Source organism: Phyllobates terribilis, unplaced genomic scaffold, assembly GCF_046119375.1.
Source record: "Phyllobates terribilis strain yellow unplaced genomic scaffold, ASM4611937v1 Scaffold_2__4_contigs__length_985480577, whole genome shotgun sequence".
Lineage (NCBI taxonomy): Eukaryota > Metazoa > Chordata > Amphibia > Anura > Dendrobatidae > Phyllobates > Phyllobates terribilis.
The window spans coordinates 189,896,089-189,968,177 of record NW_027362762.1 but is presented as its reverse complement, the minus strand read 5'-3'; the positions used below and the strand labels follow the sequence as shown (position 1 = coordinate 189,968,177).

The following is a 72,089-nucleotide window of genomic DNA, read 5'->3' as shown; positions in this document are numbered from 1 at the left end:
TTTAAATATGTAATAACAAAGGATAAAAAACCTTGAATAATACAGATAATAAAGTATGATGCAAACAAACGTGCCCCCCAAACAGTATGATACCCCTACAGTGAATTCCCCCACAGTACCCTCACCACGCATGGTATGATGACCCTACTGTACCCACCCTCAATCCGCCAGACAAAGAATCGTGAACCCATCACAGTATGATTCTCCAACTGTAATCCCCACACAGCCCTCCATACAGTATAATGGCCACAAAAAGTCCTCCATACAGTTTAATGGGCCCACATTGTACTCCATACAGTATAAAGGCCCCACATAGTCCTCCATACAGAATAATGGCCCCATAGTCCTCTATACAGTATAATGGGCCCCTGCATTGCCTTCCATACAGTATAATGGGCCCCTGCATTGCCTTCCATACAGTATAATGGGCCCCACATAGTGCTACATAGAGTATAATGGGCCCCACATAGTCCTCTGTACAGTATAATGGCCCCACATAGTGCTCCATACAGTATAATGGGCCCCACATAGTCCTACGTACAGTATAATGGGCCCCACATAGTTCTTCGTACAGTATAATGGCCCCACATAGTGCTCCATACAGTATAATGGGCCCACATTGTGCTCCTTACAGTATAATGGGCCCCGGCATTGCCTTCCATACAGTATAATGGGCCCCACATAGTGCTCCATACAGTATAATGGGCCCCAAATAGTGCACCATACAGTATAATGTGCTCCACATAGTGCTCCATACAGTATAATGGACCCCACATAGTGCTCCATACAGTATAATGGGCCCCACATAGTGCTCCATACAGTATAATGGGCCCCACATAGTGCTCCATACAGTATAATGGGCCCCACATAGTGCTCCATACAGTATAATGGGCCCCACATAGTGCTCCATACAGTATAATGGGACCCACATTGTGCTCCTTACAGTATAATGGGCCCCTGCATTGCCTTCCATACAGTATAATGGGCCCCACATAGTGCTCCATACAGTATAATGGGCCCCACATAGTGCACCATACAGTATAATGTGCTCCACATAGTGCTCCATACAGTATAATGGACCCCACATAGTGCTCCATACAGTATAATGGGCCCCACATAGTGCTCCATACAGTATAATGGGCCCCACATAGTGCTCCATACAGTATAATGGGCCCCACATAGTGCTCCATACAGTATAATGGGCCCCACATAGTGCTCCATACAGTATAATGGGCCCCACATAGTGCTCCATACAGTATAATGGGCCCCACATAGTCCTCCGTACAGTATAATGGGCCCCGCATAGTTCTTCGTACAGTATAATGGCCCCACATAGTGCTCCATACAGTATAATGGGCCCACATTGTGCTCCTTACAGTATAATGGGCCCCTGCATTGCCTTCCATACAGTATAATGGGCCCCACATAGTGCTCCATACAGTATAATGGGCCCCACATAAAAATATAAATACTCACCTCTGCCCTTTCCCCTATTGCTCCGGTCTCTTCATGGTGTCTTCAGATCCTCTGCACATCTCTGTACTGAGGGCGCGTTGTAATGACATCATCGCGCCTGCTGCACTGAGACGTCAGACGCAGAGGCGAAATGATGGGAGAGGGAACGTCAGCTGACGCTCCTTCCTCCATCATTCTTTACACTGTATTGGCATCTAGGTTGCCAATATAGTTGAAAGTGCAATGTCGGGAGGGTACCGGCCTATTATTGTGGGTCAAATATATTTGGGGGACCTGCTCGGCATCGCGGGCCAAATATACTCACCTTGTGGGCCAGATTTGGCCCGTGGGACAGAGTTTGACATATGTGAACTATATGTTTGCCCAGTCAGATGTCCACCTCCTATTGTGATGCTCAGAGGCAACTTACAGTTTGAATTACAAAAGATTTTTGATTTTTGGTTTGTTAGCATCTTTGCAGTTCCTTGTTCTTTGGCTGGAGTAGGATCAGGAAAAAAGGTCCTGGGTACCAGCAAGTAAAATGAATGCTGACAGTCTGCTCATACAGCTCCATCATCAGTTCCCTGGTAAAAATACATTCGTGTTAGTAACAAATAACACACTTTAAAAACAGCAATATTCCAACGTGCCTAAGGGTAAGGCCACACTTAAATGGGGTTGTCTGGTTAAAACAAGCTATTGCCTATTACAATATATTGTAATGAAAAACAGAAAAAAATATGGTAGTGGGGTCCGACCACTGGGACTTGCACTATCGGCAGAATGGGGAATTTTTAACCTCGTTAAGGAAATGGAACAGAAGTTTGGACGCCACATCCCCTCTCCATTAATTCTCTATGGGGCTGTCGTGAAAATTTGAGCGCAGCACTCGGCAGATCTGCGGTCGGGCAGCACTGCCGTTCCAATCACATGGGCATAAAAGTCCCCATTCTGCAGATTGGTGTGGGTCCCAGCGATTGGATCCCATTAGGATTTTTTTTCTGTTGTTCATTACAATATATTAGAAAATCCAAGCTGTCATGCAAAACTACAATTCGTTATGGCACTTGGAAGAAGCGTAGGAAAAAACAAAAGCACAAAAATGAAATATCACCCAGTCATGAGGGGATTAAGAGGCTACAGCAGCAAGTATTTTTTAAACATACATTTAGACTCAAAAAAATATTTTCTTTAGAATGTTTATAAACTACACTCCTCATCATTGAAATTGCAACAGTCAGGAAGATAAATTGTGGAATTATGGAAATCATAGGAAAGATAGATATGTTACTGGTATGGAAATGATGGAAAAATGGAAGCAACATTTTCAAAACAACTTGATTTATTCATTATCAGGTATGAGGAGAACACTTACACACTTTTCAGTGCTATCAGTGAGGTTTTTACTGGTTGTCTGAGGAATGTTCTGCCACGCTCAATTTACGTGGCCAGCAAATCATCAAGATCCCCTGCTGGCAGCTCCCCGTGCCAACCAATGACATCCCAGATGTGCTCGATGGGAGACAAGTCTGGAGACCCTGCAGGCCATGGTAGTACATTTAGGTCACACAGATTGTTCACAGTAGCAGAAGCAATATGTAGCCTGGCATGGTCGTGCTAAAAAACAGCCCCTAGAAGCTTGTTTTTCGGGCAAAATGATTTTTTGTGTTGCACAAAAGATCATTGTTCTCAGCAGCTCACTATCCTATGTAAACAGGAACCGCACTGCTGAGAAAATGTAAAGAGTTGTCTTCATTCCTGTAAAAAATTGCATGTGAATGGCTTCCAATTCCCTGCTTATTCCAAGTCTATTAGCCTGTTGTCAGCCTCATAGACATCAGTACATACTCATTTGGAGTACAGTGATGACAGTGAAAGGATCGGCAACTGTGTCTTCCTCTGAGTCTTGTGCTTATCAGACCAATATCTTTCAGCAGCTCATCCCCAGAATTAGGCCTCATTCAGACATTCCTTTTTCACCTACATGTTCTATCTGTGATTTTCATGTATAGAACATGCAACCATTAAAATTAGTGATGATGAGGGTGCTCGGATATAGTGTCATCCGAGCATACTCGGGTGTTATCCGAGTATCCCGGGCGTGCTCGAGTAATATGTTCATGTTCTCGCAGCTGCATGTTTTGTGGCTGTTCGACAGCTGCAACACATGCGGGGATTGCCTGTTTGTTAGACAATCCCCGCATGTGTTGCGGCTGTCGAACAGCCACGAAACATGCAGCTGCGGAGACTCGAACATATTACTCTAGCATGTCCCAAGATACTCGGATAACAATAGAGCCCATTCACTCATCACTCATTAACATCTATGGTGCTATTCACTTGGTCATGTTTTTTCTTAGGATCGTGTGTCTGCAAAAAAATCTCAGAGTCATGTGTGTCACCCTGGCCTGGATGCCACAAGTGTAATTAAAGCTGTGTCTGAGAGCAAGGGGGAGGTTCTCTAGTCAGGGGAACATTAGCATGCAATGCCTCCTGTCTCAGGCCAGTAGGGGGAGCAGGCTGCCCCTATAAAAGCTGGTGCTGGGGGCAGGGTTAGGGAGAACTTGATGGCCTGTCTCAGCACTGAGACTTGTCCCAGAGCAGAGCAGGGACAGACAGTTGCACTGCACCTAAGAGGAAGTGTGGCAGGAGGAGAGCCACAAGCCAGAGACAAGAGGCGAAGCAAGCCTGTCTTGGCAGATAAGAGACTGACTTTACCAGACTTTGGTGTCTGAGGCTGGGAGGATTCTACATCCTTCAGCAGAGAACCAGTCCGCAAGGGACTGTATATTCCTTGGCCTAAGAAGCCTGGAGGCCCTGCCACAACCGAAGGGACCAGTAAAGCCGTACAAGGCTGGGAGCAGAAAGGAACCCACGTCGCAGGCCATACAGGCGAGAGTACACGGAAAGCTCAGAAACGTGGGCTGTTACCCTATAAGGAGGAGATAGCCAGAAGGAGCGCAGAAAGCACGGTAGGCCTACACCCTCACCCTGACCAGGGCCAATTTCCCCGTTGCTCTCAGACATCCAGGTCGCCTCCTAGCTGGGACTGTTTGTGGGTCAGTTTACCTGTTTCAGTAAAGACCCTGGACTGCAACCTGTTGTCTGTGTGCTCCTTGCTCCTCCAGCACTATCAGCTCCGGGACTCTCACTACCATCACTCCCACCATCCACTACACTGCCCTGGGGCCGCACTCTTCCCGTGGGGAGTCACACCATCCCAGCTGCATATATCATCAGCCCCAGCGGTCTGCCCTGCAGCGGCGGTTCCTGATGACCGCAAATCCACGGGTGGCGTAGTCGTACAAAACCAACAGCACATAACGGACTACCACTGGCCTGACCACCCTGAGCCACGGAACCGGGTTGCCACTACTACTCCCATCGTTCCCCTATGGCCCGGATCCGAGTGCCCCACGGCTCAGGGGGCGAGTCAGCTTTGGCGTAGTCGGCAGGATTTCGTGCCCGCAACCACCGGGTACTGCGTGCCTGAAAAAGACTTTTGTAACTTACCTGTGGCAAAGTTTCCCGCCGTCCGGAGTCGTTTCCCGCTATCCGGAGCCGATTCCCGCCATCAGACGCCATCTTGGACCGTTTCCCGCCGTCTTCTGCCGTCTTCCCGCCATCCGCAGCTGTTTCCCACCATCGGACGCCATCTTCAGGACGCCGCGCGGGAAGAAGAGGGGCGTGGACGTCAAAACCGCGCGAGATCCGAAGCTCCGCCCCACGCACCGACTCTGCGCAAGGTCCTGGAAGGGAGAGAGAGCGACGCTGACGTCATCAGGACGCGACGCCAGGTCCTCATCCATAGCAGCAGCAGCGGAGCCGCGGCCTACAGAAGAGGATCGTCGGAAGGTAGGCCACGCTTAACTAGGGGGGAGGAAGATGTCGGACACAGAGGCGCCCACTACCACCAACGCAGCTGCAGCAGCGGTGATGCCCTTTTCCCTGCCCTACATCCCTGGAGCGGCCTGGCTGCCCAAATACTCAGGGGAGCCCCATGCCCTAACTGACTTCAAGGAAAGGCTATACAGTTTGTTCCACGTTTACCCCCTGACAGAGGAACAGAAGGTCAGCATACTAACAGGGCAGTTAACTGGCGCTGCCCAAAGGGAGGTAAAATCATGGCCCACTGAGGAGAAAAGGACTGTAAAGGGTATTCTGGCCCGGCTGCGGGGTACCTTTGACACACGTACCTCCGCTGAAATTAAAATGAGGTTCTATGGATGTAAGCAGCGGGCACAGGACAGCATCAGAGACTATGCCCTAAATCTGCAGGAAGCCCTGAGGGCTATCCAACAAACTGACCCTGGCAGTGTGCAGGAAACGGATAAGCTGCTAACAGAACAATTCATAGAAGGTCTGCTGTCTAGCGCCCACAGGGCCCAACTGCGCCTCATGTTCTTTCAGAACCCTGATCTGACCTTTGCCCAATTTAAGGACAGGGCCATAAGGGTGCTCCGTGAAACCGCAACCAGTGGCGCTATAAACCTCCGGCGCCCTGCTCTCACCTACCACCAGGAGGCGGCGCCCTCCTCTATGGACTCCGTGGAGGCTGATGCACAGGCCCTGAACCAAGCCCCGTCGAAAGACCTGCACCACCAAGTTCAGGAGCTGACCAGGAGCGTCGCGGCGTTGACCAGGACCGTCCAGGCGTTGCAAGTGGACCCGTCAAGACCCATCGAGCCGGCTTCAAGTCCAGAGGATGTCCCGTGGCGTCGACAGAGGAGGATCCCGTCGTTCCGAGGGAGGCCCACAGACCGCTACACAGAGGATGGACAGCCCATTTGCCGTCGATGCAACCAGCCCGGACACATTTCCAGGTACTGTAATTTAAACGGGTCCAACCTGGGGCAGAGGGCCAACCCCCAGGCATAAGATCACCAGGCCCTTATAATTGGCGTGATAAGTACGTTGGGGGGCGCCCGGTTTTACCCGTTGTGCTGGACGGTATCCCCATGAGCGCCTTGCTGGATACTGGGTCACAAGTAACCACTATCCCTTATGTACTTTTTAAGCAGTATTGGACTGATGCTGATATCACACGGTATCCAGACAGTAACTTGAGCATCATCGCCAGTAATGGCTTACCCGTGCCGCAGATGGGGTTCAAGGAGATGACCATTAAAATTGGTAAAGTTGAACTACCGGCACAGGGAGTGATTATTGTGGACATTGACCGTCGTGAAAGTCACCCTAAAATAACTGTGGGTACTAATGTAATTGAAAATTGTCTTTCAGAGGTAATTGTAATCTTACAACAGGTGGCGGTGAATGCTAGTTCCAGCCAACAGAGAGTCCTCAACAAGGAGATAAAAGCCCTGATGAGACGGCAGCAGGTAGAACTGTCTGGTGGTGAGATCGGTAGCGTAAGATTGAGTGACCCATTCCCAATTTCCATGCCTCCCAAAAGTGAAATGATGATCTGGTGTCGGACTGCAATCGGGTTGAGAGGTAGAGACTACCAAGCTATGGTAGAACCCGTGTACTCAGACAGCAGGCCCACCATTTTGACAGCCCGGGGGGTGGTTGATGTCCGTCATGGGAGGGTGCCCGTCCGCATCCTCAACATTGGGGAGAGGGAAGTACACTTACCCAGGTACGCTACACTCGCCAAACTGTTTGTTGTCGAACACCAAGCTATCAGGGCCGTGGAGCCCTTGCCTCCATCTCCACAGGCGGAGGGTAATGGCTCCCAGAAACAAAAGGAGGACTGGTGCCAGAAACTCCATGTGGGTGCTGACTCCACTCCCCTGCACCAAAAACAAGGAGTCTACCGGGTGGTACAGGAGTACGAGAGAGTCTTTAGTAAGCACCCACTAGACTTCGGCAGAGTAAAGGGGATAGAACACCACATCCCCACAGGGAGCCACCCACCAATAAAAGAGAGACACAGGCCTGTACCCCCTGCACATTATCAGAACGCCAAGGGCATGCTAAGAGAAATGAAAGAAGCTGGGGTCATTAGAGACAGCTGTAGCCCCTGGGCAGCCCCCTTGGTTCTAGTGAAAAAGAAAGATGGCACCATGAGAATGTGCGTCGACTATAGACAAATCAACCGTATCACTCACAAAGACGCATATCCGCTGCCTAGAATAGAGGAGTCTTTAGCCGCACTAAAATCAGCTAACTTCTTTTCTACTTTGGACCTTACTAGCGGGTACTGGCAGGTTCCTGTGGCAGAGGCTGACAAGGAGAAGACCGTCTTCACCACCCCGATGGGACTGAGTGAGTTCAACTGTATGCCTTTCGGGCTCTGAAACGCACCAGGGACCTTCCAGCGGCTGATGGAATGCTGTCTAGGGCACCGAAACTTCGAGACGGTCCTCCTTTACCTGGACGAAGTGATCGTCTATTCGAAAACCTACGAGGACCATCTAAAGCACCTGGCCGAGGTGTTCGAAGCCCTGGCAGGCTACGGCCTGAAGGTGAAACCATCAAAGTGTCACCTGCTGAAACCAAAGGTCCAGTACCTAGGGCACGTGGTAAGCGCGGAAGGAGTGGCCCCCGACCCTGACAAGGTCACGGCAATCAAGAGCTGGCCAAGCCCCTCGAACATCAAAGAGGTGAGACAGTTTCTCGGGTTGGTAGGCTACTACCGAAGATTCATCCCCGGGTTCACCAAGATGGCAGCTCCTATGCAGGACCTCCTGATCGGACAGTCTAAGTCCAGGAGCCAAAAGCCGCCCTTCAAGTGGGATAAACCGGAAGAGGAGTCCTTCCGCCAGCTAAAGATGGCCCTCACGGGGGATGAGATCCTGGCCTACCCTGATTACAGCCAGCCTTTCATTCTCCACACAGATGCCAGTAATGTGGGACTGGGAGCCATACTGTCCCAAAACCAACAGGGCAGAGAAAGGGTGATCGCGTACGCCAGCCGGAAGCTGAGACCCACCGAGAGGAACCCGGAGAATTACAGCTCCTTCAAGCTAGAATTCTTGGCAGTGGTGTGGGCCGTGACGGAACGCTTCAAGCATTACCTGGCCTCCGCAAAGTTCACCGTGTACACGGACAACAACCCGTTGACACACCTGGACAATGCAAGACTGGGTGCCCTAGAACAGCGGTGGATGGCCCGTCTCTCCAACTATGACTTCGTGATCAAGTACCGGGCAGGCAAAACCAATGCCAACGCTGACGCCCTATCAAGGATGCCTCACTTACCTGAAGGTGATGAAGATCCAGAAGAGCTGGAGGAGGTAGAACTCCCCGCGTTTCACCGGTATGGAGCCGCTCAATACTCTCACCGCGTGAAGGAGGAGGATCTAACAACTGTGATGATCAATCCCCTACCTCACCACAGCTGGGCCGAGACCCAAGATAGTGACCCTGCAGTCCGCCTGGTGAAAAATCTGCTGACCCGGGAAGACGCCCGCCTATATCCAGATGCCCCAGAGGAAGCCAAGCAGCTGTGGAAGGAGAAGAGCAAGCTGTTCCTCTATGAAGGCAAGTTGTGCAGAAGGATTGTCAACCACCGGACGCACGAGCTGACCTGGCAAGTCGTGGTCCCAAGGCGGGATGCAGCTATGGTCCTGGGGGCTTACCATGACAGAGCGGGACACTTCGGTTGGAAGAAACTGGAGTTTCTGCTAAGAGGAAGGTTCTTTTGGGTCGGCATGAGAGGAGCTGTAGAAAAATGGTGCAAAGACTGTGGCCCTTGTCACCTAAGGAGGAAGGACCGTGCCAGCCAGAAGACACCCTTGAGGCCCATCGTCACCACGCAGCCTCTTGAGCTGGTAGCTCTGGACCACGTCAAATTGGCTCCAAGCCGGTCTGGATACATCTATGCCCTGACAATCGTGGACCACTATTCCCGTTTTCTAGTGGTGGTCCCGGTAAAGGACTTGACAGCCCAAACAGCGGCCAGAGCCTTCCAGCAATACTTCTGCCGTCCACACGGGTATCCGGAACAGGTCCTGACAGACCAGGGTCCAGCGTTCGAGGCTGAAATCTTCCAGGAGTTCTGCAACCTCTATGGCTGTAAGAAGATTCGTACAACGCCTTACCACCCCCAAACCAACGGGATGTTTGAGAAGATGAACAATATAGTCATTGATCTCCTGAAGACGTTGCCCCTGGAGGAACGCAGCCTGTGGCCAGAAAAACTGCCGGACCTGATAGACCTATACAACAATATCCCGGTGAATGCTACAAACTGCACCCCAGCTTACCTGATGCAAGCTAGACCAGGTAAGCTGCCCGTAGACCTGGAGATGGGAGTCCTAATACCTGAGGACACCTCCCCGGATGCGGACTGGGATACGGAAAGGCAACTGCAGTACAAGAAGGTACAGGAGAGTGTGGAGAAGAGCCTGGCCCAGGTGAGAGAGAAGCAAGAAAAACTCTTCAATCAACACGCCCCTGCTGGTCCCCTAGAACCTGGTGAGCAAGTCCTGAAGCGGAAGAGAAGGCTACATAAGTTGGACGACCAGTGGGAAAGGGAACCCTACACCGTACTGCAGTCTGACCACGACAACCCAAAGGTGTGCGTAATCACCAAGGACGGAGGAGAAACCACTAGTGTCGTCTCCAGAGACCACCTCAAAAGGTGCCCCGAGCAACTCCGTAATGCAGAAGGGGATCAGAGTGACCTTGAACCCGCAGAGGACAAGGAAGAAATGATCAGCACCGTTCTCGGAGAGTTCCCTCAGTCCTGGACTCGCATAAATGATGCCATAGTGGTACCCGTCCTGCATTTCCTGCAACCGGCACAGCAACAACCAACACCAGAGCCGGAAGGTGAAGAGGAGCAAGCGGTTCCAGAGGCAGAAGAGCCTGTACCAGCAGCCCAGGAGAGTCAACCCTCTGCTGACAGTGAGCCTGCCATGCCTGTGGTAAGCCAAAGGACCCGCTGACAGCTGCCTGCCCTACCTGTACACCCAGCTGGTAGCTGTACCCCTAACGCTAGTGGGGAAAGCCAGGTTGGTCCACCACCAGACAGTGGGCTACGTAGGTCAACCAGGAGCACAAAGGGGCAGATACCCGCTCGCTGGAGAATATAGAGCGCACTAAGATTGTAAATAACCCTGTTACCAACTGTTGAATTGTTTGCAAAGTTACATGCTTGTTTGGTAATTCTGTGTTTCAGTTTCTTGCAGCTACCGTAAGGACTCAAAGGTTATGGACTTTTTATAACCGGGACCTTGTATGGACTGCGTTCGGAGCCTAACCAAGGAATGAACTAAGACTGTGAAGGACTTGGGGTAGGACAGACCCCCACCTGGTTAAGGCTCCCCGTTGGGTTGGTGATATGGACACCCGGTCACAGACCACACTGTGACCTTAAGAACTCAATCTGTGCGTCGTCTGTCTATTAATGTTTTATGGTTATGCATATTGTCTTTGTTTATTCTTTAGTCCCGGAGTACTAAATTTCACTAGGGGGGAATGTGTCACCCTGGCCTGGATGCCACAAGTGTAATTAAAGCTGTGTCTGAGAGCAAGGGGGAGGTTCTCTAGTCAGGGGAACATTAGCATGCAATGCCTCCTGTCTCAGGCCAGTAGGGGGAGCAGGCTGCCCCTATAAAAGCTGGTGCTGGGGGCAGGGTTAGGGAGAACTTGATGGCCTGTCTCAGCACTGAGACTTGTCCCAGAGCAGAGCAGGGACAGACAGTTGCACTGCACCTAAGAGGAAGTGTGGCAGGAGGAGAGCCACAAGCCAGAGACAAGAGGCGAAGCAAGCCTGTCTTGGCAGATAAGAGACTGACTTTACCAGACATTGGTGTCTGAGGCTGGGAGGATTCTACATCCTTCAGCAGAGAACCAGTCCGCAAGGGACTGTATATTCCTGTCACGCTGTCTCTGTATACTGGAGGTAGGGGGCCTAAGCTGACCCTAAGCTGGGGCCCTGACTAATCCCTCAACCTGGAGGTACTGTTAAAGGTACAGAGGTCCAGGCCGCCAGCGTAACCCCTACCTCCTGAAGATCCCTGCACCTCAGTAATCTAGTCCTGAGAAGGACCCCGATCACAACCAAAGGGAACAAGAAATAATATGCCCAAACACAGTATTTAGACGAACGAGACAGTACAAGGGAAAAACCAAAACCACCTTGCATACAAACAACTTCTCAACTACAACAGAGGGAAAACCAACGGGAAAGGAGATAAATGATAAAGCGAGGAAAGGGAAAAAACACTTCCAAATACACTTATCTCAGCAACTCCAAACACCACGATCCGCTCTGTCAGTCTGCATGAAATGCTTTCACCGACACCTCCCAAACAGACCAGCAGGTATATGAAGGAGTCTCACTACAGAAGTATTGATTGCAGCTGGGCGAGGCTGGACCTCATCTAGCCCAGAGAGAGAGAGAGAATTAACTCCCTCACTGCCGAGAAACACAAAGCACCAACAAGTCAGCTGCGAGAAGTCAGGCTGTGTACTCGTGACGATCTTCGTGGCAACACACCCGTGACAGTACCCCCCCTTCTACGAGGGGCCTCCGGACCCTCAGGGCCAGGTTTATCCGGGTGAGTCGTGTGGAAGGCCCGAACTAATCGGTCTGCGTTAATATCCGACGCAGGAACCCACATCCTCTCCTCAGGACCATACCCCTTCCAATGAACCAGGTACTGAAGGGACCGGCGATTAAAGCGTGAATCAATGACCCTCGATACCTGGAACTCCAAGTTACCATTGACAACCACTGGAGGGGGAGGTAAAAGTGACGGTACCACCGGCGCCACATACCTCTTAAGCAATGATCTGTGAAACACGTTGTGAATTTTAAACGTAGGGGGGAGGTCAAGACGGAATGCCACCGGATTAATAGTAGAACTGATTCTGTACGGCCCGATGAACCTGGGACCCAGTTTCCAGGAGGGAACCTTAAGTTTTATATTCCTGGTAGACAACCATACCCGATCGTTCACACTTAGGTCCGGACCAGACACTCTCCTCCTATCAGCCATACGTTTGTATCGGTTCCCCATAGTATTCAGATTCTTCAGCACCCCTCTCCATACTGAAGCGAGTGATGAGGAAAATCGTTGCTCCTCAGGAACCCCCGAAGAGCCCCCCCCACTGAAAGTACAAAACTGGGGGTGAAAACCATATGCCCCAAAAAACGGGGACTTACCAGTGGACTCGCTCCGCCTATTATTAAGAGCAAACTCTGCCAGAGGTAAGAAAGAAGCCCAGTCCTCCTGGTTCTCTGACACAAAACACCGGAGATATGTCTCCAAGCTCTGGTTCATACGTTCCGTCTGACCATTGGTCTGAGGATGAAAAGCCGATGAGAATGACAACTGCATCCCCCGCCGTGCACAAAATGCCTTCCAGAACTTGGACACAAACTGAGACCCCCGATCAGACACCACCTCGGAGGGTACCCCGTGAAGCCTCACAATCTCCCCAATGAACACCTGCGCAAGAGTTTTAGCATTAGGGAGAGCCGGAAGAGCGATAAAATGTGCCATCTTGCTGAACCTGTCCACTACAACGAGTATGACCGTTTTACCCGAAGACGGAGGGAGGTCCGTAATAAAGTCCATAGACAGATGAGTCCAAGGACGCTCCGGGATCTTCAAAGGTAAGAGGGCCCCAGACGGACGGGTATGTGAGGTCTTAGAGCACGCACAAACCCCACAGGACGCGACAAAAGTTACCACCTCCTTATGTAAATTAGGTCACCAAAACCGACGCGAGAGGAGATCCACAGTTGCTTTACTCCCCGGGTGTCCTGCAAAAACTGAGTTATGGTGTGCCTCGATCACCTTTTGTCGCAACTGATCTGGAACAAACAATCTCCCTGGAGGTCCAACAGGGGCGTCCCCCTGAGCCTCCAATACCTCCTCCTCCAGCTCAGAGCATACTGCCGAAACCACCACCCCCTCCTGAAGGATAGGAATCGGGTCGTCCGTATTCCCGGCCCCCGGGAAACTACGAGATAAGGCATCCGCCTTTACATTTTTTGACCCAGGACGATATGTAACGACAAAATTAAACCTGGTAAAAAACAATGACCACCTAGCTTGTCTGGGATTCAGACGTTTTGCGGACTCCAGATATAGCAGGTTCTTGTGATCGGTGATGACGGTGACCGGATGAACTGCCCCCTCCAGAAAATGGCGCCACTCCTCAAAAGCTAACTTAATGGCCAAGAGTTCCCTATTGCCGACATCGTAATTCCTCTCAGCGGACGACAATTTTTTAGAGAAAAAGGCGCACGGATGCCACTTACCAGGGGACGAACCCTGTGACAATACTGCTCCCACCCCTACCTCGGAAGCGTCTACCTCTACAATGAATGGCTGAGACGCATCAGGTTGAATGAGTATGGGCGCCGAGGCAAAACATTTTTTCAAAGAGGAGAATGCTTGACAAGCCTTGTCAGACCACCTAGAAAAATCCGTCCCCTTTTTAGTCATGTCAGTGAGAGGCTTAACCATGGACGAGAAATTACGAATGAACTTCCGGTAATAATTAGCAAACCCCAGGAAACGTTGTAGTGCCTTAAGATTCTCTGGCCGATCCCACTCAAGAACTGCCCGCACTTTCCCAGGGTCCATACGAAAACCGGACGCTGAAACCAGGAAGCCTAAAAACTGGAGTTCCTGTACGGCGAACACACACTTTTCCCACTTGGCATACTGTTTATTATCCCGCAAGATCTGTAACACCTGCCTAACGTGCTCCTGATGAGACACCAGATCCGGCGAGTAAATTAGGATATCATCCAGATATATGACAACAAACTGTCCCACCAAGCGGCGAAAAATGTCATTAACAAAGTGTTGGAACACCGCCGGGGCATTAGTCAGACCGAATGGCATGACAAGGTTCTCATAATGCCCCTCCGGAGTGTTAAACGCCGTCTTCCACTCATCCCCCTCCTTCATCCTAATCAGATTGTACGCCCCCCTGAGATCCAACTTAGAGAACCATTTGGCGCCCACGATCTGATTAAAGAGATCGGGAATAAGTGGGAGCGGATACGGATCTCGGACCGTAATCCGATTAAGTTCACGGAAATCCAGGCAAGGGCGTAGGCCTCCATCTTTCTTCTTAACAAAGAAGAACCCCGCAGCCACCGGTGAAGATGAAGGTCTAATATGCCCCTTAGCCAGACTTTCTGAGATATAATCCTTCATGGCCTGCCTCTCAGGACCAGAAAGGTTATACAACCTAGCTTTAGGTAACTTGGCCTCAGGGAGCAGTTTTACAGAACAGTCATACACACGATGAGGAGGTAGTTCCTGACACCCTTTCTCCGAGAATACATCCTCAAAGTCCGCCAGAAATGGAGGTAAGACCCAAGGAGTAACCGCACCAATGACCGTGTTCATGCAGTTTTTATTACAGAATTTACTCCATTGGCTTATCTCCCTGGTTTGCCAATTAATAACCGGGTTATGCTTAGCTAACCAAGGAAGGCCCAACACAATAGGAGTGGGAAGACCCTCCAACACGTAGCAAGACAACAATTCTTTATGTATTGCCCCCACTTGAAGTTTTACGTCATGCACAACTTGCAAAAAACTTCCCTGCCCGAGAGGCCTGGCATCGATCGAGAATATGGGGATGGGTTTAGCCAACTCACTCAACCGCATACCTTGAACCCGGGCAAACCGAGCATCAACCAGATTAGCCCCGGCCCCACTATCCAGAAGAACAGATATCCTCTCAGTTCTCGTACCCACCACCACCTCCGCCGGTACGAGAAACTGAGACGAACCTAGGGACGAAATACCTACTCCCAGATTGCCGTCCACCACACAACCTGGGATCAACAGTTTTCCGACGACTCTTCACTCTGCAAGGGACGGGATGGACACCCCCCAATAAAATGTCCCTTTCTCCCGCAGAAGAAACACCTTCCTGCCTTATGGCGCACCACCGGTCCCCTCCCCCGAAATGATGTCCCTCCTAATTGCATAGGCTCCTCTGGACTGACCAGGGGAACCACCATATGAGGGGACCTTGTAGGAGGTGGAGTCATCACAGGGGGTAGAGTTATCCCCCACCTCTCCCGAAGCCGTCTGTCCACGCGAATAGCGAGGGCCATAGCGGCTTCCAGAGACACGGGAGAGTCATACTGTGCCAACACATCCTGTAATTTGTCGGATAAACCATGACAAAACTGGCTCCTAAGAGCCGGGTCATTCCACTGGGTGTCCGTGGCCCACCTACGGAACTCCGAACAGAATTCCTCCGCCGGATGATCTCCCTGCTGGATCCTACGTAACTTAGACTCAGCAAGGGAGATCCGATCTGGGTCATCATATACGAGTCCCAGGGCAGCGAAAAACCTATCCACTGACTGGAGAGTCGGGGAACCCGGGGGAAGAGAGAACGCCCAAGATTGTGGGTCCTCTTGTAGGAGCGAGATGACAATTCCCACCCTTTGTTCTTCACTCCCCGATGACCGAGGCCGCAGCCGAAAGTACAATTTACATGCCTCCCGGAAAACAAAAAACTTGTCCCGCCCCCCAGTGAACCTATCAGGGAGAGCTACTTTAGGTTCTGGTCCGGCTTGCTCCTGAGGATGCCAAACCTTGGACCTAACGTCCGCCAGCTCCATGGACAAACTCTGCAATTGCCGAGCTAGACCGGCTACTGGATCCATAGTAGCTGGAGAAAAACTAAGTGGTCGGTGAAAATGTCACGCTGTCTCTGTATACTGGAGGTAGGGGGCCTAAGCTGACCCTAAGCTGGGGCCCTGACTAATCCCTCAACCTGGAGGTACTGTTAAAGGTACAGAGGTCCAGGCCGCCAGCGTAACCCCTACCTCCTGAAGATCCCTGCACCTCAGTAATCTAGTCCTGAGAAGGACCCCGATCACAACCAAAGGGAACAAGAAATAATATGCCCAAACACAGTATTTAGACGAACGAGACAGTACAAGGGAAAAACCAAAACCACCTTGCATACAAACAACTTTTCAACTACAACAGAGGGAAAACCAACGGGAAAGGAGATAAATGATAAAGCGAGGAAAGGGAAAAAACACTTCCAAATACACTTATCTCAGCAACTCCAAACACCACGATCCGCTCTGTCAGTCTGCATGAAATGCTTTCACCGACACCTCCCAAACAGACCAGCAGGTATATGAAGGAGTCTCACTACAGAAGTATTGATTGCAGCTGGGCGAGGCTGGACCTCATCTAGCCCAAAGAGAGAGAGAGAATTAACTCCCTCACTGCCGAGAAACACAAAGCACCAACAAGTCAGCTGCGAGAAGTCAGGCTGTGTACTCGTGACGATCTTCGTGGCAACACACCCGTGACAATTCCTTGGCCTAAGAAGCCTGGAGGCCCTGCCACAACCGAAGGGACCAGTAAAGCCGTACAAGGCTGGGAGCAGAAAGGAACCCACGTCGCAGGCCATACAGGCGAGAGTACACGGAAAGCTCAGAAACGTGGGCTGTTACCCTATAAGGAGGAGATAGCCAGAAGGAGCGCAGAAAGCACGGTAGGCCTACACCCTCACCCTGACCAGGGCCAATTTCCCCGTTGCTCTCAGACATCCAGGTCGCCTCCTAGCTGGGACTGTTTGTGGGTCAGTTTACCTGTTTCAGTAAAGACCCTGGACTGCAACCTGTTGTCTGTGTGCTCCTTGCTCCTCCAGCACTATCAGCACCGGGACTCTCACTACCATCACTCCCACCATCCACTACACTGCCCTGGGGCCGCACTCTTCCCGTGGGGAGTCACACCATCCCAGCTGCATATATCATCAGCCCCAGCGGTCTGCCCTGCAGCGGCGGTTCCTGATGACCGCAAATCCACGGGTGGCGTAGTCGTACAAAACCAACAGCACATAACGGACTACCACTGGCCTGACCACCCTGAGCCACGGAACCGGGTTGCCACTACTACTCCCATCGTTCCCCTATGGTCCGGATCCGAGTGCCCCACGGCCCAGGGGGCGAGTCACATGTCTATATTTGATTTAAGTCACGGAGTAAAATTAGCCACACAACTGTATCTGTCTGTGAAAATCATGCACAGCATGGCATCAGTGCAGTCTGTGTGCTGGCCGTGATTAACACTGCAATGGATAGAAGAAATTTTGTAACTTAGTTATCCATACGAAAAAAACACTGATGGCAAAAACTGATACTGACCAAACACTGATGGAAATCGGACTGTTTTTTGAAAAGTGAAACATCTCTGACATCTGGGTGAGGCCTTGGTGAGACACAGGAGCCGACCCTCTCACTGCCATCATCTGTACTCTAGAGGTTTACCTTCTCATATCAAGGCAGCTGACGGCAAGCAATACATTATTATTAGTCAAAGTTAGAAGATAAATAGAACAGCAGCACTCACCATATCCATAGGCTAAAAGTCCTTTATTTCATGTAGAATTGGACATTAGGTACACCGGTGTTTCAGAAAAGCAGGGGAGACATGGGGGAGAGACAGGTGGATGACGGACGTTTTGCATCTCTATCACGCTTCTTCAGGTCCAATCTAGAAAGGAAGTGTGGCTGCTTCCTTTATAGGTTGGTTCTGTGTGCATAATTAAAAAATGATTAACATACCCTTAAAACAACATTATAAAAAGAGTGACATATCCAGTTTCTTGGGCTTCTGCTTCTAGGATCCATTTACCTTCTCTTACAAATAATAAAAAATTATAATTTCCTCCCTGAATAGGATATTTTAAATGTCCAATACCTGCAAATCGCAGACAATCAGGATTTTTCTACATCTCCATGCATTGACATTATTATTAGTGAAGGGGGTCTCCACAGTGTCATTTATGGCGTATCAGTAGGATTGGTGGGACTCGACCCATCCCAAGATTGGAGGTGCTGGTTGGTACAGTGCGGCCCCATGTAAGGCTCCGTTCACACGTCCACACGGATATTCTGATGATCTGTTACACTTTAGGAAGAGACAAACTTAATAAGTGATCCGCAGCATCAGTTATGAGAATGACAGCACAGGCGGATTATATTGGGGTCCTTTTCGGGGATGAGCAGGGGCTGGGAAGCCATTCACATGCAATTATTCTTACAGGAATGAACACAGACCCCATAATATATACAAGTAATGATTCTGTAGGTTTATTTGGGGACACATTTAGTTATTGTTTATATTATGCTCATACTTCTTTATGTCACTATATGGATTTGTGGTTTTTGTATTGTACTCGGGTTATGATGTATATGGGGGCTTGACCTCTGTGGTGATTGGTAGATGATTGTGAAGCACACTACATAAGGACAGCCCTGTGTTTGTTCACTTATACTTGATAAAGACCCATATAGGGTCAAATGGTTGTTGTTCATGGGATGGCGGAATAAACACTTCTCCTGCACTTGACCATCCTGGCATGGACGCTGTCTCTTCTTTATTACATCCCATAATAAAGTGACTTGCAAAGTTTCATAACTTATTAAAATAGGATCTTTTAGCTGCTCATGGTGAAGTGTGAATGGAACTTAAAAATAACAATGATTATATTTGTATTGTGAAAAATTATTATAAAAAGTAATGGCGATAGAGTATGGCTGGGTGACTACCCCGGATCCGTGCCCCGCACTCGCACAGCACCGGCCCGTCCACCCCCCGCGCTGCTCACATCCTGAAGTCTCCTCATTCTCCCACCACGTTACATTCATTTCAGACCCGTCCATTTATACATCAAATGGGGGGGGGGGGTTATTTCACGGCAAAACTAACATGTGACTAAAGACGACTCTAATCTGTTACCGTCATCCTCTACAATTAGCTCTCAGTATAACTCATGGTATATTAAAGACGCCAAGCGATTGCTAATGTCCCATCTCCCTCCCCCTGCGCGCGGCAGCTACAATGGTGCGCTCCAGATCGGTGACGTCACCTTTCAGCTGTTCTGAGGAGAAAGGCTTGTGTGGAGTTTGAATGTGGTCTCAGTCAGTGGACATGGCTGCTGTGAGGGCTGCGCGGGGAGCAGGCGGCCGTGCTGCTGGCGGGATACCGAGCTGCTGAGCGGCTTTACTCAGCACAGCGGCCATTGCTAAGAATGAGGGACCTGTAACACTGGAAACTTAGAGAAGAAGCCTCCGGCTGCAGCAGCATCTCCGCTCCCTTCTGCCTCCAGGACCGCTGGCTGCGGACGGAGGAAGTGACAACTTTGTGCCTGCATTGATCTGGTAAAGGAATCTCCCGTGTCTGTAGTGAGCGCTCAGGGTCACGGCTCCCTCTGCCCCGGGGGCAGCGCTGGAGGAGGCTTATGCACAGTACTTCGCCTTAGCAACCAATTAGATTCCGGCTTTCAAATTGCCAAGGCATGTGTATTCATAAAAGCTGCAACCTGATTGGTTGCTGCAGCTTCTCCACTTTTCCTTAGCAGTTTGGTTCCATCTCCCTGGATAAGCAGCCTCCTGTTACGTGTCTGGGCTGTGTGACGTCCAGGGCCTGAAGAGTTAATGTTATTTACCTGCTGGGATTGTTGTACATGATGTATGAGCAATATGTTCACTTCTGTATGGGAGGCTGCGTTGTGTCTGATGGGCAGAGTAGTGCACGTGCCGCTGTATTCTACCCATGCAGAACCCACTGGGCACCGTTGGCGCCTGTTAGTGACCATTGTGTCATGAGTCCGGCATCTTTCATTTTAGGTTTTTTTTTCTTTGCTTTGATGACGGAACAAGAAGAATGAAATGCAGATGTGAACTGGGCCTGAAATGAGTATTGTGTGCTGGTGTCTCCCATAGTGACCCAACGTGTGAACTATACATTATTAATGGGGTCTCCATAGTGTCATACATGGAGCATCAGTAGGATTGGTGGGATCTGACCTATCCCAAGACTGGAGGTGCTGGTTAGTACAGTGCGGCACCATGTAAGGCTCCATTCACACATTCGCAGGGATATTCTGATGGTCTGTTACACATTAGGAAGAGACACAAGTGATCCATAGCATCAGCTATGAGAATAACAGAGGCACCTCAGTGATTATCACAGGTCCTTTTTGATGTGGTTTTTTTTTTTAGAACTGAAAATATTGCTTGCAGAAATGGTTTTTATTTTTATTATGATTCATTCTAAAAGTAAGAACAAAGATGAACTCCATAATAAAAATGGAGCTTTTCTGCTTCTATTTGTATAATTGATGAAGCAGGGGGATCACTTATTACATTTTCTCTCCATAAACAGAACAAATGGAATATGTGAGTGTATGTGTGAACAGAGCCTAAGTGTGTGGGAAAATGGGATACTTTTTTTTGTGTGGGTTCAGGGGGGGGGATGTGTCAGTACGGAGTAGCACAGCCAACTGCACAATTCTATATAGGCAAAGATTGTATTCGCTGGGGTTTCTATCGTTTCTGGTGACTCATTGATTGACTTTAACATATGCTGCATGGTGCCTTAAAGGAGTATTCCCATCTCCAGTATGTAGTAAGTATAATATTAGCAAATTCCTCCAATTAGAAATGTAGTGTAGTTCTGCAGATTCGCTATGTCTCTTACCCCATGTGCAGGGAATTGCAGTAGCTTAGGTATCCATGGTTACGACCACTAAGAGAGAACTCGGTATATGAGTGGTCGTAACCATGGATACCTAAGCTACTGCAATGCCCTGCACATGGGGTAAGAGACATAGCGAATCAGAAGAACTATACTATATTTGTAATTTGAGGTGGTTTTTTTTTTTTATTATTCCTACTACATATTGGGATAGGATCTTGGAGATGGGAATACCTCTTTAACTGGCTTAAAGGGATTGTCCACCACTAGACTACCCCTTATTAGTGGGCCCAGGGAGGTAAGCATCAATTTTTTTTTTCTCATCTCCCGTACACTTTCTGCTTGGACAAACTGTGAATTCTCATAAGACGCCCCTGCAAAATGTGGGTACCGGCAAACCAGCGGGGGACATAGTTTGCATATGGTGGCGCATCTCTCGCCCTATAGGTAAGTATCAATTTTTCTTTTCTCACCTCTCAGGGCCCGACATATATATAGATCTATACGTCTATCTGTATCTCAATGGCTTTTGCATTGCTTGGCAGAATCGCATTGTCTGCCCAGTGTAGTTATATCCAGGATGGCAGCGGTGTCTTCTTCATGGCTGCCTGCTCTTTGCATATTGGCAAATGTTGATGCTCTTCTGAATAAGCTTTGCATTGACTGAAGCAGCAATATTCGCCTGTGATAGTAGAAGACGTGTGTATTTGGCAGAGAAGCCGTTCCTCTCCTCTGCTGATCTCTAGATACTCTACAGTACATGAAACTCTATACTGCCTGTCTTATGCTGCTATACCCAGATCACCGGGGCTTCCAGGCTCCAGACATTTTACCAAGCAGCTCTCACTTTTTTTTAAAGTGTGTCTGCCTGCCTGCCTGCCTGACTGACTGTTCAAACCAAGGACAGGTGCTCGGTCCAATCATCTATATACACCTTCCCACCTGCTTGTTGTCCCTCTAACTCCACCCCCCTTTGTTGATTGACATCTTTGGCTTCATAGTCCCAGAGAAGGGTGACGATAGAGGGGAAACAAGCAGATGGGCAGGTGTATATAAATGACTGTCCCCGACGTGAAGCACCAAGTGGCTAAGCTTGCTTTGTACAGTCATTCTGTGCTGACAGTCCCTTCAACCCTGTCAGAGTGGGTAACTTCTCTATAGCAGAGGTCTTCAACTGATGGCTCTCCAGCTCTATGATACTAGAGGCTAGGAAAATTGACATGAGTCGGAGGCTGCTGGAGGTTGTAGCCTTTACAGTAGTTGGAATGACAGCATTGAAGTGGTTGTTCAGGCTCAGTACAAAAGTCTGTAGTCACGATTCGGCAATGTGTAGGTGGTCACATGACCACATGTATTTCATTTGCAGACTTGCTGTCACGTGCTGACTAGTCTCATCCAGCTTAACTCAATTCTCTTCTATTGAGGGAATCAACATGCATCAAACATGTGGTCACATGACAGTCCTCTTGCATTGGGACTATAGTGGAATTGTCCCAGTATGCGCACCACACATGGTCATGCAGTGTCGGACTGCAGTGCCAAGGGCACACCAGTAACCAACTCCAGAGCCCCACTTTTCAGCTACATGCAAATGTGACATTATCCTCAATCACAAATGTATATAACAATGAACTGGGCAGATTTACATGAATAAGATGCTGCCTTTGTCTGTACATAGTGATTCATGTATATAGTGCCAAGTACTGCTCATATAAGAGGGTGGTGGCCCACCGGAGGATTCTCCTGTTCTCTCGTGGGCCAGTCCAAGTCATGTTTCCGGCAATCGCTTAGTGACTGCAGACTTTTGCTCGAGCCCGAACATCCCCTTTAAGGCTATGTTCACATCTTTAGACCCCCTATGTTTGTTATAGAGGTCAAGAGAATTTCTCTGCATATACCCCAAATGTGTCTATGGGGATCAATTCTCCTGGCAGATTAGAAAATGGCCTCTGTTGGACCTGGATAGCTTATTTTTTTTACTTTATAGAGAAGAGGCAATGGATGACGTCTGCCTCTACAGTGCCATACTTCAGAGCATAATTCAGGCAATATCTCTGACAGAAGGATCTAATGAGGTGTAAGTAGATGATAAGATCACTTTATTTTATGTTTATTTTAAAAATTGTTCAAGCATTTTACTTGTATGTAACATGACTAGGAGATGTTTCTAGGTGCCAATCGGAGCTCTGGCTTTACTTAGAACTGTTTCACATGCTTACCGTAATTATGGCTCTGTTTTGTACACTGTGGTTTAGCCATGATTTTGCAGAAAAAAAGTGCAATATGAGTTCACATGTGAAAGAACAATTAGGCTGAGTTCACACGATGCATTTTTCATGCGTTTCCGCGGCGTTTTTGCAGTTGCGGAAACGCATGAAAAACGCATGGTAGAAGGGCAGCAATGTTCCCCAATTGAAATCCGCATGTGCTGTGCCCATGATGCGGATTTTTCCGCAGCGTAAACGCTGCGCTCAAAAATCCGCAGCATGTCAATTAATTTTGCGGAAACGATGCTTTTTTGGCGCCATTGACTTGTTAAAGTGGGTAGTCCAGAATGTCAGCTCCACTTCTGACTGGTGGTCCCTACTGGTCTCTGTTGGCTTCTGTACAGCTTTGATGTGCTGCATGTACAGCACAAGACCATGGTGGTCAGGGACTGTCTGCAGCGGTCACATGGATGTGTGGGAGGTCATCGCTGCAGGGAGGTACGGCAAGGCTATGGGGGACCACTTCAGTATCAGTGCTTTCTACATCTTATGCATTTACTGTATATTTTTCTGATCAGATATCACTTTGGTGAGGTTTACAGGTTGTGAATTTGCAATGACCTGCTTTCTTTATTTTTTTACTTTTACGATCATAAACTCTACTCTTAGAAGGATTGCTTGTAATTGTAGAAAGTGTTACTACTTATGGCTATGCTTCGGTTGGATGCAAGCAGTGGTCTTATAAGGGTGTACTATACAGGTGGTGTTTTTGTCTAAAACTCCGCAGAATTTCTTCCTCCATAGTTCTACTTAATGTTTTTTTCTTATTTCATGGAGAAAGACGACTAATTCCACGAAATGAGGACCTGTCACCAGATCTTATTCCGGTTGCTTCCCTTGAGTATTCGTTTGTTTGCTTTTTGTTTTTTAAATTCCACCATACAATCCTAGAGATATGGGCCTTTATATCTATATCTTTAAATACTTTTTACTAAGTGGGCGTTGCTCACAGGATAATGCAAAGCAATATGGAGACACGCCCCTGAGGATATTGTGAGCCACACCCCCTTGGTAAAGACTGTACATGTAGCACGCATTAACAAGGTCCATATCTCTGGAATTGTATGGTGGAATTTAACAAAAACGAATGGAATAAAATGAGGGCAAAATCTTCATACTAAAAAGAATGAAGAAGTAGAATAGATATAAAAAGAATGAACATAATAACTTATTGATCCAAAAATATATGGAGAGGTATAATGGGTTTCTTGGGCATTTTAGACATGGAATGGACACATCCCATATGAACAGGTGCATATTATATTCCCTGTGCTTGTTAGGTGGGGAATCAGCATGGAATATGTGGATTGCAGGGGAATGAACACCTAATATAAACCTATTTGTATGGGATATATGTTCATTCCTCCCCTAACAAGCAACCTGTTTATATGGGATATGTGTTCATTCCTCCCCTAACAAGCAACCTGTTTATATGGGATATGTGTTCATTCCCTTATTTTATCTACAGATATTCCATATTGAAGATGCCTAAGAAACCTATTATACCTCTCCATATTTTTAGAGTAACAAGTTATGTTCATTCTTTTTATTTATTCCTTTACTTCATTCTTTTTAGTATGTCCCCCAAAACTGCCCACTTATGACTGTGACTGGTTCTCTTTAAGCCCAGTCTAGGGTGTCTTGTCTGTACATGTTTTCACAAGTGGACTTCCCTATGGACAAGTGCAAATACTGCATGGTAAGGCTATGTGCACATGCTGCGTTTTTTGTGTGTGTGTTTTTTTTCTGCACAGAAATGGGTCAAAAACGCGTTGCAAACCTTATCCCATGATCTCCTATGACATTTTGCAAGTTCTGTGCACATGATCAGGATTTTTCCTGACTGAATTTCATGTGCAGAAAAAGAAGCAGCATGTCCATTCTTTTTGCGTTTTGGCCTGCGTTTTTCCTATACAATGCATTGGAAAAAACACATGGCAAAAACGTACAAAACACACATGCAAACGCTGCGTATTTTCTGCATCGTTTTTGCAGCAAAGCGGTGCAGAAACGCTGCAGAAATTTCTGCAAGCAAATACAGATCTTGCGTACATAACCTAAGGCTATGTGCACATGTTCAGGAATTGCTTGCAGAAATTTCTGCAGCGTTTCTTCACCTCTTGGCAGCAAAAATGCTGCGGAAAATCCAGAGCGTTTACATGCGGAAACGCACAAAGAATGGACATGCTGCTTCTTTTTCCGCACATGAAATCCGATCAGGAAAATTCCTGATCATGTGCACAGAACTTGCAAAATGTCATAGGAAGATAAGGTATGCAATGCGTTTTTGGCCCATTTCTGCGTGGAAAAAACTCACCAAAAACGCACTGTGTGCACTTAACCTAATACTGCTGAGCACTGAAAAATGTAGAAATTGATCAGATCATTGAGGCAAGTGCTTTCTGTCCTGCAGAGTGTGAGGCTGTCATTTGACGCTGCATTATTATTATGTCAATCTGAGTCTATCTAGACCGTCTCTTGTGAACAGTGAGGAGGAAACCATATTAATGCTTCCTATTCTGTATACTACACTGGTTTAGCGTTGTGTACGCAGCCATGGGAAAGGCAGACTGTGGTAAACCATTTCTGCTTTCTATGGGGGATTCCGGCTGTGTCTGACAGCTGGCTCCACACGTCTCTAATGTTGTACACCTGCAATACTATGCAGTGGCATTTTAAAGCATTGCTGCGATGTAGAATGCGGATCGCCTGGCTGTTTATATTTTCTCGATGGTCCATAAGTAGTTAAAGAGAATCTGTCAATAGGATCAACCCTCCTAAGATATCTATATGGGCATGTAGGTCATAGGAAGCTGAAAGCTGATGTCTTATTTCAGAGAAACCCATTTTTCTTTTACGTAAATGAACTGTTCAGATCTATGTGCCTGACACTGATCTGCATGAGAATCTGTCTCCAGGGATTATTTTAAATAAATGGGGAGTTACCAGTGTGAGACAAGTAACTAACACAGAACAGGAGAACTGAATTTTTTTCTTCTTGCAAACATTTTTTTGCAGCTTTCTGAGCTCTGCTGTATTTCAACCCTGTCTGCATGTGAGATGGAAGCTGAAAAGAACCTGCAGATGTGTCAGGTATAAGCACATACAGCTCTACAATGAGATCAGGAGAGCAGAGAGCGGCCATCACATATCACACTGGGAACTCCCCCCTATTATTTAAAATGACCCCTGGAGGCAGATTCTCATGCAGATGCATGTCCGGCCCATAGTCCTGAACAGCTCATTTACATATAGGAAAAACTTGGATTTCTCTGGAATAAGATTCCTATTCGCAGATATCAAGGTATTTTTATTCAGCTTCCTATGATCTGCATGCCCATAGAGGCTGCTCAGGAGGGCTGATCCTACTGACAGATTCCCTTTAAGATCTACAATTCTGTTGTATTTGGAGGCCTCCAGGCTTGCATGTATTTTTGCTGCATGGCTCTCAGACGTACTGTATACTATCACTTTACTAATGTGGAAAGCTAAGGGTGGGTCACAGCAACGTTTTTGTTTTTCTTTCCCTGTGTTGCAACCATTCTGGCCAGCTACTGTGCAGGGAACTACAGCCTCATTCATTACAATAGTGCAGTGTTGCGCTTCTGGACACCCGCTGGATAGTAGAAATGCTAAGGTGACCTCTGTCTCCAGATTAACGAGGGTCACAAAAATTAGGTTACCCCCAATCTAATGCCCTCTTTTACACAGCGGCCCTCTTTCCATGGAGAGTAGTGATGGTCTCATGTAGCTTGACCAAGAACTTGACACTGTGGTATATAATCACACGATGAATGGTGGGGTTCATTAATCTTAGTCTGCGTGGAATTTCAAAGTTTTGGAAAAGATGGTGGAATAAGAAGCGTTCCTATCACAGATCTTCGAGTGAAATATGTGCGATCGTAGGTGGATTATAATGAGGGCAATCTGGTCTACCACCCGGGGCGAGGCTCTGGTGGGCCCATGGCCAGATTGACCCCATTATAATGTTTTAGGAGGCTATGTTGGGGCTCATACTGTATATAGGAAGCTGTGTGGGGGCTCATACTGTATATAGGGATGTAAGCATACTTACGGTAATTCTATTCAATATTATCTGATTGAATATAAAATAATTATATTAATATTGAGCAGAATTAATTTTCGCCTATTGGTTCAGCCCTCCACAATAGTCATGGTCTGTCATGTGGCCCCTTGGGAAAATTAATCTCCCACCCCTGCTCTTCTAGAGCTGTACATAAGGGGGAAATAAAATTGTGCATAGCACGCTGCCATCTCCCTTGTTTTGCGTTTACAGATGTGAACCTGTGTGAAGTCAAGTGATTATCATATGATTTATCAAAAGGGGTCTTGTGGCATGTCACGTAATACAGTGGGGTGGGAGGAGGGGGGCACACCTTCTAAACTGCCTGGGGGCCCTGGACACTCCTAATCCGCCCCGGTGTGAGATAACAGTTGTGATGTGACGACAAGACAGTAATTATTATTATTTAGTAGTCCGAGTACTGGCATTATGTAAGCTCTGTGGCTCAGTGGGGTTTAGTCCCCTGGTATTCCTGTAGCAGGAGATCCTGTCCCACCTGGCACACAAATGTGTTTCCCATGTCAGGCTGGTAATTTTTTGGCCATAAAATTGCTAAGTTGTGCCAGCCTTGGTTTTGGCTTCCCCTGATCCCCATGTTAGCGTGGGAATGGCAGCAGCTGGTGAGGAGGTGACTTTTTCACAGTCCTATGTAAGTCCATTGTGCCCTGTCTGGACACAGCTTCTGCATTGCTCTCATGCTTGGTGCTTGTGTCGCCTAATCTAACACTTCTCCACTTGAGCTGTCTGCATGCTGCTGGGATGTGATTCTAGATCTCATTGCTCGGCTATGTCATTCCTGCTACCATTCAGTTTGCTGCACCCACTGTCCTATTTCTTTCCCACATATCAGTTTCCCTCAGAAATCTTACTGTATCATATTCGGACCTCCCACATGCAGCATTTTACTTCTGAGCCCCTTGAAGCCTACACTGTAAGGAATTGAGGGGATAGATATCTGAACTATGGCTTCCAAGAATTCCAGCACTACATTGGTTGGCTATAGAAAGTGACCTCAAATACTTTCTGCATACCCAATGATTGCTTTCAATGAAGCGTTTGTTGGACATTTGGGCTTGTGCTCACTATTAGGGTACATTAGCATATGCACATTTTCCACAACTGATTTTGCCAATAATGCATAGCGAATCTGCAGGAAATCCACATGTTACATGCGGATTTGTAACAGATTTTGATGCAGATTTAACAAGGCTTTGTCATTGAAAAGTGAAATGCTGCAGAATCTATATATATAAAAAAAATGTGCTCTCCTCTTTTTTTTTTTTTTTTTTTTTTAATAAAAGTACTTTATGGCAAAAAGTAAACCACATCCCCCTTGTCTTGTCCAAGTTTTTTTTTTTTTTTTTTTTTAAAGAACCTAGTGCAAAAAAGATCTATTAAATGGCATGAAGTATTGAAAAGTCTGGTGCACACATTCATGTAAAGGAAATATTGAAAATAACAGACTTGTGTTCCCTAACGAATTTGTCAGACTTTACTCCAGTACTGTCCATAAAAACACTGGTAAATATCCTCATTGAGGCATCTGAGTGTTACTGCTGCGTCTACAACGCTACAACATGCAATCCTGTCAGCAAACTGGATACAACCCTTAATTTATTCACACATTTCCTGGTGGAATTACAGAGAAAAGAAAAGCGTTCTCCAAAATTGTTCTATCATGGGAAATACTACTATTTTCTTGAGCAGACATGTCTTGTCACAGATCCTTGCCGTTTTCTCCCTCATTGACCAGTGTGCACGCTTTTCCTTCATGAGCTGTGATGGTTTAGTCCAGGGCTGTGTAGTTGGAGTCGGTATAAAATGGACCGACTACGACTCCTAAAATATATACCGTAATAAATTGGGTACAGTAGTTCAATGCAGTTTGTGGGGAATATTTTTTTCATAAGAATTTAGGACATTTCATAACTTTCCCATTCCTGATCTAAGGGTCTAGACTTTTTAGCTGAGGTTAATCTGTGCTACAGTAAATTTCTCACTTAAACATCAGCCATGTATGAGGGAGTCTTAGTCTGTGTCATGGAAATTGAGGAGTCAGAGGTTTGGTTTACCGACTCCACATCCCTGGCCGCGAGGACTGGAGTTTGGGAAATACTGTTTGGTCAAAAATCTCTTAAAGGGACTCTGTCAGCAGGGTTATGCTCTGCAATCAGGAGAGCAGCATGATATAGGCAAAGACTATGATACCAGCGATGTGTCACTTACTGAGCTGCTTGGTGTAGTTTTGATAGAATCGCTGTTTTGTTTGTTGATGTAGCAGACTTAAGTCTTCTACTATGTATATACCCCATCCACACCACTGATTGGCAGCTTCCTATGTACACTGTGAAATATCAGAAAGCTGCCAACCAGTGGTCGGGGCAGGGATACACAGATTAGCCTGACTGGTCTCCACATGAGACCTAGTCTTGCAGTGATAATCTGCTGATATAACACTGATTGCATTGAAACTACAGCGCACGACCTAGTAAGTGACACATCCCTTCACTGGCTCCCCATTACCCAGAAACTCCAGTTCAAAACCCTAACCATGGCATACAAAGCTATCCACAACCTATCTCCTCCATACATCTGCGACCTAGTCTCCCGGTACATACCTGCACGTAGCCTCCAATCCTCACAAGATCTCCTTCTCTACTCCCCTCTTATCTCCTCCTCCCACAGTCGCATACAAGATTTCTCCTGTGCATCCCCCCCTACGCTGGAACTCTGTACCCCAACGTATCAGACTCTCGCCTACCGTGGAAACCTTCAAAAGGAATCTGAAGACCCACCTCTTCTGACAAGCCTACAACCTGCAGTAACCCTCGCTCCACCATGCCGCTGCACGACCAGCTCTGTATCCTCACCCATCTCCTGTAGACTATGTGCCCTCGTGGGCAGGGTCCTCGCTCCTCCTGTACCAGTCAGCGACTTGTATTGTTCAAATTATTGTAATTGTTTGTGCTGTGTACGGTATATCCCTTTCACATGTAAAGCGCCATGGAATAAATGGCGCTATAATAATGAATAATCCCTATAATCAGGCTCTCGGCCCCTACATTATGCTGCTCTGTTTCGATAACAAAACCTGCTGACAGATACAGGGAATTTGTGCCATATCTTTTTAAATGGCAGCCTTCATTTTTACCTTATATAAAAAAGTTGCAGCTTGACAATATTCAACATGCAAGATTTGACGCACCAATCTACTGCTTAAATAGCATAATTTGTGCCAAATGAATCATTTAAGATGTAACGTTTCTTAAATAAGTCGTAGGCTTGAACGGAGTGCATGAAATATTTGGTAGAAGTTATGCCATTTTTGAGAAGTTAAGTCACTCATGGCCTCAATTGGGTTATAGCTGCATAGGATTGCATACAATTCAGTGTATGGCTTTATCCTGTAGCTCTATGAGGCCACGTTCACACAATGCAATACTGTCAATTATCGGATGTTAAAGCAAGTAAAACACTAGTGTTTTTGTTTTATACGTAAAAACGAAACGCTCACAAAGATGCACAGGCTTTTCTTTAGCCTTTTATTGAGTGACGTCTTAGTGGAAAATGCCTGAAGAATGTCCGTGTCGCTTCTCTTATGTGCTTGGCATCTTTTGAAAGCCGTTTAAAAGGAGCCCAAGAGCCTAAATGTTTGATCATGTTTTTCCATACAAATGAATAGGCAGATTCTCGTGAGTGTTTTTCAGTGGAGCCCCACTCCAAAACCAATAAGAAAGAAGCATGGTGTGAACAGACCTTTACCCATTATAGTCTATAGAGATCTTCATATTTATTAATTTACTCACTTATATAGCGCCATTAATTCCACAGCGCTTTACACACATTATGGACACTGTCCCCATTGGGGTCACAATCTAGATTCCCTATCAGTATGTCTTTGGAGTATGGGAGGAAACCCACGCAAACAAGGGGAGAACATCCTTGGTATATGTCCGTGTCTTATGCTTGCCATGTCCGTTTTTTGATCCAAGTTATGAATAAAAATAACATACATGTCTAACGGGTCCATGAAAATTCCTTTTTTTTTGGAGGGAGAGTGTGAATTGAATCCTTAATTGTTTGCCAGGTAAATGAACTTCCCTTTTTTTGGTTATACTTGTTACTAACTACTATAATACAAACACGTGGCAGGAGACTTGCTACACAAGCAATTGTCTTTTAATTAACAAGTTTTTTTTTCGTTTTGCAGTTCTTAATTTTTTTTAGTTCTTTTTTTCCCGTCTGTTGCACACTGATTAGCATGTCTATGTAAATGGCTGTTCATTGTGACAAGTGGGCTCTGACAGCAGGCCTGTGAAAGACGATGAGACAGATAAATGTATAAAACAATAGCAGATTGTGCCTGGGGACATAGGGGAGAACAGATGCTGCAAGCGTTGGCTAACCACAGTTTAAAAGATGCGGGTGTTGGAGCCGGTCCTGCGCAGCTCCGAGCCTTCATCACACCAAAGCCTGGCTGCTCTTACCGGCAAGATGGGGTTAACTGTCATCCCTCCTAAGAGTTCTCCATGTGAATAGCTAATGGATCTGCTGTTTCTCTGTACAATTCTGACATTCAGCCAAGGCTGGCAGGTCAGAGTTGAGCACTTGCAGGCGGACTGGCGAAAAGAGTTGGGGTTCTGGGTGGACAGCCGAGAAGGGGGGAGTAAAGGCGGCAGAGGGGGACACAATAGCCCTCTCTCTGTTCTTCTGGAATGCAAGGGGTGAGTATGATGTGGTTATGAATAAACATCAGTCTTTTCTCGTACACGGAAACATCAGTCTTGTTCATCTTCATCCTCCATTTTTCTTTTATCAGTGCTGTGAAATAAGATTCACCTCATAAGTTTCAAACTTTAGGACCAGTGGCAAAACTAGAGTCCGATGGCCCTGGTGTAAAATTTGGACCTGTAGCGTTCTAGAACTTATAAAGCCATATGTGTTTGCCCCCCCTCCTCTTCCCATGTAATATTGGTCCCCATCCTGGTATAATGTCCCCCTTTCTGGTATTATATATCGCATACTGGGCCCCTTCCATTCTTCTCCAGCTCATTTTAAAAACAAACCCTTCTACTCTCCTTCCTAAGCTCCCACTCCTTGCGGCATCCTCTTCTGTAGCCAACACAGGCGCTGGAAGCTGACTTCGATGTGCTGGCACGGACAGTGCATGATGTCACTGGCAAGCCGACGTCACCTGCCGGCGCAGGGAGCCAGCGAGTCTCTGCACTGCAAGACATTTCACCTGAATGTGCGTCAGAGGAGAGTCCGAAGTGAGAATATGCCTAGTTGTGTAGGAATATGCATCGTGGCGTAAGGAAGTAGGCTTGCAAGTCAATGTGTAAGGTGACCCTTAATGGCAACCATTCTGATTCCCACTTAAATTTATCAGATCAGTGTAATGTGATAGTAATTTGTAGAACCACCGTCGTCGTCCCCCCCCCCCCCCCCCCAAAAAAAAAAAAGATTTGTGATGGCAGATGTAGAGAGATTTTTTGGTGTTTTAAGATGTATCGAAAATAATAAAGCACATTTGTAGGGGGATTAAATTCACAACCCCTGAGCCTTGCTGAAGAATCTGTTAAAGTCTTACCTGCTTTTCCAATCCCCCGGCGCTCCACTACCGATCTGTACTTCTAGCAGGGACTTCTTGACTTGTACATGTGACCACTGCCGCTAATCACTGACTGCAGTGGTTCTCACCTGCAGCTAATGATTGGATTAGTTTGACCATATCTAGGATAAATCTCCACAATTTATCAGTGGGGTGTGGATCCTTTCTTCAGTTACATGCACAGATGATTAACGTCAGTGTGAATAAAATAACAATTCCCATAGTAGTAAAGCTGCGCCCTTTTAAGTAAAAAGATGACTGACGCTCCTCGGGCACCAAGCATTTTCATACTTAGAAGTGTACAATGAGTATTGCGAAAGCTAGAAAGTCCTTGTGTGGTTTTCTTTTTTTTTTTTTTTTTATTGTACCAGCAATTTCAACTTGTTTGCACACCAAATGCCAGATATTTCGGACGAGAACAAGATACTTTCCATGCCGAGAGCCTGGATAGACTTGTCACTTTTTCCACCATCCAGATATTTCTCTTCATTCTTTGAAGACTATTTAACTGCTGGAGTTTATTTTTGTCTGTAATCCATTTTATTAGATTTTGGCTGTGTAACAAATGGTATTGGAGAGTTCATCCCATGATGAATCTTTTTATACCAAAAGCACAGTAGCATAAAACATAATTTCTCAATTTTTATTTATTTATTTATTTATTTTTTTCTGTGCTTCAAATGGTGGGCTCTGGACCATGGACAATCCTGCTATTCTAATCTGCTTCTTCACTGACAGGGCAGATCAGTGAGTGTCCACCAGCACTAATCTTATTAGCTGGACGTGCGCATTGCCGTACACATGTAACACCAAGAAGCAACATAATTTATAAACAAATGTCATAATTCTTCACTTGATATTTTATTTTTTTTCGACAAGTGGAAGAAATGTTAATTTCATGTGATCTGTGCAATAAGTTAGAATTTACATGCAGATTGAGGGCAAAAATCGCTGCACAGTTTTTGTAGGTCAAACTATTGTTTGCCTGCAAAGAGTTTAAGAACCGCAGTGGCTCTGTGCTGTGGTATGAGGCTGGGATCACACATGGCGCTAGTGGAAACTGGTAATACAAAAGGTAAGAGTCCCGTAAACACAGGCCAGAAAGTTGTCGACGATATAGGAGGACGGACTGTACTGCCTTAGTTTTTTACATATAATGGGAATTTGTGTGAATGATTGTTGTTCCCACCTCTTAGAATACACTTAACCTCGTTCTCATCCGCAAACCCAGATTTGGCTATGTTCACACATTGCAGCCAATTTTGTAGCTTTTAGCCGCAACAGCCTTGTACCGTGTAAATTTCACTGTTTCTCTGCACAACCGCTTAAAGAGTGATCTTCATTTTAATTTAATCTTTCACTCTTAATTCATGGATAAAATCTGTACTCTGTGCATACCGATTTCCCAATACTGAGATGAGTTGGTGAGGTTAGTGGGGCCACTGTCACCTCCAAAGCGGGTGGCATTCAGAGCTATCTGACTGCAAAGGGCCATATATTCTTGCACAGGGACCCGCCAGTGAAAAGACCACAGGGTTACAGGGCTGTTGTGGCTAAATGCTGCAAAATGACCACATGTGAACGCAGCCTTAGCCTGTATAAAAAAATGCAATCAAATGACACATGTTTTGAGCATGTTTACCTATGTAGTGATTGGGAACACGTTCCTATTATTGATGCTCCACGTAAAAAGACCTCTTTATTCACATTATTGTCCAGTCCTCTTTGGCTGAGTTTCCACATAGCATTGGTACTGTGGCAAGATCCGCAATGGTTTTGAGTACTGTGGATATATTTGTGAAGGAGGAGCGGAGCAGCAGCACATTTCACACTTTGCACCTAAATCCACAGCATAGATTCACATGTGTATGTCAAACCCACAGCTCCTGTCAGTTCACACTGTGGATATATTTTGCAGCATGGGCAAGAGATTTTTTCTGTCACCCATGACGGCACAACGAGAGAGGGGATCCACCCTTCAAGGACAGGAAACCTTCAAGATAAAAAGGGCGGCGCCTCTCCCCGCTTCAGTGGTTTCCTGTCCTTGATGGGGGACCTTCCTTCTCGTCGGGCGCAAGGATGACAGCATCAGGATCGTCTTACCTGGGCCAGGGCCGGTCTGGTTTGGCAGGGCACAGTCTCTGCTGCGGCCGGTCCCGTGAATCCTGGAAGCGCCGCGGGGGGCGCCAGCATGTGGTCTCCCCGCGGGCGGTGGTTTTGCGGCATCTGCACAGCATGGTGGCCGGCAGCCCCGCGTCCCGGATGTGACGTCACGGGGCGCGACAGAAGATGACGAAACCGGAAGTCGCGCCCCGATGACGCGCGCCGGGACCTCCTGACCCCCGTGCGGGGGCGGTACCGGAAGCTGCGGGGACGCCGGCGGTGATCTCCCTGGCACAATGGAGGTACTTAAGGGTAGATCACCGGCCAGGCAGCGGCGCAGTGCAGAATGGCCTCACAGCAGCCCTCCCCACCGCATCAGCAGCAAGAGCAGCAGTCCATGCTGCAGCTGCAGCAGCACGAGGAGATGGAGCAGCCACAGCAGCCTCGGTGCCAGAGGCGTACCCAGGAGCAGCGTCCAGCGCAGAGTAGGAGCAATGGACGTTCTGGGACACACAGCGCCAAGGATTCCAGATCCAGCCGGCATAGCTCCAGCTGGGTTGATGATTCCGCGGTCTCCAGAGGAGAAGTATCTGATACCATCCTGCCTCCCGTTCCGGTACCCTGTCTTTGTTTACTGGGTGGTGAGTGAGCTACGTGAAAGTCGGCGTATTAATGTAGACTTTTTCTGTTTTGTCTCTCTCTCTCCCTCTCCTTCCTCCGGTAATGGGCAGGATGTCCCTAAGAAGTGTAAAGTGAAATCCAAGCATAGAGTATGTGCCCTGTGTGAACGGGGCCTAACGAATGATTGGCCCAAAAAGTTATGCCAGTCCTGTATTGAAGAGACAATTGCGGAGGAAGCTCCAACTTTTTCTTCAAATTTAAAGACTCTGGTTAGGTCTGAGGTAGAGAGATCGGTAAAATCCCTTTCCCAACCATCCCAGGCCCATAGAGCAAAAACTCCTCCCCCTCTTTCAGGCTCTGAGTCCGACGAGGGATGTTGGATGACTCCACTGACTCTTCCTCCTCGGATAGCGGAGCAGGGCCAGGTCATTGTTTTCCCCTGGAGAGTGTGGATGGCTTGGTGAAAGCCGTCAGGTCCACAATGGGGTTGGTTGACCAGAAAACAAAAGTCAGTGCAGGATATTATGTTTGGCACCTTGGATCGCAAGTTTTTCCTGTTAATGATAAGGTGCAGGGTCTTATCAGGAAGGAGTGGGATAGGCCGGATAAAAAGGGCCCCCTTTCATCCTCCTTCAAAAGGAAATATCCGTTTAGTGAGGAGGATACCGCTTCCTGGAGTAAGGCCCCGAAGCTGTATGTAGCAGTATCCAAGGCTTCTAGGAGATCTTCCCTCCCTTTTGAGGACTCGGGGATGCTGAGAGACCCGCTGGACCGGAAGGTAGATACCTTCCTTAAGGGTACTTGGGAGTCGGCAGCGGGGGCATTGAAGCCAACCATAGCGGCAACTTGTACAGCGATGTCCCTTATGGTATGGTTGGACAGGTTAGAGGACCAGATTAAAAGCAATGAGTCACAGGACTCCATTCTGGCCCCTCTGCCGGTATTGAAGGGAGCGGCGGCCTTCTTATCAGATGCCTCGGCAGATTCCGCCAGACTAGCGGCAAGATCTGCGGCCCTGTCTAACGCCGGCCATAGAGCAGTCTGGCTGAAGTGTTGCCCAGGGGACATACAGGCAAAAGGAAAACTATGCTCTCTTCCATGTGAGGGGGATTTTCTGTTTGGTACCTCTCTCTGGACTCAATCCTGGAGAAAGCGGGGGACAGTAAGAAAGGGTTCCCTAAGCCTTCCATCCCATCCTTCAAGCAGTCCTTTCGGAGGAAGAAATTTGGCCGCAGGAGGGCGTCCGGGGAGCAATCTAGATGGGAGGATCGTTCCAGGAAAGGGAAATGATTTTTGTTCGGCGGGCCCTCCCAGGATAGTCGCAAGCCGCCGAAGTGACTCTCCCAGGTGGGAAGGGGGGGGGGCTCTCTCTCTTCCTTCCAGCCTGGGAAAAGATCTCTTCCAGCAGGTGGATCCTCAACTTAGTGAAATCAGGGCTAAAGCTAGAGTTTCGGAGGAATCCAGTTTATTCTGACTGCCCTAAGATCCTCTCTACCAGAACAAGGGGCACTAGAGGAAGAAATATCAGTTCTCCTACAAAAGAATGTCCTGCTAGAGGGGTCTCCACAAGAAGAAAGAGGGGGGTTTTATTCCCCCTTATTTCTTATAAAAAAGCCGGACAATTCATCCAGAGTCATCCTCAATCTGAGAAGGCTAAATGCGTTCCTGAACATTCCGTCATTCAAGATGGAGACAATAAAATCAGCTATAACCCTTGTATTTCCCGGCTGCTACATGGCTGTGTTGGACCTAAAGGACGCATACTATCATGTGCCGATCCATCACAATTTTCAGAAATACCTCAGGGTAGCTGTAAATATGCAGGGAATTATCAAGCACTTCCAATACAGAGCGCTTCCCTTCGAACTGGCAGTGACGCCCCGCATATTCACAAAACTGATAGCGGAGGTTACAGTCCATCTCAGGGAGGAAGACAGACTGGTCATTCCGTATCTGGACGACTTCCTGATAGTGGGCAAAACATACGATCACTGTCTGGGCCAGGTCGATCAGGTATGCACCATTTTAGAAGACTTAGGATGGTGTTTAAACCTAGAAAAATCCAAATTGATCCCTCTCACTACTCAGATCTTTTTGGGCCTTACGCTGGATTCAATTCGGCAAGAATGCCGCCTCCCCGACCAAAAGAGGGAGAAAATAAAGAATCTAGTTTCGACAGCAATAGCGGACCCAGTCATGACTCTCAGGGGGGCAATGTCTCTGTTGGGATCCCTCACCTCCTGCATCCCCGCGGTACCCTGGGCCCAATATCATTCAAGGGAGTTCCAATGGGACGTACTGAGAAACGAAGTGATCCTGGGGGGACATCTAGAAAGCAGGCTACCTCTCCCCCAGAATGCGATTCAATCTCTGTATTGGTGGTTGGAGACAAGCACGTTCCAGACAGGCGTATCTTGGGTTCCCCAATTCACTAGGGTGATTACTACAGACGCCAGCCCCAGGGGGTGGGGGGCGCACTTGGACAACCACGCGATACAGGGGACTTGGTCTCAGGAGGAGAGTCTGGAGTCCTCCAATTTGTGGGAGTTACGGGTGGTAGAGAAAGCACTGATCAGCTTCTTGCCCCTACTAGGAGGTCATCATGTGAAGATCCTGTCCGACAACCAGGTTGCAGTAGCTTATGTGAACCACCAGGGGAGAAGCCGTTCAAGGTCACTAATGCAGGTTGCGGGGAGAATATTTTCGCTGGTGGAGGGAAAAGTTCTCTCGTTAAGGGCCCTTCATATCAGAGGAGAGGACAACATGAAGGCAGACTTTCTAAGTCGCAGGCCATTATTACAGGGAGAATGGGCTTTAAATCTCTCGATCTTCCGCCAGCTAGTAGCCATGTGGGGGTCTCCAGAGGTCGACCTGTTTGCAACCCGTCAGAACAGCAAGGCAAAGAAGTTCTGCTCACTGAATCCCTTAGAGAACCCGCTAGTAGTAGACGCCTTCCAGTGCAGGTGGGATTTCAGTCTGGCCTTTGCCTTTCCCCCAACGTGCCTTATCCCAGCGGTGTTGAGGAAAATTCGGGAGGATCAGGCTCGAGTGGTCCTCATAGCCCCTTTCTGGCCCAAGAGGCCGTGTTTTTTCTGGCTAAGAAACATGTCCATCACGAACCCCTGGATTCTTCCAGAGATTCCTGACCTTCTTGCTCAAGGGCCTATATTCCATCCTCAGGTGAAAGGATTGCACTTAGCGGCCTGGAACTTGAGAGGTCGTTGCTAGAAGGTCGGGGTTTCTCATCAAATTTAGTCACTACTCTTCTAAAGAGTAGGAAGCCAGTCACTACCAAGATTTATAGTAGAGTCTGGAAGAAGTTTTTGTCGTCATCTCAGGGAGTTTCCCTGGGGGGGGGGGGGGGGTGGTTCCCATTACAGCCATTTTAGAATTTCTTCAAAAGGGGCTAGAAAAGGGTCTAGCAGTGAGCACCTTAAAGGTCCAAATCTCTGCCTTGGGAGCCTTATACAGTTATAATCTGGCCGGTAACAAGTGGATTTCCAGGTTCGTGAGGGCATGTAGTAGAGCCAATCCAGTCCCTACAGTTAGGGTCCCTTCTTGGGATTTAAACTTGGTGCTAAATGCATTAACAGGTTCTCCCTTTGAGCCCCTTAGCTCAGGGTCCATAAAACTACTTACCCTAAAAACAGTACTTCTGGTGGCCTTAACATCGTCACGGAGGGTTACTGAGTTACAGGCTTTGTCGGCAGATCCACCTTTTACCCTAGTGCTATACGATAGGGTAGTTATGAGACCAGACCCTGCTTTCCTACCTAAAGTGGTTTCTAGGTTTCATATGTCTCTGGAGATAGCCCTACCATCCTTCTGTCCTGAACCCAAAAATAGCAAGGAGGAAAGGTTTCATACCTTGGATGTCACGAGATGCCTTATGCATTATTTAGCATCCACAAGCTCATGGAGGAAGGATAGGTCTCTCCTTCCAGGGCTCCCGAAAGGGATTAAGGGTCTCAAAAGGCACTCTGTCAAGGTGGATCCGGGAAGCCATTGCGAAGGCCTACACGGGGTCAGGCAGAGATCCCCCTGACAATTTGAAAGCCCACTCTACTCGGGGCATGGCTGCTTCCTGGGCAGAAAGGGCGGACGTGCCCATTGAGCAAATATGTAAGGCGGCCACATGGTCATCTCCGTCCACTTTCTATAACCACTATAGACTTGACCTTTCTGCCTCCTCTGATCTCACATTTGGGAGAAGGGTTCTGCAGGCTGTGGTCCCTCCCTCACATACTTAGTTCTCTGTAATTCTCTCGTTGTGCCGTCATGGGTGACAGAAAAACACGTATATTACTTACCGGTAATGTGTTTTTTCGGAACCCATGACGGCACCTTTATATTCCCTCCCTGTCACTGTGGTGTACACCTTCCGGTGGGTGGGTGTTGAGTGTTCACATGGGTGAAATTCGTTCTAGTTATTAAAATTATGTGCTCTAACCGGAGAGTCCTCTCATGCTCTGTAATCCACTGAAGCGGGGAGAGGCGCCGCCCTTTTTATCTTGAAGGTTTCCTGTCCTTGAAGGGCGGATCCCCTCTCTCGTTGTGCCGTCATGGGTTCCGAAAAAACACATTACCGGTAAGTAATATACGTGTTTTTAAAATCTGATTCACTGGAAAAATACAGCTTATTTTCTGTAGGCAAATATGTAGCAGAAACTTCATTTTGATAAAGGTAATGAACCAGTCACTCATCCAGTCACTGTCCACATTGGTGTGCAATCGTGCATTAACTGCAGATTTTGCTTATGACGCAAGACTGATGGAGATTTATTTTTTGAACCAACTCCTGTGCCTTATAAATTGTTAGGAAGAAATGCATGTGTGAATCCAGCTGTACACTGTGTGCCGAATTATTAGGCAAATGAGTATTTTGATCACATGATACTTTTTATACATGTTGTCCTACTCCCAGCTGCATAGGCTTGAGAGCCAACTACCAATTAAGTAAATCTGATGATGTGCATCTCTGTAACGAGGAAGGGTGTTGACTAATGACATCAACACCCTATATAAGGTGTGCTTAATTATTAGGCAACTTACTTTCCTTTGGCAAAATGGGTCAGAAGAGAGATTTGAAGGGCTCTGAAAAGTCCAAAATTGTGAGATGTCTTGCAGAGGGATGCAGCAGTCTTGAAATTACCAAACTTTTGAAGCGTGATCACCAAACAATCAAGCGTTTCATGGCAAATAGCCAACAGGGTCGCAAGGAGCGTGTTGGCCAAAAAAGGCGCAAAATAACTGCCCATGAATTGAGGAAAATCAAGCGTGAAGCTGCCAAGATGCCATTCGCTACCAGTTTTGCCATATGTCAGAGCTGCAACGTTACTGGAGTTTCAAAAAGCACAAGGTGTGCAATACTCAGGGACATGGCCAAGGTAAGGAAGGCTGAAAAACGACCACCTTTGAACAAGAAACATAAGATAAAACGTCAAGAATGGGCCAAGAAATATCTTAAGACTGATTTTTCAAAGGTTTTATAGACTGATAAAATGAGAGTGACTCTTGATGGGCCAGAGGCTGGATCAGTAAAGGGCAGAGAGCTCCACTCCGACTCAGGCGCCAGCAAGGTGGAGGTGGGGTACTGGTATGGGCTGGTATCATCAAAGATGAACTTGTGGGACCTTTTCGTGTTGAGGATGGAGTGAAGCTCAACTCCCAGACCTACTGTCAGTTTCTGGAAGACAACTTCTTCAAGCAGTGGTACTGGAAGAAGGCGGTATCGTTCAAGAAAAACATGATTTTCATGCAGGACAATGCTCCATCACATGCATCCAACTACTCCACAGCGTGGCTGGCCAGTAAAGGTCTAAAAGAAGAAAAAATAATGACATGGCCCCATTGTTCACCTGATCTGAACCCCATAGAGAACCTGTGGTCCATCATAAAATGTGAGATCTACAGGGAGGGAAAACAGTACACCTCTTGGAACAGTGTCTGGGAGGCTGTGGTGGCTGCTGCACGCAATGTTGATCGAAAACAGATCAAGCAACTGAGAGAATCTATGGATGGAAGGCTGTTGAGTGTCATCATAAAGAAAAGTGGCTATATTGATCACTTCTTTTTTTTTTTTTTACATGTCAGATATGTTTTTCTAAATTTTGTGCACTGATATTGGTTTACCTGGTGACAATAAGCAAGTGAGATGGGATTATATTTGGTTTTTATTAAGTTGCCTAATAATTCGGCACAGTAATAGTTACCTGCACAAACAGATATCCTCCTAAGATAGCCAAATCTAAAAAAAAAAAAAAAAAAAAAAACACTCCAACTTCCAAAAATATTAAGCTTGGATATTTGAGTCTTTTGGGTTGATTGAGAACATAGTTGTTGATCAATAATAAAAATAATCCTCTAAAATACAACTTGCCTAATAATTCTGCACACAGTGTATAGGTAGCATAAGATATTGCAAAATGTAGTTGTCAATAAAGAAAAAGATGATCAGATGGGCAATGATAATGGTAAACTGTGCAGCAACTGGAGTTTTTGCAATAAGGAAAGGGAGGATTTTGTAAAGTGACTCTTGGTGGTAGAGTGGTTTCCCATTTAGATAGCCGAATGAATGCATGTGTAACAGGAGACTAGCAACAGCTTAAAACATGAAAAAGCAATGAGCTTGATGGTTCTTGTCTTACAATAGGAAAAGAAGCTTCATGGTTTCTCAAGGGCATCCTCACCGCTGAAAACAAGTAGGTGGTAAGGTGCACAGAACTGCTTGACTATGCCAAGGGTGCACCGAGCACCTGTACTTCGTGCATACTTTATATCATCTTTGTTTTACAGTGGTGGCCCATTTTTTTTTTTTTTTTTTTTCTTATAAAGTGTTGTCTTTTTCGGATGAAAAGTCTGCAATTATTCTGACTGCAGTCTGCTGAATCGTTAGTGCGATGTGTACAATATACGTATTCCCCGTGTGGATAAGTGACCACTTGGTCTTGTACAGCTTTGCATCTTGTGGTCCCATGACTGCCTAGACGCATCGGGAATACAGGGGAAATGTGACTGCAGACATTTCTTCTGAGACAAGACAACATCGTCACTTGTAGTAATGTATGGCGTTTATTGGTACCCTAATCACAAAGCCCATAGAAGTTTTAAAACTCACTGTTTTTTCCATACTGCAGAGCCGTTGGCTTTCCTCGTGCGCCCCTCTGCTACTGCCTGTGAATAATCCCATACTAACACCCTTTGGCTTTAGGGCTGATCAATGTCCCATGGTTGATTTACTACTCCCACATTGTGACATCTGCAATGCTCAGGACATGGTGAGGACAGTGATAAGGAGAATATTGAAGAAGAAGAAATGTACCCTTCTGTCACAGCGCCCCTTGCCGTATGCACCTTGTGCTGGCTCTTCCCTACTAGTGAGCTTCTGATAAGTTTTATGTCTGACCCCTTGTTCTTGATTGTATGGCATCTCCAAGCCGGATTCTTTTTATTTTACATGTGAAATCAAAATCCCTGTTCAATGAGAACATTTTTGCTTTCATCTTAGGTTTTCCCTACCACTCTGGAAAAGACGAGCGTGGTGAGAACACGTATTCTTGCCCTGGGCTGCAGACGGCCTTCTCTAGGGCTTGTATAATGTTTCATGTCGGTCTCCTGTTTCCTGCTGGGGGGAAGCCCACTAGTGCTGTGCGTTCACCAGATGTTGGGATAGGAAGGGCTGAGCAGCGCAGACTCACAAATGGTTGGGATTCCCAGCTGTTACCTTGTTCTCCTGTTTCACATCTAGAATACAGACATGGCCCTGGGATTGTCCACAGGGTGTGTTTCCTGCTAATGCAGATTCCTGCTGTGTGCCTTTTGTTGTGTGAGCTATTAAGAGGAACATACTTTCCATATAAAAGCATAATCTGAATGCATGTGAACTGTGTTCATGTCCTCTCAAATGTCTTTACTCCTTTTTAGTAACCTTTTCAGGCGGTGAAATGGTTTAACTAACAAATAAAGTAGCACTATAGCATGCAAACATGAAATTTTGAATTGCATTACTGCTCTAGAAAATAGGAATAATTAAGAATACTTGGCGCATAAATTGGCCAATTCATGTGTAACCGGCAGCCACACACCGGCTTCTGTTTTGGAAGTGACGGTCAGTCTTTTGATATTTGTATACATGGGCTCTCTGACTGAGCACTTTACCCCTCAACCTCAGGCGGTTTTAACTATAGCAGGATCTACCTTCCCATATACATGTAGGCTTCAGCCTAAGAGAGGATTCACACTAGATAGGTTACCAGCAACCAGAGTCGCCTTACCGTGGCTGGCGGGTACACATGAATTATCCAATTTATGCGCTATGGTTTCTCACTTATTCCTATTTTCTAGAGCAGTAATGCAATTAAAATGTAATGTTTGCATACTATAGCGCTACAGAGTGCTACTTTTATTTGTTAGTTATATATGGCGATGACTACTCTTAGTAAGAACATGTTTTCTGTTTTGGAAGTGACGGTCAGATCTTTTGATACTTGAAATGTAAACCTTCACATTTTCCTCCATTACAAGGTTATCCTAGATTTGATTTAAACAATAGGAAAGAAAGTTTACAGAATATATTTCGGTGTGTATTGGAGAAACCTGCAATGTAAGCTACCTCTACCCATTAATGTGAGGTTTTATTTTATTGCCTGGTTCTAAGCACAGTACCCTGGTTTTAAAAGGAAATCCATCAACAGAAAACTATCTATTGAATAAAGGTTTTTATGTTAAAAAGGTTTTTCTTTTTTGCATTTTTTATTTTAAAGGGCACTTGGGAGTTGGATCAGCCCTCTTAAGCCGTCTATATGGGCACGCAGGTCATAGGAAGCTGAATAAACGGATAACTTGATTAGATCTCCAATCCAATGTCTTATTCAAAAGAAATCCACATTTTTCTTAATATGTGAGACGTTAAGATTAGTGATGAGCGAGTATGTTCTGTTAACCCTTTAGGTGTCCCTACTTGCCGGACTGGTGTACCAATTTTGCCATGTCTGTGCTATGTAATCTTTATACTGGGACTCTGACACGGACCATATATTAAACGCAAGCATTATTAAGCCTAAATCTGACCATAAGGAAATGCTGCTGTATCACAAAGGTACATCCATTAAAAGGACTTTGTTTGAACAGTCATTCTGTGCTGACAGTCCCACTGCTCGGTGCATCATGGCTGCCTATCATTTAAATACCCCTTCCCACCTGCTTGTTTTTCCTTCAGTCTCCACCCTACCTTATTTGATTTTACAGCACTGGCTTCGTAGAGGAAAAACAAGCAGATGGGAAGGTGTATATAAATGATTGGCCCTGCCATGGAGCACGAGCGCCTGCTGTACTTGGTTTGAGCGGTCATCCTGTACTGACAGTCCCATTAAGTCTGCTCCTCCTGGGGCATCATACTGTACCACCATTCAGCCTGTCACGGACTAGAAATAAGCAGTCACCCATGGAGCCTTAGCATTACTTCACGTTGTTGACTTCAATGTAGAAGGTACAGTGAGGTGAACACAATTACAGGTTTCAAACTGTACTATATGTGCACTAAAAGTTGTCGTAAATCCTAAATATGATTAAATGTTGAGTTCAGCCTTTTCTGATTTTCATTTTAGAAAAATAAAAATGTGATCTGTTTCTGTCTTGCAGGCCGGTCCTTGATGGGCACCCTCACCTAACCCTGTGCACAATATTCCACAATGGCATTTGATTCGTCACCTTTTGTTCTGCCCGGTGTTTCACAGCACTTCAATATTCAGACTGTTGACACCGGGCAAGAAAATCCTTTTGAGGACTTGTGTAGCCTAGAAAATGGACGGCATTATGATGTGGTTCCAACTGTGGTGTGTTCCTTGTGTTGCCTTTTTGGACTTGTATATATATTTTTCGGTAAGTAAAATACATCTTAATGTGCTTCTCACACAATTTGTAAATTTTAAAACACATGGGAAAAGAAAGCTTCCCCTTTAAAATGAAGACATCATCAGAAAATGAAGTATTGATTAAAACAAGTTTTTTTGCTAAATGTATTTATTTGTTTAAATATTGGCTATTATATATTTTCTTCTCTTTGATATAAAATTAGTAATCTTGCAATTTTCACATTGGCCACTGGGGCTTTTTTAGACTTGTATCTCCTGTCCTTTCAGGAAGAGTTTATAGTTTTCTTATTAGAGGCAGTATTACAGTGCCAGATAACACCTCTATATACAGCTGATAGCATAGGATCCACCAATCACCATAATTAATAAGATGTCACAGTGGACCCTGCTCCTCTCCCATCACAATGACCTTTTCACTTACTCATTAGACACTTCAATACAAACAATGAAGTGTGGGTCTGACTATTAATAATAATAATAATAATAATAATAATAATAATTATTCCAAGGCACTTTGCATGTGAAAAAGGGGGTATACATAGCAAAAAACACTTGCTGACTCATTCTGTTATGATTATTGTGACTCGTACAGGAGGAGAGAGGACCCTGCCCTCGAGGGCTCACAGTCTACAAGGGATGGGTGAGGATACAGTAGGTGGGGGTAGAGCTGGTCGTGCAGCGGTATGGTGGAGCGGTGGTTACTGCAGGTTGTAGGCTTGTAGGAAGAGTTAGGGCCCCGTCACACTAAGCGATGCAGCAGCGATCCCGACAACGATACGACCTGTCAGGGATCGTTGCTGCATCGCTAATACATCGCTGGTGAGCTGTCAAACAGGCAGGCTCACCAGCGATCAGGGGAGCAGCGATATCGTGGAAAGAATCGTTCCACGATGTCCTGCTCCAGTTACCAGCCTGCTGCAAGCAGGAGCAGGCTGGTAACTATGGTAAACATCGGGTTACTAAGTGCGCGTGTGCCCCTAGTAACCCACTGTTTACCATGGATACCACTCTGCTACGGTGCGCGGGAGCCTCCGTGCACCGTAGCAGAGTGGTATCCATGGTAAACAGCGGGTTACTAAGTGCGCGCGTGCCCCTAGTAACCCGATGTTTACCATAGTTACCAGCCAGATCGTTGGTCCCGCTGGTCACACACAGCGATGTGTGCTGGCCAGCGGGAGGCCAACGACCAAAAAATGGTCCAGGACACTTTGCAACGATCAGCGACCTCACAGCAGGGGCCTGATCGTTGCAAAGTGTCACACACAGCGACATCGCTGGTGAGGTCGCTGGTGAGTCACCAAAACCGTGACTCAGCAGCGATATCGCTAGCGATATCGCTATGTGAGACGGGGGCTTTAGGTCTTCAGAATCCATTTGAAGGTTTCCACGGTAGGCGAGAGTCTGATATGTTGGGATAGAGCGTTCCAGAGTAGGGGGGGAAGCACAAGAGAAATCTTATATGTGATTGTGGGAAGAGGAGATAAGAGGGGAGTAGAGAAGGAGAGTTTGTGAGGATTGGAGGTTGTGTGCAGGTAAGTACTGGGAGACTAGGTCAGAGATATATGGAGGAGACAGGTTGTGGATGGCTTTGTATGCCATGGTTAGGGTTTTGAACTGGAGGCTCTGGGCAATGGGGAGCCAGTGAAGAGATTGACAGAGAGGAGAGGCCGGGGAATAGCGGGGAGCCAGTGGATTAGTCGGGCAGCAGAGTTTAGGATAGATTGGAGGGGTGCGAGAGTGTTAGAAGGGAGGCCACAGAGCAGGAGGTTGCAGTAGTCGAGGCAGTAGATGACGAGGGCGTGCACTAGTGTTTTTGCAGAGTCTTGGCTGAGGAATGTGCGGATCCGGGAGATATTTTTGAGCTGGAGTTGGCAGGAAGAGGAAAGAGCTTGGATATGTGGGTTGAAGGAGAGATCAGAGTCCAGGGTTACCCCAAGGCAGCAGCTTGTGGGACTGGGGAGAGCGGGCAGCCATTAACTTTGATGGATAGGTCAGATGAGGTGGGGGGGAAAGATGATGACTTCAGTTTTTTCCATGTTAAGTTTTAGAAATCTATCAGAGAAGAAGGATAAAGTAGCAGACAGACATTGCTATGTATGTTTCCTGAAATGGGAAGTCACTGGGTTTTTGACACCCAATTTAAGAGCAGCATAATGTAGAGATTGGGATTCAAGCATCTGTCAATTGGGCTGCTTGAGTGTGGTTTTAAAACTAGGACTAGTAATCCTACAGCCATGTAGTCCTCTGTTTTCATGAGCTCTGTATAGACCCATCACTGATTGGCAGATTTCTATGTGCACTGTTTATAACCAGAAATCAGTGGTGTGGGTGGATTATATAAACTTCAGCATTCAGAGAACTGGTAGATATCAAACACTGATTTTTATCAAAACTGCAGAAACCAGCCCAGTAAGTGATACATCACTGGGGTCTCAGCCGCTGCATCATGCTGCTCTTAAATGGGGTAGCAGAGACTTTGTCTTAGATTGTGCTTTAATGGGCACCTTGGTAGGGCCAACCGTTGTAAGCTGACTATACATGCACGTAGGTCATAGAAAGTCAAATAAAATGGTACCCTGATATTTGCGATCCGATGTTTTATTCCAAAGAAATACATGTGTTTGTTTTTAAATGTAAATGAGCTGTTAAGATGTATGTGTCAGACATAATCTACCTGAGAATCTTCCTTCAGAACTTATTTTAAATGAGAGGACTTGTTACCAGTGTAAGACATGTAGCTAACACAGAACAGAAGAACTGAACTTTGTCTCCTGACAAACACGCCGTGCCGCGTGTCTCGCGGCCGTGCTGCACGCAACCCCGTCTGCCTGTGGGATGGAAGCTGAGAGAAGCCTGCAGATGTGTCCGGTATAATCACACACAGCTCTGCAGTGAGATCAGGAGAGCAGAGAGCGGCCATTACACATCACACTGGTAATGCCTCCTTTTAATTTAAAATAAGCTCTGGAGGCAGATTCCCAGGGAGATCTGTTTCTGGCATATAGATCTTAACATCTCACTTACCGTATTTTTCGGACTATAAGACGCACTTTTTCCTCCAAAATTTTGGAGGAAAGTGGGGGGTGCGTCTTATAGTCCGAATACTATCTCCCTGTATATACTGTGGCTCTGCGTGGTAGGAGGTCTGGGGGAGCGGCAGGGGGGGGGGGGGATCAGCGGGGCTCAGGAGGCTGCAGCCGACTGCTGCAGCCTGTGCTGTTTCCGCTACTAAAGAAAATGCCATGCACGCCCTGCCATGCGCGGCTCACACAGTGAGAGTGTCAGCAGCAGAGCGGGACAGCGCTGGGGGAGAGAGGAGGTGAGTAGGATTGTTTATTTTTTTTTTTTTGCGGGAAGCAGGATGGGGGCTCAAGGGGTGCCAAGCATTCCAGGATGGGGGCTCAAGGGGTGCCAAGCATTCCAGGATGGGGGCTCAAGGGGTGCCAAGCATACCAGGATGGGTGATCAAGGGGTGCCATGCATGCCAGGATGGGTGATCAAGGGGTGCCATGCATGCCAGGATGGGTGATCTAGGGGTGCCATGCATGCCAGGGTGGGGGAATCTAGGGGTGCCATGCATGCCAGGATGGGGGAATCTAGGGGTGCCATGCATGCCAGGATGGGGGAATCTAGGGGTGCCATGCATGCCAGGAAAGAGGGGCCATACATACCAGGATGGAGGATATTGACAGATTTGGGGGACATTACCCCAACACCAGTGTAAGCAGCAGACTCCCTCCCCTATAACAGGGCATCATGACCACATTTTTTGCTTAATTATTTTTTTCCCTATTTTCCTCCTCTAAAACCTAGGCGCTTCTTATAGTCCGAAAAATACGGTATATATTAAGAAAAATGTGGATTTATTTTGAATCAGACTTTGGATTGGAGATATAATCAAGGTATCCGTTTATTCAGCTTCCTATGACCTGCTTGCCCATATAGACGGCTTAAGAGGGTTGAGTGCCCTTTAAAATAAAAAATGCAAAAAGAAAAACCTTTTTAGCATAAAAACCTTTATTCAATAGATAGTTTTCTGTTGATGGATTTCCTTTTAAAACCAGGGTACTGTGCTTAGAACCAGGCAATAAAATAAAACCTCACATTAATGGGTAGAGGTAGCTTACATTGCAGATTTCTCCAATACACACCGAAATATATTCTGTAAACTTTCTTTCCTATTGTTTAAATCTATGATAACCTTGTAATGGAGGAAAATGTGAAGGTTTATATTTACTAGTGGAAAATGTACAAAAGTAGTCTGACTGTTACATCCAAGTAAGAGGAAAATGTACAGTAGTTTGTCACATGTTTTATAATCAAAATTTCTTAATGGTATAATTATATGTTGACTCTTTGGAAGGATAATCGCAAGTTTGTCTGTCCAGCAGAATTTCCAGACTAACTAATGTGTATGGGACTCCCTGACTGGTAGATATGGGGACTGCTCTTGTGATGCGACTTGACAGCCGACTTCCCACAAGTAGACAGCGGGGAGCCGGCTGTCAATCACCATGACGGGGCATGACTGCCGACGTGAGCGGAAGAGAAGCTCCTGTTTTGACATGACATCAGCTGAAGTAACTGAATCACCGTCAAAACCCGTCTGCTACCCCTCTGTACCAGCAGAGATCAACGCTGGGCACAACAGGCAGGTAACCTGCCTGTTAGTTCTTAGGCCCATAGTAACAAAAAAATAAATGCTCCTGAGTAACCCTGATTTAGCAGTTCAGGCTCAATTTGGATTAGCACTATGCTAACCGCACAGAAATGGAAAAAATTTTAGCAATCGTAATAATTGCTTTAAAAATTAATAATAATAAAAATGTTATTTTTGTTAATTTTAGGCTGGCTTGATGATCTGAATACAGACCACAATGTCCAGACCGGCCAATGGTCTCCTGACCTGAACTCCGCAGCTTCATAAGCTTGTATGTGACTATTGAAATCTTGTCAGGAGACACTCGGCCGGTCCCGATATCACGGTCTGAACTTGAACCGTGAAAGACTGATGATTGAGAAACTGGCCGTAAAGTCACAGGACAGAGGAGAGTAATTGTATGATTGTAGAGGACCCTGCCCATAGGACCCCCCACCTAATTAAAAAAGTGGGTCCCAAGAGTGATTTGTGAAGGTGCCATCGATGGGACCCCCTGCAAATCATACTTTTCTTACCTAGCTACTGCTTCTGAGAAACAGGCAATTTTTCTAATAACTTCTGTTCATCTAGAGACCAACTAAAGTATGGATGTAATCCCAGTGTGTTTGAAAGAAGGCATCCAATTACCCCCCCCCCCCAAAAAAAGTACTTTATGCTGTAGGGTCCGCAATGTAACCAATGCATGGTCTCCTGTATATGCTTTAACCATAGTCTCTGCTGTCCTTCTCTGCAGGTTACCGGTGCTTCAAAGCCATCATGTTTCTGTCGGGTCTGCTGGCTGGTTCAGCGGTTATTTTTTTACTTTGTTACAAAGAGCGAATCCTGGAAACTCAGCTGAGCCTGGAGCTAAGTGCAGGCATCGCACTGGGCATTGGCCTCCTGTGTGGACTGGTCACTATGCTTGTGCACAGCGTGGGCCTGTTTATGACTGGCCTGATTCTTGGACTTCTGCTGGCCACGGCTTGTCTTGTGGGCTTGGAGCAGTTCTTCCATCCACCCACCGCCTGGATTCCTATAGGCGTCATGATGGGCTCCGCTATGCTCTTTGCTGTATTGACTCTGCAGTGGCAAAAGCTTTTCACTGTGATTTCCACCGCCACCTTTGGAGCTGCTATATTGACTGTGTGCACAGATTATTTCATTGAATTGATGCTGCTGGTGCAGTATGTCTATGACTGTCTGCGCCTTGAGGTGTCGTTTCCCCTCTGCTGGTTCAGTTGGGTGGTTCTTGGCATCTGGCCAGTGTTGAGCATTCTGGGAATTGTAGTCCAGTGGAAGCTGACAGCTGAAGGCTTCTCGCATACAGATGGTGAGTACAGTTGTGTTCGCTCGGTGTTTTGGGGTAAGTTTTGGCGTTTGCTAAAATAAAGTAAAATTATTTTATTATAGTTATCAGAGGTTAAGCTATAGGAAAGGTTTCCTTTAATCATAGACAAGGAGTATGGTAACAGGCACCTGATTGTGCTGTGGTGTATGCAAAATGTCTCTAAAATGAATTGTATAAGGTACGCTGCCCTAAAATGCTTATTGTTCAGCATTGTGATTGCAAACTAGGTTAATAATGCATTTGTTTCTTCCGGTTCATCTGAGCTGTAATATGGGGATCTATTTGAGTTCATCTATACAGAAAAAAATAAATGTGGGCCTGTCCATTGCCTGCCGTAGACCTGCTGGAGCATTGTTTCGCAGCATAGCGCACAAGCACAGAGCTATGTTATACAGCCCCCCCATGTGTCTGAGGTCTGATCCAGAGAAACAAGAGCATAGCCCCTTATACAGAGGGCTGAAAAGCGTGCTATGCATGGACTTCAACATCAAACTTTAGTTTATGACCAGGAATCATCAGATCATCAGAATTTTCACATGGCGTTGACATGTATCCCATGACGAAATCTAAATCTGTGTCCCATGGATGTGAAGGGGGTGTCAATAACCTCATTTACATGAATTAGAAAATGTACAGGTTGGAAAAACCTAAAACTGCGTGCTACTTATTGCCGCAGATGATGCATGGAAAAGCCTGTGCTTAAGGTCAGGCCATGAGGCTAATCGTAATGTGCTTCTGCCACACTGCAAATTGTGTCTCACAGAAGGACATGCATTCAAAAAACATCACAGAAAAATAAACAGGTCAGATTACCAATGAACGAGATGCAAGAGACCCCCATGATAAAGGCGGAGGCAGCACAGATGCAAAATACTGATAAAGCAACCACTCACAGACCTGCCAATTCATTACCTGCCTACTATTAAACATGCACACAGATGGAGCTTGCATAGGACGCCAGTCACACAGATAAGTGTGATGCAGTGTCTGGCTTACAGCCTATTAATGACTCCCATACTATTCGATCAGGAGGGCTTCCCAGCATTATAGAAGTGCACCTCACGTGACAAATGCCCCAATTCACCCAACCTACACTAAAGGGCCTGGCTGCATCCTGCAAAATGGAAAAATGTGCAATAAAAAGATAAAAAATGAGACATCGGTCGATATATTGGCCAAAATGCACCTGCTTGCAAGCCACATGGGGGTCTATTGTATCCTGCAAGTGCATTGGTAATCTGACCTGTTGTTGGTCAGGCTTTTTTCTGTGATATCTTTTAGACTGCATTTTTTGGCAGAAATCTGAGGGTCCATCAGATTTCTGGTGCAGAAGACGCTCGTCGTGTTTTAAGCCATGTGAAACTAGCCTTAGTTTTATAATTCCTTAAATGTATATGTGCACTTAGAGAACCTTTTTAATAAAGGGCTATTTCATAGGGAAATGTGACTATATACTGTAATCTATTGCAAGTCATTGAACTCATGTACTTGACTGCTACCATCTGTGTGGTGATCTGCAGAGTGTATTCGGGTTAACAAGGGTTAAAGGTTAATGGGAAAGGTTGATAATATATTGTGACTTCCGGCTCTAAGGTTACTGTGGACTGAGACCTCACAAGTCCTGGCTCTGCAGCAATCCCCGCCATGAACACAATGCTGCTGTTACTTGGAGATCTGCTCTGGACTTGCCAAACTGTCACTGACACAAGAGGCGAAGGTGGTGACCGCATCTAAAGTGCAGAGGATTCCTTTTATTACGGCATCACAAAGACATTGTCTGTATTACCATCTAGCTTATTGTGTGCTGTATTTTTTTTTTTTTCCTCGTGTCCAACTTGAGCTAAAAAGCTAAACCAAAGCCCTATTCAACGTTCATCACATACATGTCTGTATCTCTAACATAGTTATTCAAACTATAATTTAGACAGCATACAGCATAGTTAGGGATGCCACACACCTTGTTGGCAATAAGTGAATTTCAATAACTGAAAATGCTGCAAAACTAATTTTACTTGAGCAGCAATGAAGGAATTGGCTAGTAATGAGATTAGTAAAACATCTGCATAACTGTAGATAGAATAATGGTTGCGGGCAGCATGAATCAGAGCCTGGCTGCACAATTGGTCAGGTATGCTTTTCCCTGTTTCTGAGAAGGCATAGTTTGAATAGCCAGTATAAAGAGGAGGGCACTACTGTAAAATGGTGCACAAGTAGGAGTCCCCCTCAGTGATGCGTTCAAAATCTTGGCACTCAGAGTAGATGAAATTAAATGATTTAATATGCAATCTAACAAAGGTTCACAAACGTTTCGGTCTACATTGGACCTTCCTCAGTGTGCCTATTGTCCAATTGAAAAGATATCAGCTTGCGTTTTATCCCCCGGGTCACTAGGAAGCACTGAACGCGGTGTCCACGCTGATCTGAGCGTCTGTTTGAGCCAGCGATGGACACCACATTCAGCTCTTCCTAGTGACCCAGGGGATAAAACGCAATCTGATATCTTTTCAATTGGACAATAGGCACACCGAGGAAGGTCCAATGTAGACCGAAACATTTGTGATCCTGTATTGTTAAATTGCATATTAAATCATTCATTTAATTTCATCTACTTTGAGTGCCAAGTTTTCTTGCGTATAGTTTGAATAGCCATCTGGGGACTATAAGGAGAGACCTGACTAGTCCAGCACCGCCGTCAGCCTGCTTCTTCCCTCTCGGTGTAATTGATGGTTCTCTCCCTGTCACCTAGAGTGGGGTGGGGTGTCACAGCATTTCAGAGTAAAGCTTACCTGGCTGCAATCGTGCATCCAGCCTCTGATTTCATGCTGCCGAATCTAATAACAGGTTCCCAATAAAGCCCTGTTTATTGGGTATTATATACTGCCCAAACAATAGGAATACAGTGTACAACTTGGCACATCATACCTGATCACCATAGTAAGTGACTAAATAGCTGCACACTTTTCATTAACTAGGATTTTTAGTTGCTTTCTATATAGTTGTCATGTTAACACTAAATATTGGTCCCAAGGTACAAGCTCTAAGTCACAGGCCATCAGGGCCAGCGGTGCCCTCTTCAGTAGTGACAAGTGATGCGCCTTTTTTTCACCCCAATTGCTATTATTTAGGGCAGGAGTCTAAAGGGTAATGGTCATTTTAATGTTTTGTAAATCAATAGTACACGTAAAAATAAGAAACTTAATAATATAGCTTTGATAGATCTGTTTTTCTTCTCCTAGACTGATCATTCTCAATTCGAGAATATAAGATCTAATTCCAAACCCAGCTTGGTATTTTGTGCATGGTGATCCGTCCTGTTTGGGACATCATGTCTGTAACTTTTTTTTTTAGATTTTACCTTCCAAAAACTCAGTCTGTGTACGATTCCTTCTTAATTTGACAGTGATTATAAGCAGACGGCAGAAGCGCCTCCAGCTCCTCAGAATCCGCCAGAAAGAGGCCAAGAAACGTCAGAGTGTAACTTCTCAAGAAGGGACTTATCGTCGAAAGGCTAACCCTATAAAGAGATACACTGGGGACATCCTTGCACCAGTGAGTCTGTTACAAACTAATTCTAGTGATGGAAAACAAAGGCACAAACATGTAATTTATGTACATTAAAGACTTGACATAAACATTGGTATTAAAATGTGTTTTGGGCCTTGTAGGATCTGGAGGAGTGTATTTATTTTGTAAGGTTTTGTGCAAAGTCTCCAGACAGTTCTGTAAACCGGGAGATGAAAGGCCTAATTACAGAAGTGTTCTTTTCTAGGTATCATACCATAGAACGTAATTCTTTGAATATTCAGTTAGTATATGTTAAAGTTAGAGCATTTGTAGAGGAGTGGGTGGATTTCATCCTGGACACAACTGCTGCATTCGGTGTCTTATGCATCTGCTGTTTCTGAAACCTACTGAATGTGGTCTCAAAACAAGTGATCTTGGCCCCACTGCCTTGTATAAGGAGGATTCACCACAGCTGGCAGCGAAGGTGAGATTTCACTTCCAAGCAGTGCCCTTTTAATGTCAGATAGCTACTCCCATAGTCAGTGCAGGGCACGGAGGGGCAGAAAAGCTGACATTGCAAGCATTTCTCATTATGTTTCTTATTGATTTCTCTCTTGCAGAGTTACTTACAGAGCCTCCGAGAGCGGCAGACTGGCACGGGCACATCTATGAGCAGCCTGAACACCAACATGCAGACGGTCGTTGACCTGGACTATGAATGCGGCTCTACTGTGCCCCTTACTGCCACTACTCCGGTCATTCGTGTCTGAGGCGCCCTCTCAGGGTATAAACTTGCATTTGATTCAAGATAATAGGCCAAATTGCTGTGCCTTATGTAATGGCTCTTGGTACATCTCACCCTCTCATTAGCCAGAGTCAATGCCCCCATCTCCTTCATTGAGTGGACTTCAAAAATAGAGGAAACAGAGAAAATGAAGGCATTTTGGACAGGTTTACCTAAGCCTGGTAGACACATATTGGATGAATGTATTTTACTAGATCATTTTAAATGTAATTCTGCCCAATGGAAGGGCGAACATCCGTCTTCAGGGTACCAGCCCCACTACCTAGCTGTACAGTATGGAAGACAAGAGTACTAAACCTCCTTTTATAGCATCTGAACATGACAGAGCTCGTCCAGCTGAAGTAGCCTGTAACGCTAGTGCTGAATTTGTGCCTTTTTTTTTTTTTTTAATGTGCATAATATACCAGAGGCTTTTACTTTGTAAATATAATATCTGCTCTATTTTGTTGGTAAGGTACATGCTGTAACAGTGTATATCCACTAAGTGCCCATCGGTCTCGCAACCAGATGGGGAGACGTGGTGCGATCTGCCATTGTCATAACTCGCATTGCTCTCTACACTTTTGATTGTGTGTTGGGCTGAATTCACACAACTGTAGTTTTGATTTTCGTGTACTACAGACTGCATTTGGAACATATTGCAGAATGCATCATCCGATTGTTTCCTAGACAAGTCAGATGGTGTGCATGACTCACCGGTGCATTGCAGTCAGGCAAAGAGACAAACATATATCTACTTCCACTGGACAGATATGAATCCTCCTCATGGTCGTGTGAATTCAGCCCTAAAAATTTAAAATTAAAGCTGATTTGTTGCATTTGGTAAAAGGGATTTTCTTCTTATAGCTTATGCTCCCCTTAGTCCAGCACTGCCTCTCTGCCGCTCTTCTGATCTGTGTACTGGCTGCAGCGGTGAGGTCAAGACTACTGAGCACATTACCGCTACAGCTAATCACTGAGCACAGCGGCTATGCCAATGTAGCCTGTCCAAGACCATTGAGCTCCGTGATTGCTGCAGCAGTGCTGTATACTGTAATCGGGACCTCCCCGCTCCTGCCAGTACAGAGACCAGGGAAGGTGTAGTCATCTGATTTTTATTATTTTTCCCTGGTGTTGGAGGCCAGAAAGCTATATCCAGAAAACCCCTTTAAACTGCTTCCATTCTCCTTTGCACTTCCTTGGAGTGTAGAAATGATTTGATATCGCTTTCACGTTCTGAAGAACCCCAGAAAGTTTTGCATTACACTTGTGTAAGTTAGCAGCTCATTTATAAGCTTTATGTTTCTAGATGTGCTACTCTGATATTGATCCTTTCAATCACATCGGTCATACTTTTCCAGGGTGAGATTTACCCCTATGATAACAAATGTGATATGTTGTTATTCAGATACTTTTATGTGAAATTTAGATATATGGAACCTGTAACATATATACAGTATATGTGAAAAGGGCAAATGAATGAAACCACTGCAAATTATTATTACACTGTTCTATAGCACTTTAATATATGAAGATGTATGTAACACATTGAGACAATGTTATCAGCCATACCTTTTACGTTTATGTATTTTATGTGTCCTGACCCCCTCTCCAACATATTTAAGCATCAATAATAAAAAGAACAGGATTTTTACATGTACAAAGCACTTAAGTCGACATGTGATAGGGCTATAGGTAAATTATCATAATAAACAACAAAAAAAAAAACACTGAAGCAACGATTGATAGGGGTTCTCCACTATAAGAGTTTGCAGGCGGATGTAAGAATATAAAACCTATCCTCGCCGCCCGGTCCAGTGCTGCTCCTCCTCCTCAATTCATACTGTTTCCCCCGCTGGTGTCCTGACATCAACATCTGGTGGGGGCCATCTCTTAAACTCTATAACCAAGCAATGGACACTAATCAAATTCAGCCTTCTCATTCTCCAACAGGAAGATATTTATTTAAATAGGTTGGCCACCTTTTCAGGTTTTTTTTTTTTTACTTTTTATGAAATGCATGTATTTGGGGTCAAAAAATTATTTTTGCAGTTGGTATTCGTTACACATATTGCACTATTTTGCTTTTACAGGCGCTTTGTTTCCTTTGCAGTCACATAAATCAACTGAGCGGAGCTCCGAAAGATAAAAAGTTATAAACTTTCTTGTTGCATTACAAATGGAATAAATGGGTAATTTCTGCGCTGCCGGTATTAAAGATGGAAAAGAAGAACAGTATCCAGGAATGCAGTTTATTAGTCAGCGCGCTTCAAAGTTCCAAACGTCATCAGTACAAATCACACTGTGGTTTGTCCTGATGTAGAAGTTTGGAGCTTTGAAACGCATTGACTAATAAACTGCATTCCTGGATACTGTTCTACTTTTCCATCTTTAATACCGGCAGCGCAGAAATTACCCATTTATTCCATTTCTGATGTTACCTTCGGCGTGAGCTTCCTGCAGCCTTGAGCATTTTTTAGTGGTTTTGGGCATACAACCACACCAGGTGAGGACCTTTGCCTTCGGTCTCCCCATTTCTACTCAGATAAGACCCTATTGTGCTTATTACTACTCCAGCTTTTTACCTAAACTTTACTGTTCGACCGTCAGGACGAGGTCGCTGCAGAACACTCTGATGTAGAGGTTGGACACTTTTTTCTGATAGTGCAGTTTTCCTACCACACTGACGAGCACTTATGCTCCTCCACCAGCAGCCATTGTATGGACATATCACCAGACCTGTCAGTCAGTCTGTTGGACAGGTCTGGTCACATGCTCCTCCACCAGCGGCCATTGTATGGGCATATCACCAGACCTGTCAGTCAGTCTGTTGGACAGGTCTGGTCACATGCTCCTCCACCAGCGGCCATTGTATGGACAGAACTGCTGGTTAGTGTGGGAGGAAAGCTGCACTAACAGGAGAAAGTGGCCGACCTCTATATCTAAGTGTTCTGCAGTGACCTTATCCTGACAGATAAAAAGTTACAAACTTTCCTGGTCTTTTTCTGAGCTCCTCTCAGCTACATTAGGTGAAAGTGCAGGAAACACAGAGCCTGTAAAAGCAAAACTTTGCAACATTGGGCTGTATTACCAAATGCATGTATTTTGGGGCATCAAATAACATTGCGGTGTACATCATCATAACATTATCTACTGTTAGGACACCAATGAAAAACAGATGATGGAGCTTGGATATGGTTAAGGTGAGTTCAAATGACGATAAAGCAGCTGTAATTTCTGGCCTGACTGTGGATTTCATGACCTTAACTAAATGCCTTATAGCAAATACAAAGCTGTTTGCTCAGGCCACAAGACCCCTGGGCTTGCATCTGTAATATGGACCCGTGAATATGGCTGTTATACTATGCCTATGTCTCTGTATGACCAGGTAATTAATATACAGATGACAACAGGAACATGTAAAGATCACCTGCCCTCTATATGATGACTGGGTATATCATTTTTGATTGGAGTGTTCCTTTTACTTTGTCGTATCTGTTGCCCACAAACATAGCAACCCATTATTATTATTATTTATATAGCGCCATTGATTCCATGGTGCTGTACATGAGAAGGGGTTACATACAAAATACAGATATCACTTACAGTAACAAATACACAATGATAGCCTGGTACAGAGGGGAGAGGACCCTGCACATGCAGGCTTACATTCTACAGGATGGTGGGGAAGGAGACAGTAGGTGGACAGTCATGGACACCATAGACATTTAAATGGGTCTGAAGCAGACTGCTGCCGTGTCCAACATTTTGACGATTAAAAACAGTGCCATCAGTGTCCGCTGTACATCCTCAACATGGGGTCGTGTGTTTTATGTATGACACCACAACACAGATGTGAACAGAGACCTGCGTATGTGGCTTTAAGCTCCTGAAACCTGCCATATTCCAGATCAGGCTAGGCATATGCTAATACTTTGTAGACATGGTTTTCTAAAGGGTCACATGGCTGAGATTGTTATTTTGCAAAACGTTTTCACATTTCCATTAGTCTAATGTATGATGTCTATAGATGTGTTTTTTTCTTAAAATTGGTGCATGTGAAGTTAAAAAAAAAAAAAAAAATACTAGTTTCAACTTTTCAGGACACTATAGATTTGACCTACTCTTTGCACAATGTGGGTTTCATTCTTGATGAATTTGGCCTTTGTCAGAAACAGGGAAAAAAAATATTTATGGATTTTAGTTAAAGAAAACTTCTCCTAAGACTGTTTTAGGGTTTCAATAATAAGGTTTGGGATTCAAAGTGCACATATCAGTTCTGACAAGATTTAATTAAGACTTTTCTGAAATGCATAACATTAATACATCCGATGACTTCCCTCCTTATTACAGGGACTGCATATCTAGTGAGTGTTTCTTCTCTGAGTGGGGGAGGGGGACACTGACTTGCTGTATCTGAATGATAAATGGAGCCTTGTGCTCCGATCTGGCAGGATTCAGGGTGGACTTCACAAAACAGCAAAAGCGTTGAATTCATGAGTCACTGCACGGAATACAATGGAAAAATCAATATGCCTATTTTTCTCATAAATCGTCTTAAAAACAGATGCACAAGCATGGTGCCTTATTAAACTAATGCATCCCAATGCACAGCAAATTAGTGAAATGCAAGCCAGGCAACAAATGTTCTCACCTCCTCCCAAGAGCCTGAATTCTGCTTCATACAAGATACAGGTGCTTCTCACTAAATTAGAAAAACATCAAAAATTAATTCATTTCAGTTCTTCAATACAAAAAGTGAAACTCGTATATTATATAGAGTCATTACAAACAGAGTGATCTATTTCAAGTGTGTATTTCTGTTAATGTTGATGATTATGGCTTACAGCCAATGAAAACACAAGTCATTATCTCAGTAAATTAGAATACTTTATAACAACAGCTTGAAAAATGTTTTTAAAATCTGAAATGTTGGCCTATTGAAATGTATGTTCAGTGTCTGCACTCAATACTTGGTCGGGGCTCCTTTTGCATCAGTTACTGCATCAATGCGGCGTGGCATGGAGGCGATCAGCCTGTGGCACAGCTGAGGTGTTATGGAAGCCCAGGTTGCTTCAGCTCGTCTGCATTGTTGGGTCTGGTGTCTCTCATCTTCCTCTTGACAATACCCCATAGATTCTCTATGGGGTTAAGGTCAGGCGAGTTTGCTGCCAATCAAGCACAGTGATACTGTTGTTTGTAAACCAGGTATTGGTACTTTTGGCAGTGTGGACAGGTGCCAAGTCCTGCTGGAGAATTAAATTTCCATCTCCAAAAAGCTTGTCAGCATAGGGAAGCATGAAGTGCTCTAAAATTTCCTGGTAGACGGCTGCGCTGAATTTGGTCTTGATAAAACACAGTGGACCTACACCAGCAGATGACATGGCCCCCCAAACCATCACTGATTGTGGAAACTTCACACTAGACCTCAAGCAGCTTGGATTGTGGCCTCTCCACTCTTCCTCCAGACTCTGGGACCTTGATTTCCAGATGAAATGCAAAATTTACTTTCATCTGAAAACAACACCGTGGACCACTGAGCAACAGTCCAGGTCTTTTTCTCCTTGGCCCAGGTAAGACGCTTCTGGTGTTGTCTATTGGTCATGAGTGCCTTGACACAAGGAATGCGACACTTGTAGCCCATGTCCTGGATACGTCTGTGTGTGGTGGCTCTTGAAGCAATGACTCCAGCCTGAGTCCACTCCTTGTGAATCTCCCCCAAATGTTTGAATGGCCATTTCTTAACAGTCCTTTCAAGGCTGCGATTATCCCGGTTGCTTGTGCACCTTTTTCTACCACACTTTTTCCTTCCACTCAACTTTCCATTAATATGCTTGGATCCAGCACTCTGTGAACAGCCAGCTTCCTTAGCAATGACCTTTTGTGGCTTACCTTCATTGTGGAGTGTGTCAATGACTGCCTTCTGGACATCATTCAAGTCCACAGTCTTCCCCATGGTTGTGGAGCCTACTGAAACAGACTAAGAGACCTTTTTAAAGTGAGAAGCCTTTGGAGGTGTTTTTTGTTAATTATTTTAATTTACTGAGATAATGACTTTTGTGTTTTCATTGGCTGTAAGCCATAATCATCAACATTAACAGAAATAAACACTTGAAATAGATCACTGTTTGCAATGACTCTATATAATGAGTTTCACTTTTGTATTGAGGAACTGAAATAAATCAACTTTTTGATGGTATTCTAATTTAGTGAGAAGCACTTGTATTAGTATAAGCCATGTGATGAAATCCCCGTGCATTATACAGCTCCGAATAGGGAAGTTGGCACAGCGGTTTCATAAAGGGAATCTCTCAACATGTTCCACTTCTGAAAAAAGGTTCCCCAGCTCTATTCCCTGCCTTACACAACCAACTTCTACTTGACTGTGAGTCAATAGTCATGCAAAAGAAGATGGTAGTATCAGGGTCATTCAGTCAAGCAGAAGGTGGTGGAATAGAGCTGAGGAGGCAGAGGCTCAGGAACTTTTCAGCCATACCAAGAGCACTTCTGCTTCTTTTGCATATTAATTAAAACCTAATTTTATTTTATTTTTGTTGGTCCATATAATTGATTGCATAAAGGTATGGGAGGACGTTATATGGTCAGTTGAAAACCTAAAAAAAAAAACTAACAGCTTGGTGATGTGCATCTTGTTGACAGAGTCCCTTTAAAGGAAATCTAACAGGAGGATACTGCTGCTTTTGAAGAGTTAATCTGAGTTTCTTACTACATACTGTACAGGGTCCACAGTAGCCAAACCACACAGAGAAGCCTTTTGGGTTTACCTTCCGCTACTCAAGAATAGACAAAAATTTATCTTTCATTGCTACAAGTATAATACCATTCATCATAAAGATAACAGCACAGATCTCCCGTGTGTTCACATGCTTGCACACTGGTTCCCCCCCCTCACATCTCAGAAGCTGGAAGTCGCACAGAGCTATCAAAATAGTGAGACAGTGGAGAGCCTCACTTTAGCAAACTTCTCTAACAACTTTTCTAAACACATGGTGCTGACAATGAAAGATGGTGTTGGCATTGACCTTCCGTGGGGCTGCATGAGTGCTGCTGGTGTCGGGGAGCTACATTTCAGTGATGGTATTATGAATTCACAGATGTACTGCTCTATATTGCAAGAGAAGATGCTACCATGACTCCGTGCCCTTGGTAGACGTGCACTTTTCCAACATGGCAATGATCCAAAACACAAATTTGTTGCATATCTGAAGAGTAAATGGGTGAAAGTGATTCAGTGGCCAAGTATGTCTACTGATCTGGGCTCTACTCTCCATCCAGCATCCTGGCTCTAAAAAAGGTTGTTTTTGAAGAATGGAAAAAGATATATGTTGCAATATGTCACCAACTTGTTCATTCCATGCCTAGAATACTTGGTTCTGTCCTTAAATCATGGCGATCATGCAAAACACTAGATGTAGTAGTTTTTGATGTGGGATGTATTCATCATTTCATCAACTTATTTGAGTAAAACTGAAGCTTTTGTAATGAGTTATATTATTAACCTTACTTTCAGGTTATGGGTTAAAAAATGCTCTATGAAACCCAGTCTTGTCAAAATTTTGGAAATTTTTCTTGTATTCAGTACGATATTGATTAAAATGTTACTTTACAAAGGGGGTGTACTCATTTACATTAGATTAGAATTTGTCAGTTTTGGGTGGCCTCTCCATTCTCCTCTGCCAATGTTGTGTGAGACAAGGATCGGGTAGTTTGTATTGTTCTCTGAACTTAGCTGGCAGCATCTTATATCTTCCTTCTTCCCATTAATAGCAAATAAATACTTGGCTGAGCCTAGCCTACATGTGTATAGGCATCTTAGGAGGTGGCATTGGTCACTGAATATACACTCCTCAACATTGAAATTGAATACCAAGAAGAGAATGTTGTGGAAATGGAAATCACAAGAGCAATAGACATGTTAATGATATGCAAATTCTGGAAAAAAATGGAAACCATTTTTAAAACCTCATTCTTTTCAGTATAGAGTATGAACATCACACACAGAAATACCCACACTTACAGACCTTGCAATTGTATTGATGAAGTTATCAGTGGCTGTCTGAGGAATGTGCTGCCACTCTGAACACTTGGGCACGGAAATCAGAAAGATCCACTGCTGGCAGCTCCCTTTTCATTTGACAACCAATAGTGTCCCACATCTGATGTGTCTCAATAAAACAACGCCAGGCCGCACATTGCCTGCTTGGTCTAAATGTGCTACCAAGGCCTGCAGGGTCTCCAAATTTGTCTCCCATCAAGCACACCTGGAACGTCATTGGTTGAAAGTTGCAAGGGGAGCTGCCAGCAGCAGATCTTGATGAAGTGCATTCACCATTGCAGAACATTACTCAGACAACCATGACGTGGTGCTTGATATTATAGATTTCCATTTCTTTATAATTTGCATATCCTTAACATTTCTATTGATACTATGATTTCCATAATTGCAAAACTTTTCCTTCTTGGTGTTGCGACTTCAATGTTGAGGAATATATCTATGCTTTATTAGAAGGCGGAAGACTATACTGCAGGTATATGTTCATGTATATCAGCGCTATTTCTAGACTTTTGCCTCCTCAGCTATTTATATTAGCAGAAGGGTAAAGTTACGTAGAAGCACAAGAATACTGTACTGACTTCACTGATAGATTGAAGTGAACCCAAGACACTACTTAATTGCATATGCTTGTAATTCAGCCCTTAGCTTGTTTTCACCTTCCAATCCGTTGATTAATCGATTGGTGGATGTCTGACCTCTGGGACCTGCACCAGACCAGAAAACGGGACACTTTTATCCCTGTTAGCATGGAGTTACAGAGTGCCTGTTTAACTGCTTCTCAATTCATTCTGTATGGGGATGCCGAGTGCAGCACTCTGCTTTTTCCGGAAGCCTCATGGAGAATGAATGGAAATAAAAGTGCCTCTTTCTGCTGATGTTTTTGCTTGTTTTTTTATGTCTAATTTTATTTTACCAGAGGACTCCTTTTAATCTCCTGCTCTTATCCATTGGAGTCCAGTGTCCTAATCAGTGATAGCTGGTACTGTATGGAAAGTCATGCAGAAAGAGCTATCACTCACTGTACAGTACCACCCACTTGACTCCAAACAGAGCAGAAATTTTTGAAAATCTTTTTATTAAATGTTTCAAGAAAATAAGAAATGTCATATACAAATTGTCAAGGAATCAACAGGGGAGAATCACAGATCTCTCGGCTGTTACCAATTTGTCAAGGACACCAGTATGTCAGGGAACAACACTCTGCTGCCTCCAATCATCAGGACAAGGACGCAATTGATTGACAAGTGATGGACGAGGCCGCTGCTGTTTTCACTACTAGGCCAGTTATTGGGGTACTCACAATGAGCGTATAGTATATACACATCCGATTCCAACAAATGGAATAGTTATATAGACATACATACACCCCGGTACGGTCATGAACAAACTCCACAATAACAAAAGGAACTAGCTGCTACTACCAATCATTTATACAGGCTGATTAGTCACCCTTTACAGATAGCGTATTGCTTCAGTGGTGCGGTTTATAGAGCAAGAGGAACAGAGCTATTAAATATTATATAGTTAATCCAAAAAGTAGGCAGTGTTTATAAAAATGTACAATGGTGTGATAAAATAGACAAAAAACACAGTATAAAAAATTACATAAAATAAAAAAGATAAACAGAAGACCTGTTCTAAACCTGATGTTACAGGGTTGGCTCTGACTCTTATGAAGGATAGCTCTTCATTTTTTTTTGGGGGGGGAGGGGGGGGTAACAGTACAGAGCCACAGCATACTGTGTCTCCCAGAACTGACATTGATCATAGTTCGTTATTTGCTTTTATCAGCACAAATTGCACCCACATACCTCATAACAGGGCTAGTCATGGGATGTGTTTTAGTTCTTTTTAGAAAACTATGGCATCCCCAACTTCTACGATATCTTCACCCCTGGAAGTCCAAGGTGGGAGATATTACTGTCACATTTCCTATCGCAATGTTACCTTTCTATAGATAGTAAACATGGCATGGATAGCATCATCCCTCTATCTATTAATTTGAAAGTGTTACCGCAACTGCCCAGTGACTATGAAAATATGACACTTCTATCTGTCATGTCTATGCTGTTCATAAAAATCTCAACATCCATAACTTGCAAAACAGCTTAAAGTAGTTTGCCTGCCAGTTCTGTGACACAGGCAGGCAAGGGCCATAAATCTGTCACCTCTCCCATGCTTCTGAAAGTTGAAGAATGGTATGGTGTCTATGATCTATCAGAAGGCCAACTTTAATTTCCTGTTTGAACAGGGGGAGTTAGAGGATCTCAGTTGCAGTTCAGGGTTATCTGGAGGTCATGGAGCTGAATTTTGCACCATGCTTCAATGTGAATATGAGAACTTTATAGATTTTACAATTATATCTATGAACACATTAACAGTATATAGAAACATATTTTCTTTTTATTTCTAAGCCCCCTTAGCCCCTCTTTCCCCCTACCCTCCCTTCAATAGAGCCCGAATTTAAATTGATAAGATGCCAATTATACTGAATCTTTTCCTACAAAACTATATATCATCTTTCTCAGCTTCTTTTTTTCCCTGCTTGATAGTAGGCCAACTGCCATGGTGGAGTGCCGCAGGGCCTGCTGATGCCAGCACTATTGTCATCTGGATGTGTGTCGTTGTACAAACATCCAGATGATTGCAATGCAGAGAGCCACTAGCTTCTTGCGTCACAAGAGCCTATCCGAGGCCAGCAGCTGACGCTGTTGCAGGCATTGCAATGACGTCACTGTATTGTCCTGCTTGTGCCAGACAATGAAGGAGCCGTTCGTCATAATAGTGGGGCCAGGTGAGAAACATGGTTGTTGTTTTTTTTTCCTTTCTATGTGAAGTGTCCTCTATAGTGGACGTTTCAAATATATGGGAACTAGTAAGGGGGACAATACAAGTGTGTATCGGCCAGAATGGGGGACAATACAGGTCTTCTGAGGCCAGAACAGGGGTCATTGCAAGAATATGGGGGCCAGAATGGGGGACATTATCATTTTATGGGTGACAGAATTGGAATTGTGGTACATTATACGTTTATGGAAGCCATATCATTATTGTACAGGGCCACAATGGGGGACATTATATATTTATTGGGTCACAGAGGGAGACAATATTAGTGTACAGGGCCACGCACGATGGAGGACATTAGTAATGTATGGGTTGACAAAGGGGGATATTTAAAAATGTTATCCACTGTGGCCTTAAGCATGAATAATTTACCCTATTGTAGCCCCAGACTTCATTCATGTCCCCTATTCTGGCCTCATAATTCAAGGGGCCAAAAATAGGGGCATTATAATTGTAATGGGGCATGAAAGGTGGACCCTATTACTGATGGGGTCACAAATGGTGTATGTTACTACTCTATGGGTGCCACTGGCGAGGGGGCAGTACTGCTGCTTGGACACAGACAGACATTACTACTATATGTGGGCACAAAGGGGAATTCCGCTATTGCTTTTGGGCCATAAGGTGGGACATAAGCATTAATACTGTATGGGGACTGAACCTGAGATAAAAACAAAATACGTAAATGCCCTGTAGTAAGTAACTGAATAAACAGTAAGGTCACGGCCCCACTATCAGTATTTGGTCAGTATTTTTTTTCTCAGGAGTGGGTGATAAATGCAGAATTGGTGACTTGTTTCTATTATACCTTTTCTCTGATTGTTCCTCACCTGATTTTGGCTCCTACTCCTAAGAAAATATACTGACCAAATACTGATAGTGGGGCCGTGGCCTAAATGTAAATAACGTAGGTCCCTAAGGGCCCCGTCACACTAAGCGATGCAGCAGCGATCCCGACAACGATACGACCTGTCAGGGATCGTTGCTGCATCGCTAATACATCGCTGGTGAGCTGTCAAACAGGCAGGCTCACCAGCGATCAGGGGAGCAGCGATATCGTGGAAAGAATCGTTCCACGATGTCCTGCTCCAGTTACCAGCCTGCTGCAAGCAGGAGCAGGCTGGTAACTATGGTAAACATCGGGTTACTAAGTGCGCGTGTGCCCCTAGTAACCCGCTGTTTACCATGGATACCACTCTGCTACGGTGCGCGGGAGCCTCCGAGCACCGTAGCAGAGTGGTATCCATGGTAAACAGCGGGTTACTAAGTGCGCGCGTGCCCCTAGTAACCCGCTGTTTACCATAGTTACCAGCCAGATCGTTGGTCCCGCTGGTCACACACAGCGATGTGTGCTGGCCAGCGGGAGGCCAACGACCAAAAAATGGTCCAGGACACTTTGCAGCGATCAGCGACCTCACAGCAGGGGCCTGATCGTTGCAAAGTGTCACGCACAGCGACATCGCTGGTGAGGTCGCTGGTGAGTCACCAAAACCGTGACTCAGCAGCGATATCGCTAGCGATATCGCTATGTGAGACGGGGGCTTAACTCTTGTAGTTTACCTCACTATGTGTCGGCAGATGTCAAAATAGATTGGGGCAGAGCAGGATCTAGATCCATCTGTTCAGACAGACCAAAAAAAGGACCACTCCAGGTCTAGGTCCTCCTCTGCCCTTATCTATTTTGACATCTGCTGACATATAGTGCGGTGAGTTGGGGATCATCCCGATTGAGTACACCTTTTGGGATGGCTTTTACGCTTTTTTGATCAAAATAGTGTTAACTAAGTACCTTATGTTATTTAATATTACCATTTATTTACTTACCACGGGGTATTTGATCATTTTGTTTTTATCTTGGGTCCTGTCTGTTAAATGGCCAAAGTATCAATGTACACCTACACATTGCACTTATACCAACCTATGTTCCAGCTCAGGTTTTTTTTGTTTTACTGTATGGGGACTAGAGGGGAGGACATATTTACCATGAGGGGGTCACAAAGGGGGACATCGCTACTGGACTATTTTATATTTTTGTTATACTGTTGCTATGGGGGAACAAAAGAGAGAAACTGTAACTATGTAGGGCACCAGAACAGCACTATGTCACTTTTCTTCATCCAGCGCAGTGTAGACATTGGAAATAGTGAGAAGGTTGCTGCTGTAGAAATTATCAGCCATAGATGTTTGTGTTACATTTTGCAGAGACGAATTGTGGCTGGAAGAAATCATGGCAGTGTTCACCGGACAAAGAGGAAAATGAATGACTTTAATTGGAGATGTCACCGGTGAGTAACTAGATTTACCTGCTCTGTATACACTATATAGTAGCTACCGAGCGCTTGTCTATGTCACCCGTGAAAACTGTATTGCTTGTACAGTCACTCTATATACTAGTTACAGAGCTCCTGTCTATAATGTCAACTGTGATCACTGTATTGCTTACACCGTTACACTATATACTATCTACAGAGCTCCTATGTATGAAGCCACCCAATCACATTAGATGGCTGTTAACCAAACGATGCTTCAGCCAATCGGTCAGCCATAAGCCATCTGTCCAATACACAGAATACGTTATCTATGAGATAGCCACCAACAGACATCTCTCTCAGTGGCTTATCTCTGGGAAAACAAAGTAGTTGGCAGTCTGAAATGGGGTATGCCCAATTGACATCTCCTTCAAAGATCAGTTGGTTTACACCCTCATACACATTAGCATTCGGTCGATCCCATTGATATCGGGGGCCTTAACTGTCACAGGTGATAATCTTAGTGTTAGTACTGTGGTTTTTCGTAATGATCAGTATAGTGGTATTATTTGGTCATTTATTTATAGGCTGGTAAAATATGGTCATGGTGTTATGTGGTGCCTTTTGTCCCTTGTATATATTGTTATTGATATGTTGGTCTTGGTGGTTCTATTCAGATATGGTCATGATGGGTCGCCATTGTTTTCCCCTTCTATAATGATTTTGGTTTTGAAATAGTGAAAATACTAAGTAGAAGCTGATATTATTCCAGTGTTTTCTGTGAGTTATATTTTATCTGTATTTCATGTTTTTCTTATATAAATTTACAGAGGGCGAACATATGTCTTTACAGGCTCTGGCAATGCCACTGTGACACATGTATCTGAGTAACATGTTGGTGGGGGTAGGGGGCCCAAATCAAAATTTTGCTTTGGGGTCCTAGTCCTAGGATCCTAGTTATGCCACTGCCTGTAACTTGCCATTATAGTATTGCTGGTTCTTTGCTTTTCTCTAATGGAATCCATTCTCTTTTTGACCCAAAAGTAAAACACTAATATGACAAATTGGTTATACAGCTATGTGAATGCACCATCAGCCTGCCTTTAGTTCCTGTGATCTGTTAACCCAAAATCTGCAAATGTCTCCTCTGTCTGATCTTTTGTAAAGGTGTTTAATAAAAATCCAAAATGGTTTACATTGGATTTTAGTACAGTACAATCTGTAGTTGTGTCTCAGCTACAAAACCACGACATCATGCCTAATCTTTATTACTAATGCTTTGGAAACTCTTCAGGAAGAAGTAGTGATCCACAATGACTACATCTTCTTTCTGTCTTGTGTTTTAATTATTTTTCCATTTTAAAGCAAACTATGTGGCTAATATTTACCAGATGCTCAGTACGGGTCCTAACCAGCTGCAATGTCTCCCCCTTGTGTACACAATATAATACAGCATTTTTACTATGTAAGGACTCTTTCGGACATCAGTTTTTCCTTCTGTCCATGTTTCTCCACAGATGGGACACATACCCATTGTAGTCTTTGGGGTTATTCACATGTCAGGGGCTTGTTTTTCTATTTTTTGCAGATCGAGTGTTTTCAGACATTTCCATTTTTGAGTCACAGATTAAAATCACCCAGATAAATCTTTGGATCTGTGAAAAATCACGGACAGCACACTAACACTTATGCCATACGTGTATGAACGGTGTTCATTTTGTTTTTTAATGTTGGAATAGATAGGAGAAGCTTCACTTTTTTTTTTTTTTTTTTGGCACACGAAAAAATTACTAATAGAAAAAAAAGGACACACTAATCAAACACTAATGAAAATCTGATCCACACTGATAAAAATATGATGTAGCGCATTGATGAAAATTGAAAATTTCATCACATAAAAAAAAAAAATGGACGCCTGAATGAGGCCTTGCGCTCTGATAAATGTGTTATACTTTACATTTTCATCAAGGCTGCCCAAATCATTACAAAGCTTTTGTCTTGAAAGCTTTACTCTTTAGTTCTCGTTCTGAAGTGCACTCTATACAGCGATCATCTCTGAACAGAGTTTTCCCTAATGTGGTTTTTGAATTTTTTTTTTTTCAACCCAGAAGTGGATATGGAAAAGTCTTTGTATTTTCTCAATAGTTTTCTTTTCTTTATAATTCACTGCTGACTTTGTCTTGGGAAAAAAAAAAATAAGCAAAAAAAAAAAAAACCCTTAACGAAAAAGTGTAAAGAGCTAACTTTACAATTCTGGTTATTGCAAGTGGTCGACAAGCTCTTTGACAGAAGCCCACCCATGAAGATGTTTTTTACTAAATCTGTGTATATAGTGTAGTGTGACTGTATTAATATTCTCACCTACAGCTGCTGTCTCCAGGATTCAGCGCCATGCTTCTCAGTGACGTCACCGCTCTGGATCTACGTCCATGTTTCTGCGATTCAGATGAAGCCATTGAATTTAAAGAGGTTGTACTGGACTTTAACATTGATGGCCTATCCTTAGGAAAGGTCATCAATGTCTGATCGGTGGGTGTGTCACACCTGGCATCCACAGCGATCAGCTGCTCCCTATGTCGGCAGCCGGAACTGCTCAGTTATGAAGCTGCATAGCACAGCTCCATTAATGGTGTAGTGGCCGCAGCCGGGTACTGTGCATCCACCCCTATTCAAATCAATAGGGGGTGAGTTTATAGTACCTTGCTCCAGCCACTATTCCGTCAACAGAGCTGTGTTGTGCAGCTCCGTAACTGATCGGTGGAGGCGCCAGGTGTCCCTCCCCCACCAATCAGCTATTGATGACCTATCTTAAGGCTAGGCCATCAATATGAAAGTCCCCAACAACTCATTTAATAAAGCAAAGAGAGTCGAAAGTATGCAAGTTCGGACTCCATTTGGCTCTCTGTCCGGCTAAAAAGACAGACACTGCCAGAAAGGAGGCCAAACAGAGTCCAAAGTCTGTGTTTGCCTCATTATTCTCAATGGCTCTGGAGTTCAACCCTGTTTTAATTGTGGGTTTCAGGTGGAGCCCCTGATGGGGACATGGACGTAGAACAGAAACCTAAAGTGAACCCAGGTGTAATGCAGCACCTTTACTAAAATCCTCTAAAACTGGATGAGTCCTGGCGTGAAAATGATACTTTCCAGAAATCAGAGCTCCGAATTTGCAAGAAATGCTGGTACAACCCCTTGCAAAAAATTATGGAATCAACAGGCTCGGAG

At 45.2% G+C, this 72,089-nt stretch overlaps 1 protein-coding gene across 1 annotated transcript; it reads left to right on the top strand.

The window, feature by feature from the left end:
- The first annotated feature begins 19,237 nt into the window (after window positions 1-19,237).
- On the top strand, window positions 19,238-57,914 carry LOC141201810 (transmembrane protein 198). The gene is made up of 5 exons (XM_073663692.1): window positions 19,238-19,546; window positions 45,190-45,429; window positions 50,816-51,391; window positions 54,810-54,958; window positions 55,534-57,914. The coding sequence occupies exons 2-5, from the start codon at window positions 45,240-45,242 to the stop codon at window positions 55,681-55,683; spliced, it is 1,065 nt and encodes a 354-aa protein (XP_073519793.1). The 5' UTR covers window positions 19,238-19,546; window positions 45,190-45,239; the 3' UTR covers window positions 55,684-57,914.
- Window positions 57,915-72,089: the final 14,175 nt, after the last annotated feature.

Bases quoted from the DNA above. Each gene is read 5' to 3' on its own strand.
- LOC141201810 (XM_073663692.1), top strand. From the start codon at position 45,240: ATGGCATTTGATTCGTCACCTTTTGTTCTGCCCGGTGTTTCACAGCAC. The intron at 45,430-50,815 runs GTAAGTAAAATA...CCTTCTCTGCAG, and splicing joins ACTTGTATATATATTTTTCG to GTTACCGGTGCTTCAAAGCC. The intron at 54,959-55,533 runs GTGAGTCTGTTA...TCTCTCTTGCAG, and splicing joins CTGGGGACATCCTTGCACCA to AGTTACTTACAGAGCCTCCG.